Below are 72,089 nucleotides of genomic sequence, written 5' to 3'. Positions count from 1 at the left end.
CCCTCACTGAAACACTCTGATATACCCCACACCCCTCACTGAAACACACTGATATACCCCACACCCCTCACTGTAACACTCTGATATACCCCACACCCCTCACTGAAACAATCTGATATACCCCACACCCCTCACTGAAACACTCTGATATACCCCACACCCCTCACTGAAACACACTGATATACCCCACACCCCTCACTGTAACACTCTGATATACCCCACACCCCTCACTGAAACACTCTGATATACTCCACACCCCTCACTGTAACACTCTGATATACCCCACACCCGTCACTGTAACACTCTGATATACCCCACACCCCTCACTGAAACACTCTGATATACTCCACACCCCTCACTGAAACACTCTGATTTACCCCACCCCCTCACTGTAACACTCTGATATACCCCACACCCCTCACTGAAACAATCTGATATACCCCACACCCCTCACTGAAACACTCTGATATACCCCACCCCCTCACTGCAACACTCTGATATACCCCACACCCCTCACTGAAACACTCTGATATACCCCACACCCCTCACTGAAACACTCTGATATACTCCACACCCCTCACTGTAATACTCTGATATACCCCACACCCCTCACTGAAACAATCTGATATACTCCACACCCCTCACTGAAACACTCTGATATACCCCACACCCCTCACTGAAACACTCTGATATACTCCACACCCCTCACTGTAATACTTTGATATACCCCACACCCCTCACTGAAACACTCTGATATACTCCACACCCCTCACTGTAACACTCTGATATACCCCACACCCCTCACTGTAACACTCTGATATACTCCACACCCCTCACTGTAACACTCTGATATACTCCACACCCCTCACTGTAACACTCTGATATACCCCACACCCCTCACTGTAACACTCTGATATACTCCACACCCCTCACTGAAACACTCTGATATACCCCACACCCCTCACTGTAACACTCTGATATACCCCACACCCCTCACTGTAACACTCTGATATACTCCACACCCCTCACTGAAACACTCTGATATACCCCACACCCCTCACTGTAACACTCTGATATACCCCACACCCCTCACTGAAACACTCTGATATACCCCACACCCCTCACTGTAACACTCTGATATACCCCACACCCCTCACTGTAACACTCTCTGATATACCCCACACCCCTCACTGTAACACTCTCTGATATACTCCACACCCCTCACTGTAACACTCTGATATACTCCACACCCCTCACTGAAACACTCTGATATACCCCACACCCCTCACTGTAACACTCTGATATACCCCACACCCCTCACTGGAACACTCTGATATACTCCACACCCCTCACTGAAACACTCTGATATATCCCACACCCCTCACTGAAACACTCTGATATACCCCACACCCCTCACTGAAACACTCTGATATACTCCACACCCCTCACTGTAACACTCTGATATACCCCACACCCCTCACTGGAACACTCTGATATATCCCACACCCCTCACTGAAACACTCTGATATACCCCACACCCCTCACTGGAACACTCTGATATACCCCACACCCCTCACTGTAACACTCTGATATACCCCACACCCCTCACTGTAATACTCTGATATACCCCACACCGCTCACTGGAACACTCTGATATACCCCACACCCCTCACTGTAACACTCTGATATACTCCACACCCCTCACTGAAACACTCTGATATACTCCACACCCCTCACTGAAACACTCTGATATATCCCACACCCCTCACTGAAACACTCTGATATACCCCACACCCCTCACTGTAACACTCTGATATATCCCACACCGCTCACTGGAACACTCTGATATATCCCACACCCCTCACTGAAACACTCTGATATACTCCACACCCCTCACTGTAACACTCTCTGATATACCCCACACCCCTCACTGTAACACTCTGATATACCCCACACCCCTCACTGTAACACTCTGATATACCCCACACCCCTCACTGTAACACTCAGATATACCCCACGCCCCTCACTGTAACACTCTGATATATCCCACACCGCTCACTGGAACACTCTGATATATCCCACACCCCTCACTGAAACACTCTGATATACCCCACACCCCTCACTGTAACACTCTGATATATCCCACACCGCTCACTGGAACACTCTGATATATCCCACACCCCTCACTGAAACACTCTGATATACCCCACACCCCTCACTGTAACACTCTGATATATCCCACACCCCTCACTGAAACACTCTGATATACCCCACACCCCTCACTGTAACACTCTGATATACCCCACACCCCTCACTGTAACACTCTGATATACCCCACACCCCTCACTGTAACACTCAGATATACCCCACACCCCTCACTGTAATACTCTGATATACCCCACACCCCTCACTGTAACACTCTGATATATCCCACACCGCTCACTGGAACACTCTGATATATCCCACACCCCACACTGTAACACTCTGATATACCCCACACCCCTCACTGTAACACTCTGATATACCCGACACCCCTCACTGTAACACTCAGATATACCCCACACCCCTCACTGTAACACTCTGATATTTCCCACAACGCTCACTGGAACACTCTGATATACCCCACACCCCTCACTGTAATACTCTGATATACCCCACACCGCTCACTGGAACACTCTGATATACCCCACACCCCTCACTGTAACACTCTGATATACCCCACACCCCTCACTGTAACACTCTGATATACTCCACAGCCCTCACTGAAACACTCTGATATACTCCACACCCCTCACTGAAACACTCTGATATACTCCACACCCCTCACTGAAACACTCTGATATATCCCACACCCCTCACTGGAACACTCTGATATACCCCACACCCCTCACTGAAACACTCTGATATACCCCACACCCCTCACTGTAACACTCTGATATACTCCACAGCCCTCACTGAAACACTCTGATATACTCCACACCCCTCACTGAAACACTCTGATATACTCCACACCCCTCACTGAAACACTCTGATATATCCCACAGCCCTCACTGAAACACTCTGATATACTCCACACCCCTCACTGGAACACTCTGATATACCCCACACCCCTCACTGAAACACTCTGATATACCCCACACCCCTCACTGTAACACTCTCTGATATACCCCACACCCCTCACTGAAACACTCTGATATACCCCACACCCCTCACTGTAACACTCTGATATACTCCTCACCCCTCACTGTAACAGTCTCTGATATACCCCACCCCTCACTGTAACACTCTGATATACCCCACACCCCTCACTGTAACACTCTGATATACCCCACACCCCTCACTGTAACACTCAGATATACCCCACACCCCTCACTGTAATACTCTGATATACCCCACTCCCCTCACTGTAACACTCTGATATACCCCACACCCCTCACTGTAACACTCAGATATACCCCACACCCCTCACTGTAATACTCTGATATACCCCACTCCCCTCACTGTAACACTCTGATATACCCCACACCGCTCACTGGAACACTCTGATATATCCCACAGCCCTCACTGAAACACTCTGATATACTCCACACCCCTCACTGAAACACTCTGATATATCCCACACCCCTCACTGAAACACTCTGATATACTCCACACCCCTCACTGGAACACTCTGATATACCCCACACCCCTCACTGAAACACTCTGATATACCCCACACCCCTCACTGTAACACTCTCTGATATACCCCACACCCCTCACTGAAACACTCCGATATAGCCCACACCCCTCACTGTAACACTCTGATATACTCCTCACCCCTCACTGTAACACTCTCTGATATACCCCACACCCCTCACTGTAACACTCTGATATACCCCACACCCCTCACTGTAACACTCTGATTTACTCCTCACCCCTCACTGTAACACTCTCTGATATACCCCACACCCCTCACTGTAACACTCTGATATACCCCACACCCCTCACTGTAACACTCTGGTATTCCCCACACCCCTCACTGTAACACTCTCTGATATACCCCACACCCCTCACTGTAACACTCTGATATACACCACACCCCTCACTGTAACACTCTGATATACCCCACACCCCTCACTGTAACACTCTGGTATTCCCCACACCCCTCACTGCAACACTCTGATAGACCCCACACCCCTCACTGTAAACACTCTGATATACCCCACACCCCTCACTGTAACTCTCTGATATATCCCACACCCCTCACTGTAACACTCTGATATACCCCACACCCCTCACTGTAACACTCTCTGATATACCCCACACCCCTCACTGTAACACTCTCTGATATACCCCTCACCCCTCACTGTAAACACTCTCTGATATATCCCACACCCCTCACAGTAAACACTCTGATATACCCCACACCCCTCACTGTAACACTCTGATATACCCCACACCCCTCACTGTAACACTCTGATATACCCCACACCCCTCACTGTAACACTCTGATATACCCCACACCCCTCACTGTAACACTCTGATATACCCCACACCCATCACTGTAACACTCTCTGATATAACCCACACCCCTCACTGTAACACTCTCTGATATACCCCACACCCCTCACTGTAACACTCTGATATACCCCACACCCCTCACTGTAACACTCTGATATACCCCACACCCCTCACTGTAACACTCTCTGATATAACCCACACCCCTCACTGTAACACTGTCTGATATACCCCACACCCCTCACTGTAACACTCTGATATACCCCACACCCCTCACTGTAACACTCTCTGATATAACCCACACCCCTCACTGTAACACTGTCTGATATACCCCACACCCCTCACTGTCACACTCTGATATACCCCACACCCCTCACTGTAACACTCTGATATACTCCACACCCCTCACTGTAACACTCTGATATACCCCACTCCCCTCACTGAAACACTCTGATCTACCCCACACCTCTCACTGTAACACTCTGATATACCCCACACCCCTCACTGTAACACTCTGATATACTCCACACCCATCACTGAAACACTCTGATATATCCCACACCCCTCACTGTAACACTCTGATATACCCCACACCCCTCACTGTAACACACTGATATTCCCCACACCGCTCACTGGAACACTCTGATATACCCCACACCCCTCACTGTAACACTCTGATATACCCCACACCCCTCACTGTAACACTCTGATATACCCCACACCCCTTACTGTAACTCTCTGATATACTCCACACCCCTCACTGTAACACTCTGATATACCCCACACCCCTCACTGAAACACACTGATATACTCCACACCCCTCACTGTAACACTCTGATATACCCCACACCCCTCACTGTAACACTGTCTGATATACCCCACACCCCTCACTGCAAACACTCTGATATACCCCACACCCCTCACTGAAACATTCTGATATACCCCACACCCCTCACTGAAACACTCTGATATACTCCACACCCCTCACTGAAACACTCTGATTTACCCCACCCCCTCACTGTAACACTCTGATATACCCCACACCCCTCACTGAAACACTCTGATATACCCCACACCCCTCACTGAAACACTCTGATATACTCCACACCCCTCACTGTAATACTCTGATATACCCCACACCCCTCACTGAAACACTCTGATATACTCCACACCCCTCACTGTAATACTTTGATATACCCCACACCCCTCACTGAAACACTCTGATATACTCCACACCCCTCACTGTGATACTCTGATATACCCCACACCCCTCACTGTAACACTCTGATATACCCCACACCCCTCACTGAAACAATCTGATATACTCCACACCCCTCACTGAAACACTCTGATATACTCCACACCCCTCACTGAAACACTCTGATATACCCCACACCCCTCACTGAAACACTCTGATATACCCCACACCCCTCACTGTAACACTCTGATATACTCCACACCCCTCACTGAAACACTCTGATCTACTCCACACCCCTCACTGAAACACTCTGATATATCCCACACCCCTCACTGAAACACTCTGATATACCCCACACCCCTCACTGAAACACTCTGATATACTCCACACCCCTCACTGAAACACTCTGATATATCCCACACCCCTCACTGAAACACTCTGATAAACCCCACACCCCTCACTGAAACACTCTGATATATCCCACACCCCTCACTGAAACACTCTGATATACCCCACACCCCTCACTGGAACACTCTGATATACCCCACACCCCTCACTGTAACACTCTGATATACCCCACACCCCTCACTGTAATACTCTGATATACCCCACACCGCTCACTGGAACACTCTGATATACCCCACACCCCTCACTGTAACACTCTGATATACTCCACACCCCTCACTGAAACACTCTGATATACTCCACACCCCTCACTGAAACACTCTGATATATCCCACACCCCTCACTGAAACACTCTGATATACCCCACACCCCTCACTGTAACACTCTGATATATCCCACACCGCTCACTGGAACACTCTGATATATCCCACACCCCTCACTGAAACACTCTGATATACTCCACACCCCTCACTGTAACACTCTCTGATATACCCCACACCCCTCACTGTAACACTCTGATATACCCCACACCCCTCACTGTAACACTCTGATATACCCCACACCCCTCACTGTAACACTCAGATATACCCCACGCCCCTCACTGTAACACTCTGATATATCCCACACCGCTCACTGGAACACTCTGATATATCCCACACCCCTCCCTGAAACACTCTGATATACCCCACACCCCTCACTGTAACACTCTGATATATCCCACACCGCTCACTGGAACACTCTGATATACCCCACACCCCTCACTGTAACACTCTGATATACCCCACACCCCTCACTGTAACACTCAGATATACCCCACACCCCTCACTGTAATACTCTGATATACCCCACACCCCTCACTGTAACACTCTGATATATCCCACACCGCTCACTGGAACACTCTGATATATCCCACACCCCACACTGTAACACTCTGATATACCCCACACCCCTCACTGTAACACTCTGATATACCCGACACCCCTCACTGTAACACTCAGATATACCCCACACCCCTCACTGTAACACTCTGATATTTCCCACACCGCTCACTGGAACACTCTGATATACCCCACACCCCTCACTGTAATACTCTGATATACCCCACACCGCTCACTGGAACACTCTGATATACCCCACACCCCTCACTGTAACACTCTGATATACCCCACACCCCTCACTGTAACACTCTGATATACTCCACAGCCCTCACTGAAACACTCTGATATACTCCACACCCCTCACTGAAACACTCTGATATACTCCACACCCCTCACTGAAACACTCTGATATATCCCACACCCCTCACTGGAACACTCTGATATACCCCACACCCCTCACTGAAACACTCTGATATACCCCACACCCCTCACTGTAACACTCTGATATACTCCACAGCCCTCACTGAAAGACTCTGATATACTCCACACCCCTCACTGAAACACTCTGATATACTCCACACCCCTCACTGAAACACTCTGATATATCCCACACCCCTCACTGAAACACTCTGATATATCCCACACCGCTCACTGGAACACTCTGATATATCCCACAGCCCTCACTGAAACACTCTGATATACTCCACAACCCTCACTGGAACACTCTGATATACCCCACACCCCTCACTGAAACACTCTGATATACCCCACACCCCTCACTGTAACACTCTCTGATATACCCCACACCCCTCACTGTAAACACTCTGATATACCCCACACCCCTCACTGTAACACTCTCTGATATACCCCACACCCCTCACTGTAAACACTCTGATATACCCCACACCCCTCACTGAAACACTCTGATATACCCCACACCCCTCACTGTAACACTCAGATATACCCCACACCCCTCACTGTAATACTCTGATATACCCCACTCCCCTCACTGTAACACTCTGATATACCCCACACCCCTCACTGTAACACTCAGATATAGCCCACACCCCTCACTGTAATACTCTGATATACCCCACTCCCCTCACTGTAACACTCTGATATACCCCACACCGCTCACTGGAACACTCTGATATATCCCACAGCCCTCACTGAAACACTCTGATATACTCCACACCCTTCACTGAAACACTCTGATATATCCCACAGCCCTCACTGAAACACTCTGATATACTCCACACCCCTCACTGGAACACTCTGATATACCCCACACCCCTCACTGAAACACTCTGATATACCCCACACCCCTCACTGTAACACTCTCTGATATACCCCACACCCCTCACTGAAACACTCCGATATACCCCACACCCCTCACTGTAACACTCTGATATACTCCTCACCCCTCACTGTAACACTCTCTGATATACCCCACACCCCTCACTGTAACACTCTGATATACCCCACACCCCTCACTGTAACACTCTGATATACCCCACACCCCTCACTGTAACACTCTGATATACCCCACACCCCTCACTGTAACACTCTGATATACCCCACACCCCTCAATGTAACACTCTGATATACCCCACACCCCTCACTGTAACACTCTCTGATATAAACCACACCCCTCACTGTAATACTCTCTGATATACCCCACACCCCTCACTGTAACACTCTGATATACCCCACACCCCTCACTGTCACACTCTGATATACCCCACACCCCTCACTGTAACACTCTCTGATATAACCCACACCCCTCACTGTAACACTGTCTGATATACCCCACACCCCTCACTGTAACACTCTGATATACCCCACACCCCTCACTGTAACACTCTCTGATATACCCCACACCCCTCACTGTAACACTGTCTGATATACCCCACACCCCTCACTGTAACACTCTGATATACCCCACACCCCTCACTGTAACACTCTGATATACCCCACACCCCTCACTGTAACACTCTCTGATATAACCCACACCCCTCACTGTAACACTCTCTGATATACCCCACACCCCTCACTGTAACACTCTGATATACCCCACACCCCTCACTGTAACACTCTCTGATATACCCCACACCCCTCACTGTAACACTGTCTGATATACCCCACACCCCTCACTGTAACACTCTCTGATATATCCCACACCCCTCACTGTAACACTCTCTGACATACCCCACACCCCTCACTGTAACACTCTCTGATATACCCCACACCCCTCACTGTAACACTCTGATATACCCCACACCCCTCACTGTAACACTCTCTGATATACCCCACACCCCTCACTGTAACACTCTCTGATATACCCCACACCCCTCACTGTAACACTCTGATATACCCCACACCCCTCACTGTCACACTCTGATATACCCCACACCCCTCACTGTAACACTCTGATATACCCCACACCCCTCACTGTCACACTCTGATATACCCCACACCCCTCACTGTAACACTCTGATATATCCCACACCCCTCACTGTAACACTCTCTGATATACCCCACACCCCTCACTGTAACACTCTGATATACCCCACACCCCTCACTGTAACACTCTCTGATATACCCCACACCCCTCACTGTAACACTCTCTGATATACCCCACACCCCTCACTGTAACACTCTCTGATATACCCCACACCCCTCACTGTCACACTCTGATATACCCCACACCCCTCACTGTAACACTCTCTGATATACCCCACACCCCTCACTATAACACTTTGATATACCCCACACCCCTCACTGTAACACTCTCTGATATACCCCACACCCCTCACTGTAACACTCTCTGATATACCCCCACACCACTCACTGTAACACTCTGATATACCCCACACCCCTCACTGTAACACTCTGATATACCCCACACCCCTCACTGTAACACTCTGATATACACCACACCCCTCACTGTAACACTCTCTGATATACCCCCACACCACTCACTGTAACACTCTGATATACCCCACACCCCTCACTGTAACACTCTGATATACCCCACACCCCTCACTGCAACACTCTGATATACCCCACACCCCTCACTGTAACACTCTGATATACCCCACACCCCTCACTGTAACACTCTGATATACCCCACACCCCTCTCTGTAACACTGTCTGATATACCCCACACCCCTCACTGTAACACTCTGATATACCCCACACCCCTCACTGTAACACTCTCTGATATACCCCACACCCCTCACTGTAACACTCTCTGATATACCCCACACCCCTCACTGTAACACTCTCTGATATACCCCACACCCCTCACTGTAACACTCTGATATACCCCACACCCCTCACTGTAACACTCTGATATACCCCACACCCCTCACTGTCACACTCTGATATACCCCACACCCCTCACTGTAACACTGTCTGATATACCCCACACCCCTCACTGTAACACTCTGATATACCCCACACCCCTTACTGTAACACTCTGATATACCCCACACCCCTCACTGTCACACTCTGATATACCCCACACCCCTCACTGTAACACTCTGATATACCCCACACCCCTCTCTGTAACACTGTCTGATATACCCCACACCCCTCACTGTCACACTCTGATATACCCCACACCTCTCACTGTAACACTCTGATATACCTCACACCCCTCACTGTAACACTCTGATATACCCCACACCCCTCACTGTAACACTCACTGATATAACACACCCCTCACTGTAACACTCTGATATACCCCACACCCCTCACTGTATCACTCTGATATATCCCACACCCCTCACTGAAACACTCTGATATACCCCACACCCCTCACTGTAACACTCTGATATACCCCACACCCCTCACTGTAACACTCTGATATACCCCACACCCCTCACTGAAACACTCTGATATACCCCACACCCCTCACTGTAACACTCTGATATACCCCACACCCCTCACTGAAACACTCTGATATACCCCACACCCATCACTGTAACACTCTGATATACCCCACACCACTCACTGTAACACTCTGATATACCCCACACCCCTCACTGTAACACTCTGATATACCCCACACCCCTCACTGAAACACTCTGATATACTCCACACCCCTCACTGAAACACTCTGATTTACCCCACACCCCTCACTGTAACACTCTCTGATATACCCCACACCCCTCACGATAACACTTTGATATACCCCACACCCCTCACTGTAACACTCTCTGATATACCCCACACCCCTCACTGTAACACTCTCTGATATACCCCCACACCACTCAATGTAACACTCTGATATACCCCACACCCCTCACTGTAACACTCTGATATACCCCACACCCCTCACTGTAACACTCTGATATACACCACACCCCTCACTGTAACACTCTCTGATATACCCCCACACCACTCACTGTAACACTCTGATATACCCCACACCCCTCACTGTAACACTCTGATATACCCCACACCCCTCACTGTAATACTCTCTGATATACCCCCACACCACTCACTGAAACACTCTGATATACCCCACACCCCTCACTGTAACACTCTGATATACCCCACACCCCTCACTGTAACACTCTCTGATATACCCCCACACCACTCACTGTAACACTCTGATATACCCCACACCCCTCACTGTAACACTCTGATATACCCCACACCCCTCACTGTAACACTCTGATATACCCCACACCCCTCACTGTAACACTCTCTGATATACCCCACACCCCTCACTGTAACACTGTCTGATATACCCCACACCCCTCACTGTAACACTCTGATATACCCCACACCCCTCACTGTAACACTCTGATATACCCCACACCCCTCACTGTCACACTCTGATATACCCCACACCCCTCACTGTAACACTGTCTGATATACCCCACACCCCTCACTGTAACACTCTGATATACCCCACACCCCTCACTGTAACACTCTGATATACCCCACACCCCTCACTGTCACACTCTGATATACCCCACACCCCTCACTGTAACACTCTGATATACCCCACACCCCTCTCTGTAACACTGTCTGATATACCCCACACCCCTCACTGTAACACTCTGATATACCCCACACCCCTCACTGTCACACTCTGATATACCCCACACCCCTCACTGTAACACTCTGATATACCCCACACCCCTCACTGTAACACTCTGATATACCCCACACCCCTCACTGTAACACTCACTGATATATCACACACCCCTCACTGTAACACTCTGATATACCCCACACCCCTCACTGAAACACTCTGATATACCCCACACCCCTCACTGTAACACTCTGATATACCCCACACCCCTCACTGTAACACTCTGATATACCCCACACCCCTCACTGAAACACTCTGATATACCCCACACCCCTCACTGTAACACTCTGATATACCCCACACCCCTCACTGAAACACTCTGATATACCCCACACCACTCACTGTAACACTCTGATATACCCCACACCCCTCACTGAAACACTCTGATATACCCCACACCCCTCACTGTAACACTCTGATATACCCCACACCCCTCACTGAAACACTCTGATATACCCCACACCCATCACTGTAACACTCTGATATACCCCACACCCCTCACTGTAACACTCTGATATACCCCACACCCCTCACTGTAATACTCTGATATACCCCACACCCCTCACTGTAACACTCTGATATACCCCACACCCCTCACTGAAACACTCTGATATACCCCACACCCATCACTGTAACACTCTGATATACCCCACACCCCTCACTGTAACACTCTGATATACCCCACACCCCTCACTGAAACACTCTGATATACCCCACACCCCTCACTGAAACACTGATATACCCCACACCCCTCACTGTAACACTCTGATATACCCCACACCCCTCACTGAAACACTCTGATATACCCCACACCCATCACTGTAACACTCTGATATACCCCACACCACTCACTGTAACACTCTCTGATATACCCCACACCCCTCACTGTAACACTCTCTGATATACCCCACACCCCTCACTGTAACACTCTCTGATATACCCCACACCCCTCACTGTCACACTCTGATATACCCCACACCCCTCACTGTAACACTCTCTGATATACCCCACACCCCTCACTATAACACTTTGATATACCCCACACCCCTCACTGTAACACTCTCTGATATACCCCACACCCCTCACTGTAACACTCTCTGATATACCCCCACACCACTCACTGTAACACTCTGATATACCCCACACCCCTCACTGTAACACTCTGATATACCCCACACCCCTCACTGTAACACTCTGATATACACCACACCCCTCACTGTAACACTCTCTGATATACCCCCACACCACTCACTGTAACACTCTGATATACCCCACACCCCTCACTGTAACACTCTGATATACCCCACACCCCTCACTGCAACACTCTGATATACCCCACACCCCTCACTGTAACACTCTGATATACCCCACACCCCTCACTGTAACACTCTGATATACCCCACACCCCTCTCTGTAACACTGTCTGATATACCCCACACCCCTCACTGTAACACTCTGATATACCCCACACCCCTCACTGTAACACTCTCTGATATACCCCACACCCCTCACTGTAACACTCTCTGATATACCCCACACCCCTCACTGTAACACTCTCTGATATACCCCACACCCCTCACTGTAACACTCTGATATACCCCACACCCCTCACTGTAACACTCTGATATACCCCACACCCCTCACTGTCACACTCTGATATACCCCACACCCCTCACTGTAACACTGTCTGATATACCCCACACCCCTCACTGTAACACTCTGATATACCCCACACCCCTTACTGTAACACTCTGATATACCCCACACCCCTCACTGTCACACTCTGATATACCCCACACCCCTCACTGTAACACTCTGATATACCCCACACCCCTCTCTGTAACACTGTCTGATATACCCCACACCCCTCACTGTCACACTCTGATATACCCCACACCCCTCACTGTAACACTCTGATATACCTCACACCCCTCACTGTAACACTCTGATATACCCCACACCCCTCACTGTAACACTCACTGATATAACACACCCCTCACTGTAACACTCTGATATACCCCACACCCCTCACTGTATCACTCTGATATATCCCACACCCCTCACTGAAACACTCTGATATACCCCACACCCCTCACTGTAACACTCTGATATACCCCACACCCCTCACTGTAACACTCTGATATACCCCACACCCCTCACTGAAACACTCTGATATACCCCACACCCCTCACTGTAACACTCTGATATACCCCACACCCCTCACTGAAACACTCTGATATACCCCACACCCATCACTGTAACACTCTGATATACCCCACACCACTCACTGTAACACTCTGATATACCCCACACCCCTCACTGTAACACTCTGATATACCCCACACCCCTCACTGAAACACTCTGATATACTCCACACCCCTCACTGAAACACTCTGATTTACCCCACACCCCTCACTGTAACACTCTCTGATATACCCCACACCCCTCACGATAACACTTTGATATACCCCACACCCCTCACTGTAACACTCTCTGATATACCCCACACCCCTCACTGTAACACTCTCTGATATACCCCCACACCACTCAATGTAACACTCTGATATACCCCACACCCCTCACTGTAACACTCTGATATACCCCACACCCCTCACTGAAACACTCTGATATACCCCACACCACTCACTGTAACACTCTGATATACCCCACACCCCTCACTGAAACACTCTGATATACCCCACACCCCTCACTGTAACACTCTGATATACCCCACACCCCTCACTGAAACACTCTGATATACCCCACACCCATCACTGTAACACTCTGATATACCCCACACCCCTCACTGTAACACTCTGATATACCCCACACCCCTCACTGTAATACTCTGATATACCCCACACCCCTCACTGTAACACTCTGATATACCCCACACCCCTCACTGAAACACTCTGATATACCCCACACCCATCACTGTAACACTCTGATATACCCCACACCCCTCACTGTAACACTCTGATATACCCCACACCCCTCACTGAAACACTCTGATATACCCCACACCCCTCACTGAAACACTGATATACCCCACACCCCTCACTGTAACACTCTGATATACCCCACACCCCTCACTGAAACACTCTGATATACCCCACACCCATCACTGTAACACTCTGATATACCCCACACCACTCACTGTAACACTCTCTGATATACCCCACACCCCTCACTGTAACACTCTCTGATATACCCCACACCCCTCACTGTAACACTCTCTGATATACCCCACACCCCTCACTGTCACACTCTGATATACCCCACACCCCTCACTGTAACACTCTCTGATATACCCCACACCCCTCACTATAACACTTTGATATACCCCACACCCCTCACTGTAACACTCTCTGATATACCCCACACCCCTCACTGTAACACTCTCTGATATACCCCCACACCACTCACTGTAACACTCTGATATACCCCACACCCCTCACTGTAACACTCTGATATACCCCACACCCCTCACTGTAACACTCTGATATACACCACACCCCTCACTGTAACACTCTCTGATATACCCCCACACCACTCACTGTAACACTCTGATATACCCCACACCCCTCACTGTAACACTCTGATATACCCCACACCCCTCACTGCAACACTCTGATATACCCCACACCCCTCACTGTAACACTCTGATATACCCCACACCCCTCACTGTAACACTCTGATATACCCCACACCCCTCTCTGTAACACTGTCTGATATACCCCACACCCCTCACTGTAACACTCTGATATACCCCACACCCCTCACTGTAACACTCTCTGATATACCCCACACCCCTCACTGTAACACTCTCTGATATACCCCACACCCCTCACTGTAACACTCTCTGATATACCCCACACCCCTCACTGTAACACTCTGATATACCCCACACCCCTCACTGTAACACTCTGATATACCCCACACCCCTCACTGTCACACTCTGATATACCCCACACCCCTCACTGTAACACTGTCTGATATACCCCACACCCCTCACTGTAACACTCTGATATACCCCACACCCCTTACTGTAACACTCTGATATACCCCACACCCCTCACTGTCACACTCTGATATACCCCACACCCCTCACTGTAACACTCTGATATACCCCACACCCCTCTCTGTAACACTGTCTGATATACCCCACACCCCTCACTGTCACACTCTGATATACCCCACACCCCTCACTGTAACACTCTGATATACCTCACACCCCTCACTGTAACACTCTGATATACCCCACACCCCTCACTGTAACACTCACTGATATAACACACCCCTCACTGTAACACTCTGATATACCCCACACCCCTCACTGTATCACTCTGATATATCCCACACCCCTCACTGAAACACTCTGATATACCCCACACCCCTCACTGTAACACTCTGATATACCCCACACCCCTCACTGTAACACTCTGATATACCCCACACCCCTCACTGAAACACTCTGATATACCCCACACCCCTCACTGTAACACTCTGATATACCCCACACCCCTCACTGAAACACTCTGATATACCCCACACCCATCACTGTAACACTCTGATATACCCCACACCACTCACTGTAACACTCTGATATACCCCACACCCCTCACTGTAACACTCTGATATACCCCACACCCCTCACTGAAACACTCTGATATACTCCACACCCCTCACTGAAACACTCTGATTTACCCCACACCCCTCACTGTAACACTCTCTGATATACCCCACACCCCTCACGATAACACTTTGATATACCCCACACCCCTCACTGTAACACTCTCTGATATACCCCACACCCCTCACTGTAACACTCTCTGATATACCCCCACACCACTCAATGTAACACTCTGATATACCCCACACCCCTCACTGTAACACTCTGATATACCCCACACCCCTCACTGTAACACTCTGATATACACCACACCCCTCACTGTAACACTCTCTGATATACCCCCACACCACTCACTGTAACACTCTGATATACCCCACACCCCTCACTGTAACACTCTGATATACCCCACACCCCTCACTGTAATACTCTCTGATATACCCCCACACCACTCACTGAAACACTCTGATATACCCCACACCCCTCACTGTAACACTCTGATATACCCCACACCCCTCACTGTAACACTCTCTGATATACCCCCACACCACTCACTGTAACACTCTGATATACCCCACACCCCTCACTGTAACACTCTGATATACCCCACACCCCTCACTGTAACACTCTGATATACCCCAAAACCCTCACTGTAACACTCTGATATACCCCACACCCCTCACTGTAACACTCTCTGATATACCCCACACCCCTCACTGTAACACTGTCTGATATACCCCACACCCCTCACTGTAACACTCTGATATACCCCACACCCCTCACTGTAACACTCTGATATACCCCACACCCCTCACTGTCACACTCTGATATACCCCACACCCCTCACTGTAACACTGTCTGATATACCCCACACCCCTCACTGTAACACTCTGATATACCCCACACCCCTCACTGTAACACTCTGATATACCCCACACCCCTCACTGTCACACTCTGATATACCCCACACCCCTCACTGTAACACTCTGATATACCCCACACCCCTCTCTGTAACACTGTCTGATATACCCCACACCCCTCACTGTAACACTCTGATATACCCCACACCCCTCACTGTCACACTCTGATATACCCCACACCCCTCACTGTAACACTCTGATATACCCCACACCCCTCACTGTAACACTCTGATATACCCCACACCCCTCACTGTAACACTCACTGATATATCACACACCCCTCACTGTAACACTCTGATATACCCCACACCCCTCACTGAAACACTCTGATATACCCCACACCCCTCACTGTAACACTCTGATATACCCCACACCCCTCACTGTAACACTCTGATATACCCCACACCCCTCACTGAAACACTCTGATATACCCCACACCCCTCACTGTAACACTCTGATATACCCCACACCCCTCACTGAAACACTCTGATATACCCCACACCACTCACTGTAACACTCTGATATACCCCACACCCCTCACTGAAACACTCTGATATACCCCACACCCCTCACTGTAACACTCTGATATACCCCACACCCCTCACTGAAACACTCTGATATACCCCACACCCATCACTGTAACACTCTGATATACCCCACACCCCTCACTGTAACACTCTGATATACCCCACACCCCTCACTGTAATACTCTGATATACCCCACACCCCTCACTGTAACACTCTGATATACCCCACACCCCTCACTGAAACACTCTGATATACCCCACACCCATCACTGTAACACTCTGATATACCCCACACCCCTCACTGTAACACTCTGATATACCCCACACCCCTCACTGAAACACTCTGATATACCCCACACCCCTCACTGAAACACTGATATACCCCACACCCCTCACTGTAACACTCTGATATACCCCACACCCCTCACTGAAACACTCTGATATACCCCACACCCATCACTGTAACACTCTGATATACCCCACACCACTCACTGTAACACTCTGATATACCCCACACCCCTCACTGTCACACTCTGATATACCCCACACCCCTCACTGTAACACTCTCTGATATACCCCACACCCCTCACTGTAACACTCTGATATACCCCACACCCCTCACTGTAACACTGTCTGATATACCCCACACCCCTCACTGTAACACTGTCTGATATACCCCACACCCCTCACTGTAACACTCTGATATACCCCACACCCCTCACTGTAACACTCTGATATACCCCACACCCCTCACTGTAACACTCTGATATACCCCACACCCCTCACTGTAACACTCTGATATACCCCACACCCCTCACTGTAACACATTGATATACCCCAGACCCCTCACTAAAACACTCTGATATACCCCACACCCCTCACTGTAACACTCTGATATGCCCCACACCCCTCACTGTAACACTCTGATATACCCCACACCCCTCACTGTAACACTCTGATATACCCCACACCCCTCACTGTAACACTCTGATATACCCCACACCCCTCACTGTAACACTCTGATATACCCCACACCCCTCACTGTCACACTCTGATATACCCCACACCCCTCACTGTAACACTGTCTGATATACCCCACACCCCTCACTGTAACACTCTGAAATACCCCACACCCCTTACTGTAACACTCTGATATACCCCACACCCCTCACTGTCACACTCTGATATACCCCACACCCCTCACTGTAACACTCTGATATACCCCACACCCCTCTCTGTAACACTGTCTGATATACCCCACACCCCTCACTGTAACACTCTGATATACCCCACACCCCTCACTGTCACACTCTGATATACCCCACACCCCTCACTGTAACACTCTGATATACCCCACACCCCTCACTGTAACACTCTGATATACCCCACACCCCTCACTGTAACACTCACTGATATATCACACACCCCTCACTGTAACACTCTGATATACCCCACACCCCTCACTGTATCACTCTGATATATCCCACACCCCTCACTGAAACACTCTGATATACCCCACACCCCTCACTGTAACACTCTGATATACCCCACACCCCTCACTGTAACACTCTGATATACCCCACACCCCTCACTGAAACACTCTGATATACCCCACACCCCTCACTGTAACACTCTGATATACCCCACACCCCTCACTGAAACACTCTGATATACCCCACACCCATCACTGTAACACTCTGATATACCCCACACCACTCACTGTAACACTCTGATATACCCCACACCCCTCACTGTAACACTCTGATATACCCCACACCCCTCACTGAAACACTCTGATATACTCCACACCCCTCACTGAAACACTCTGATTTACCCCACACCCTCTCACTGTAACACTCTCTGATATACCCCACACCCCTCACGATAACACTTTGATATACCCCACACCCCTCACTGTAACACTCTCTGATATACCCCACACCCCTCACTGTAACACTCTCTGATATACCCCCACACCACTCAATGTAACACTCTGATATACCCCACACCCCTCACTGTAACACTCTGATATACCCCACACCCCTCACTGTAACACTCTGATATACACCACACCCCTCACTGTAACACTCTCTGATATACCCCCACACCACTCACTGTAACACTCTGATATACCCCACACCCCTCACTGTAACACTCTGATATACCCCACACCCCTCACTGTAATACTCTCTGATATACCCCCACACCACTCACTGAAACACTCTGATATACCCCACACCCCTCACTGTAACACTCTGATATACCCCACACCCCTCACTGTAACACTCTCTGATATACCCCCACACCACTCACTGTAACACTCTGATATACCCCACACCCCTCACTGTCACACTCTGATATACCCCACACCCCTCACTGTAACACTCTGATATACCCCACACCCCTCTCTGTAACACCGTCTGATATACCCCACACCCCTCACTGTAACACTCTGATATACCCCACACCCCTCACTGTCACACTCTGATATACCCCACACCCCTCACTGTAACACTCTGATATACCCCACACCCCTCACTGTAACACTCTGATATACCCCACACCCCTCACTGTAACACTCACTGATATATCACACACCCCTCACTGTAACACTCTGATATACCCCACACCCCTCACTGAAACACTCTGATATACCCCACACCCCTCACTGTAACACTCTGATATACCCCACACCCCTCACTGTAACACTCTGATATACCCCACACCCCTCACTGAAATACTCTGATATACCCCACACCCCTCACTGTAACACTCTGATATACCCCACACCCCTCACTGAAACACTCTGATATACCCCACACCCATCACTGTAACACTCTGATATACCCCACACCCATCACTGTAACACTCTGATATACCCCACACCCCTCACTGTTACACTCTGATATACCCCACACCCCACACTGTAACACTCTCTGATATACCCCACACCCCTCACTGTTACACACTCTGATATACCCCACACCCCTCACTGTAACACTCTGATATACCCCACACCCCTCTCTGTAACACCGTCTGATATACCCCACACCCCTCACTGTAACACTCTGATATACCCCACACCCCTCACTGTCACACTCTGATATACCCCACACCCCTCACTGTAACACTCTGATATACCCCACACCCCTCACTGTAACACTCTGATATACCCCACACCCCTCACTGTAACACTCACTGATATATCACACACCCCTCACTGTAACACTCTGATATACCCCACACCCCTCACTGAAACACTCTGATATACCCCACACCCCTCACTGTAACACTCTGATATACCCCACACCCCTCACTGTAACACTCTGATATACCCCACACCCCTCACTGAAACACTCTGATATACCCCACACCCCTCACTGTAACACTCTGATATACCCCACACCCCTCACTGAAACACTCTGATATACCCCACACCCATCACTGTAACACTCTGATATACACCACACCCCTCACTGTAACACTCTCTGATATACCCCCACACCACTCAATGTAACACTCTGATATACCCCACACCCCTCACTGTAACACTCTGATATACCCCACACCCCTCACTGTAACACTCTGATATACACCACACCCCTCACTGTAACACTCTCTGATATACCCCCACACCACTCACTGTAACACTCTGATATACCCCACACCCCTCACTGTAACACTCTGATATACCCCACACCCCTCACTGTAATACTCTCTGATATACCCCCACACCACTCACTGAAACACTCTGATATACCCCACACCCCTCACTGTAACACTCTGATATACCCCACACCCCTCACTGTAACACTCTCTGATATACCCCCACACCACTCACTGTAACACTCTGATATACCCCACACCCCTCACTGTCACACTCTGATATACCCCACACCCCTCACTGTAACACTCTGATATACCCCACACCCCTCTCTGTAACACCGTCTGATATACCCCACACCCCTCACTGTAACACTCTGATATACCCCACACCCCTCACTGTCACACTCTGATATACCCCACACCCCTCACTGTAACACTCTGATATACCCCACACCCCTCACTGTAACACTCTGATATACCCCACACCCCTCACTGTAACACTCACTGATATATCACACACCCCTCACTGTAACACTCTGATATACCCCACACCCCTCACTGAAACACTCTGATATACCCCACACCCCTCACTGTAACACTCTGATATACCCCACACCCCTCACTGTAACACTCTGATATACCCCACACCCCTCACTGAAATACTCTGATATACCCCACACCCCTCACTGTAACACTCTGATATACCCCACACCCCTCACTGAAACACTCTGATATACCCCACACCCATCACTGTAACACTCTGATATACCCCACACCCCTCACTGAAACACTCTGATATACCCCACACCCCTCACTGTAACACTCTGATATACCCCACACCCCTCACTGAAACACTCTGATATACCCCACACCCATCACTGTAACACTCTGATATACCCCACACCCCTCACTGTAACACTCTGATATACCCCACACCCCTCACTGTAACACTCTGATATACCCCACACCCCTCACTGTAACACTCTGATATACCCTACACCCCTCACTGTAACACTCTCTGATATACCCCCACACCCCTCACTGAAACACTCTGATATACCCCACACCCATCACTGTAACACTCTGATATACCCCACACCCCTCACTGTAACACTCTGATATACCCCACACCCCTCACTGTAACACTCAGATATACCCCACACCCCTCACTGTAACACTCTGATATACCCTACACCCCTCACTGTAACACTCTCTGATATACCCCCACACCCCTCACTGTAACACTCTCTGATATACCCCCACACCACTCACTGTAACACTCTGATATACCCCACACCCCTCACTGTAACACTCTCTGATATACCCCCACACCACTCACTGTAACACTCTGATATACCCCACACCCCTCACTGTCACACTCTGATATACCCCACACCCCTCACTGTAACACTCTGATATACCCCACACCCCTCTCTGTAACACCGTCTGATATACCCCACACCCCTCACTGTAACACTCTGATATACCCCACACCCCTCACTGTCACACTCTGATATACCCCACACCCCTCACTGTAACACTCTGATATACCCCACACCCCTCACTGTAACACTCTGATATACCCCACACCCCTCACTGTAACACTCACTGATATATCACACACCCCTCACTGTAACACTCTGATATACCCCACACCCCTCACTGAAACACTCTGATATACCCCACACCCCTCACTGTAACACTCTGATATACCCCACACCCCTCACTGTAACACTCTGATATACCCCACACCCCTCACTGAAACACTCTGATATACCCCACACCCCTCACTGTAACACTCTGATATACCCCACACCCCTCACTGAAACACTCTGATATACCCCACACCCATCACTGTAACACTCTGATATACCCCACACCCCTCACTGAAACACTCTGATATACCCCACACCCCTCACTGTAACACTCTGATATACCCCACACCCCTCACTGAAACACTCTGATATACCCCACACCCATCACTGTAACACTCTGATATACCCCACACCCCTCACTGTAACACTCTGATATACCCCACACCCCTCACTGTAACACTCTGATATACCCCACACCCCTCACTGAAACACTCTGATATACCCCACACCCCTCACTGAAACACTGATATACCCCACACCCCTCACTGTAACACTCTGATATACCCCACACCCCTCACTGAAACACTCTGATATACCCCACACCCATCACTGTAACACTCTGATATACCCCACACCACTCACTGTAACACTCTGATATTCCCCACACCCCTCACTGTCACACTCTGATATACCCCACACCCCTCACTGTAACACTCTCTGATATACCCCACACCCCTCACTGTAACACTCTGATATACCCCACACCCCTCACTGTAACACTGTCTGATATACCCCACACCCCTCACTGTAACACTGTCTGATATACCCCACACCCCTCACTGTAACACTCTGATATACCCCACACCCCTCACTGTAACACTCTGATATACCCCACACCCCTCACTGTAACACTCTGATATACCCCACACCCCTCACTGTAACACATTGATATACCCCAGACCCCTCACTGAAACACTCTGATATACCCCACACCCCTCACTGTAACACTCTGATATGCCCCACACCCCTCACTGTAACACTCTGATATACCCCACACCCCTCACTGTAACACTCTGATATACCCCACACCCCTCACTGTAACACATTGATATACCCTACACCCCTCACTGTAACACTCTGATATACCCCACACCCCTCACTGTAACACTCTGATATACCCCACACCCCTCACTGTAACACATTGATATACCCCACACCCCTCACTGTAACACTCTGATATACCCCACACCCCTCACTGTAACACTCTGATATACCCCACACCCCTCACTGTAACACACTGATATACCCCACACCCCTCACTGTAACACTCTGATATACCCCACACCCCTCACAGTAACACACTGATATACCCCACACCCCTCACTGTAACACTCTGATATACCCCACACCCCTCACTGTAACACTCTGATATACCCCACACCCCTCACAGTAACACACTGATATACCCCACACCCCTCACTGTAACACTCTGATATACCCCACACCCCTCACTGTAACACTCTGATATACGCCACACCCCTCACTGTAACACTCTGATATACTCCACACCCCTCACTGTCACACTCTGATATACCCCACACCTCTCACTGTAACACTCTGATATACCCCACACCACTCACTGTAACACTCTGATATACCCCACACCCCTCACTGTAACACTCTGATATACCCCACACCCCTCACAGTAACACACTGATATACCCCACACCCCTCACTGTAACACTCTGATATACCCCACACCCCTCACAGTAACACACTGATATACCCCACACCCCTCACTGTAACACTCTGATATACCCCACACCCCTCACTGTAACACTCTGATATACCCCACACCCCTCACAGTAACACACTGATATACTCCACACCCCTCACTGTAACACTCTGATATACCCCACACCCCTCACTGTAACACTCTGATATACCCCACACCCCTCACAGTAACACACTGATATACCCCACACCCCTCACAGTAACACACTGATATACTCCACACCCCTCACTGTAACACTCTGATATACCCCACACCCCTCACAGTAACACACTGATATACCCCACACCCCTCACTGTAACACTCTGATATACCCCACACCCCTCACAGTAACACACTGATATACCCCACACCCCTCACTGTAACACTCTGATATACCCCACACCCCTCACTGTAACACTCTGATATACCCCACACCCCTCACTGTAACACTCACTGATATATCACACACCCCTCACTGTAACACTCTGATATACCCCACACCCCTCACTGTATCACTCTGATATATCCCACACCCCTCACTGAAACACTCTGATATACCCCACACCCCTCACTGTAACACTCTGATATACCCCACACCCCTCACTGTAACACTCTGATATACCCCACACCCCTCACTGAAACACTCTGATATACCCCACACCCCTCACTGTAACACTCTGATATACCCCACACCCCTCACTGAGACACTCTGATATACCCCACACCCATCACTGTAACACTCTGATATACCCCACACCACTCACTGTAACACTCTGATATACCCCACACCCCTCACTGTAACACTCTGATATACCCCACACCCCTCACTGAAACACTCTGATATACTCCACACCCCTCACTGAAACACTCTGATTTACCCCACACCCTCTCACTGTAACACTCTCTGATATACCCCACACCCCTCACGATAACACTTTGATATACCCCACACCCCTCACTGTAACACTCTCTGATATACCCCACACCCCTCACTGTAACACTCTCTGATATACCCCCACACCACTCAATGTAACACTCTGATATACCCCACACCCCTCACTGTAACACTCTGATATACCCCACACCCCTCACTGTAACACTCTGATATACACCACACCCCTCACTGTAACACTCTCTGATATACCCCCACACCACTCACTGTAACACTCTGATATACCCCACACCCCTCACTGTAACACTCTGATATACCCCACACCCCTCACTGTAATACTCTCTGATATACCCCCACACCACTCACTGAAACACTCTGATATACCCCACACCCCTCACTGTAACACTCTGATATACCCCACACCCCTCACTGTAACACTCTCTGATATACCCCCACACCACTCACTGTAACACTCTGATATACCCCACACCCCTCACTGTCACACTCTGATATACCCCACACCCCTCACTGTAACACTCTGATATACCCCACACCCCTCTCTGTAACACCGTCTGATATACCCCACACCCCTCACTGTAACACTCTGATATACCCCACACCCCTCACTGTCACACTCTGATATACCCCACACCCCTCACTGTAACACTCTGATATACCCCACACCCCTCACTGTAACACTCTGATATACCCCACACCCCTCACTGTAACACTCACTGATATATCACACACCCCTCACTGTAACACTCTGATATACCCCACACCCCTCACTGAAACACTCTGATATACCCCACACCCCTCACTGTAACACTCTGATATACCCCACACCCCTCACTGTAACACTCTGATATACCCCACACCCCTCACTGAAACACTCTGATATACCCCACACCCCTCACTGTAACACTCTGATATACCCCACACCCCTCACTGAAACACTCTGATATACCCCACACCCATCACTGTAACACTCTGATATACCCCACACCCCTCACTGAAACACTCTGATATACCCCACACCCCTCACTGTAACACTCTGATATACCCCACACCCCTCACTGAAACACTCTGATATACCCCACACCCATCACTGTAACACTCTGATATACCCCACACCCCTCACTGTAACACTCTGATATACCCCACACCCCTCACTGTAACACTCTGATATACCCCACACCCCTCACTGTAACACTCTCTGATATACCCCCACACCACTCACTGTAACACTCTGATATACCCCACACCCCTCACTGTCACACTCTGATATACCCCACACCCCTCACTGTAACACTCTGATATACCCCACACCCCTCTCTGTAACACCGTCTGATATACCCCACACCCCTCACTGTAACACTCTGATATACCCCACACCCCTCACTGTCACACTCTGATATACCCCACACCCCTCACTGTAACACTCTGATATACCCCACACCCCTCACTGTAACACTCTGATATACCCCACACCCCTCACTGTAACACTCACTGATATATCACACACCCCTCACTGTAACACTCTGATATACCCCACACCCCTCACTGAAACACTCTGATATACCCCACACCCCTCACTGTAACACTCTGATATACCCCACACCCCTCACTGTAACACTCTGATATACCCCACACCCCTCACTGAAACACTCTGATATACACCACACCCCTCACTGTAACACTCTGATATACCCCACACCCCTCACTGAAACACTCTGATATACCCCACACCCATCACTGTAACACTCTGATATACCCCACACCCCTCACTGAAACACTCTGATATACCCCACACCCCTCACTGTAACACTCTGATATACCCCACACCCCTCACTGAAACACTCTGATATACCCCACACCCATCACTGTAACACTCTGATATACCCCACACCCCTCACTGTAACACTCTGATATACCCCACACCCCTCACTGTAACACTCTGATATACCCCACACCCCTCACTGAAACACTCTGATATACCCCACACCCCTCACTGAAACACTGATATACCCCACACCCCTCACTGTAACACTCTGATATACCCCACACCCCTCACTGAAACACTCTGATATACCCCACACCCATCACTGTAACACTCTGATATACCCCACACCACTCACTGTAACACTCTGATATTCCCCACACCCCTCACTGTCACACTCTGATATACCCCACACCCCTCACTGTAACACTCTCTGATATACCCCACACCCCTCACTGTAACACTCTGATATACCCCACACCCCTCACTGTAACACTGTCTGATATACCCCACACCCCTCACTGTAACACTGTCTGATATACCCCACACCCCTCACTGTAACACTCTGATATACCCCACACCCCTCACTGTAACACTCTGATATACCCCACACCCCTCACTGTAACACTCTGATATACCCCACACCCCTCACTGTAACACATTGATATACCCCAGACCCCTCACTGAAACACTCTGATATACCCCACACCCCTCACTGTAACACTCTGATATGCCCCACACCCCTCACTGTAACACTCTGATATACCCCACACCCCTCACTGTAACACTCTGATATACCCCACACCCCTCACTGTAACACATTGATATACCCTACACCCCTCACTGTAACACTCTGATATACCCCACACCCCTCACTGTAACACTCTGATATACCCCACACCCCTCACTGTAACACATTGATATACCCCACACCCCTCACTGTAACACTCTGATATACCCCACACCCCTCACTGTAACACTCTGATATACCCCACACCCCTCACTGTAACACACTGATATACCCCACACCCCTCACTGTAACACTCTGATATACCCCACACCCCTCACAGTAACACACTGATATACCCCACACCCCTCACTGTAACACTCTGATATACCCCACACCCCTCACTGTAACACTCTGATATACCCCACACCCCTCACAGTAACACACTGATATACCCCACACCCCTCACTGTAACACTCTGATATACCCCACACCCCTCACTGTAACACTCTGATATACGCCACACCCCTCACTGTAACACTCTGATATACTCCACACCCCTCACTGTCACACTCTGATATACCCCACACCTCTCACTGTAACACTCTGATATACCCCACACCACTCACTGTAACACTCTGATATACCCCACACCCCTCACTGTAACACTCTGATATACCCCACACCCCTCACAGTAACACACTGATATACCCCACACCCCTCACTGTAACACTCTGATATACCCCACACCCCTCACAGTAACACACTGATATACCCCACACCCCTCACTGTAACACTCTGATATACCCCACACCCCTCACTGTAACACTCTGATATACCCCACACCCCTCACAGTAACACACTGATATACTCCACACCCCTCACTGTAACACTCTGATATACCCCACACCCCTCACTGTAACACTCTGATATACCCCACACCCCTCACAGTAACACACTGATATACCCCACACCCCTCACAGTAACACACTGATATACTCCACACCCCTCACTGTAACACTCTGATATACCCCACACCCCTCACAGTAACACACTGATATACCCCACACCCCTCACTGTAACACTCTGATATACCCCACACCCCTCACAGTAACACACTGATATACCCCACACCCCTCACTGTAACACTCTGATATACCCCACACCCCTCACTGTAACACTCTGATATACCCCACACCCCTCACAGTAACACACTGATATACCCCACACCCCTCACTGTAACACTCTGATATACCCCACACCACTCACTGTAACACTCTGATATACGCCACACCCTTCACTGTAACACTCTGATATACCCCACACCCCTCACTGTAAACACTCTGATAAACCCCACACCTCTCACTGTAACACTCTGATATACCCCACACCCCTCACTGTAAACACTCTGATAAACCCCACACCTCTCACTGTAACACTCTGATATACCCCACACCCCTCACTGTAACACTCTGATATACCCCACACCCCTCACAGTAACACACTGATATACCCCACACCCCTCACTGTCACACTCTGATATACCCCACACCCCTCACTGTAAACACTCTGATAAACCCCACACCTCTCACTGTAACACTCTGATATACCCCACACCCCTCACTGTAACACTCTGATATACCCCACACCCCTCACAGTAACACACTGATATACCCCACACCCCTCACTGTAACACTCTGATATACCCCACACCCCTCACAGTAACACACTGATATACCCCACACCCCTCACTGTAACACTCTGATATACCCCACACCCCTCACTGTAACACTCTGATATACTCCACACCCCTCACTGTCACACTCTGATATACCCCACACCCCTCACTGTAACACTCTGATATACCCCACACCCCTCACTGTCACACTCTCTGATATACCCCACACCCCTCACTGTAACACTCTGATATACCCCACACCCCTCACTGTAACACTCTGATATACCCCACACCCCTCACAGTAACACACTGATATACCCCACACCCCTCACTGTAACACTCTGATATACCCCACACCCCTCACAGTAACACACTGATATACCCCACACCCCTCACTGTAACACTCTGATATACCCCACACCCCTCACTGTAACACTCTCGGATATACCCCACACCACTCACTGTAACACTCTGATATACCCCACACCCCTCACTGTAACACTCTGATATACCCCACACCCCTCACTGTAACACTCTGATATACCCCACACCCCTCACTGTAACACTCTGATATACCCCACACCCCTCACTGTAACACTCTGATATACCCCACACCCCTCACTGTAAACACTCTGATATACCCCACACCCCTCACTTTAACACTCTGATATACCCCACACCCCTCACTGTAAACACTCTGATATACCCCACACCCCTCACATGTAATACTCTGATCTACCCCACATCCCTCACTGTAACACTCTGATATACCCCACACCCCTCACTGTAACACTCTGATATACCCCACACCCCTCACTGTAACACTCTGATCTACCCCACATCCCTCACTGTAACACTCTGATATTCCCCACACCCCTCACTGTAACACTCTGATATACCCCACACCCCTCACTGTAACACTCTGATATACCCCACACCCCTTACTGTAAACACTCTGATATACCCCACACCCCTCACTGTAACACTCTGATATACCCCACACCCCTGACTGTAAACACTCTGATATACCCCACACCCCTCACTGTAAACAATCTGATATACCCCACACCCCTCACTATAACACTCTGATATACCCCACACCCCTCACTATAACACTCTGATATACCCCACACCCCTCACTGTAAACACTCTGATATACCCCACAGCCCTCACTATAACACTCTGATATACCCCACACCCCTCACTGTAAACACTCTGATATACCCCACACCCCTCACTATAACACACTGATATACCCCACACCCCTCACTGTAACACTCTGATATACCCCACACCCCTCACAGTAACACACTGATATACCCCACACCCCTCACTGTAACACTCTGATATACCCCACACCCCTCACTGTAACACTCTGATATACCCCACACCCCTCACAGTAACACACTGATATACTCCACACCCCTCACTGTAACACTCTGATATACCCCACACCCCTCACTGTAACACTCTGATATACCCCACACCCCTCACAGTAACACACTGATATACCCCACACCCCTCACAGTAACACACTGATATACTCCACACCCCTCACTGTAACACTCTGATATACCCCACACCCCTCACAGTAACACACTGATATACCCCACACCCCTCACTGTAACACTCTGATATACCCCACACCCCTCACAGTAACACACTGATATACCCCACACCCCTCACTGTAACACTCTGATATACCCCACACCCCTCACTGTAACACTCTGATATACCCCACACCCCTCACAGTAACACACTGATATACCCCACACCCCTCACTGTAACACTCTGATATACCCCACACCACTCACTGTAACACTCTGATATACGCCACACCCTTCACTGTAACACTCTGATATACCCCACACCCCTCACTGTAAACACTCTGATAAACCCCACACCTCTCACTGTAACACTCTGATATACCCCACACCCCTCACTGTAAACACTCTGATAAACCCCACACCTCTCACTGTAACACTCTGATATACCCCACACCCCTCACTGTAACACTCTGATATACCCCACACCCCTCACAGTAACACACTGATATACCCCACACCCCTCACTGTCACACTCTGATATACCCCACACCCCTCACTGTAAACACTCTGATAAACCCCACACCTCTCACTGTAACACTCTGATATACCCCACACCCCTCACTGTAACACTCTGATATACCCCACACCCCTCACAGTAACACACTGATATACCCCACACCCCTCACTGTAACACTCTGATATACCCCACACCCCTCACAGTAACACACTGATATACCCCACACCCCTCACTGTAACACTCTGATATACCCCACACCCCTCACTGTAACACTCTGATATACTCCACACCCCTCACTGTCACACTCTGATATACCCCACACCCCTCACTGTAACACTCTGATATACCCCACACCCCTCACTGTCACACTCTCTGATATACCCCACACCCCTCACTGTAACACTCTGATATACCCCACACCCCTCACTGTAACACTCTGATATACCCCACACCCCTCACAGTAACACACTGATATACCCCACACCCCTCACTGTAACACTCTGATATACCCCACACCCCTCACAGTAACACACTGATATACCCCACACCCCTCACTGTAACACTCTGATATACCCCACACCCCTCACTGTAACACTCTCGGATATACCCCACACCACTCACTGTAACACTCTGATATACCCCACACCCCTCACTGTAACACTCTGATATACCCCACACCCCTCACTGTAACACTCTGATATACCCCACACCCCTCACTGTAACACTCTGATATACCCCACACCCCTCACTGTAAACACTCTGATATACCCCACACCCCTCACTTTAACACTCTGATATACCCCACACCCCTCACTGTAAACACTCTGATATACCCCACACCCCTCACATGTAATACTCTGATCTACCCCACATCCCTCACTGTAACACTCTGATATAACCCACACCCCTCACTGTAACACTCTGATATACCCCACACCCCTCACTGTAACACTCTGATCTACCCCACATCCCTCACTGTAACACTCTGATATTCCCCACACCCCTCACTGTAACACTCTGATATACCCCACACCCCTCACTGTAACACTCTGATATACCCCACACCCCTTACTGTAAACACTCTGATATACCCCACACCCCTCACTGTAACACTCTGATATACCCCACACCCCTGACTGTAAACACTCTGATATACCCCACACCCCTCACTGTAAACAATCTGATATACCCCACACCCCTCACTATAACACTCTGATATACCCCACACCCCTCACTATAACACTCTGATATACCCCACACCCCTCACTGTAAACACTCTGATATACCCCACACCCCTCACTATAACACTCTGATATACCCCACACCCCTCACTGTAAACACTCTGATATACCCCACACCCCTCACTATAACACTCTGATATACCCCACACCCCTCACTGTAAACACTCTGATATACCCCACACCCCTCACTATAACACTCTGATATACCCCACACCCCTCACTGTAAACACTCTGATATACCCCACACCCCTCACTATAACACTCTGATATACCCCACACCCCTCACTGTAAACACTCTGATATACCCCACACCCCTCACTATAACACTCTGATATACCCCACACCCCTCACTGTAACACTCTGATATACCCCACACCCTTCACTGTAAACACTCTGATATACCCCACACCCCTCACTATAACACTCTGATATACCCCACACCCCTCACTGTAAACACTCTGATATACCCCACACCCCTCACTATAACACTCTGATATACCCCACACCCCTCACTGTAACACTCTGATATACCCCACACCCCTCACTGTAACACTCTGATATACCTCACACCCCTCACTGTAAACACTCTGATATACCCCACACCCCTCACTATAACACTCTGATATACCCCACACCCCTGACTGTAACACTCTGTTATACCCCACACCCCTCACTGTAATACTCTGATATACCCCACCCCCCTCACTATAACACTCTGATATACCCCACCCCCCTCACTATAACACTCTGATATACCCCACACCACTCACTGTAACTCTCTGATATACCCCACACCCTTCACTGTAAACACTCTGATATACCCCACACCCCTCACTGTAACTCTCTGATATACCCCACACCACTCACTATAACTCTCTGATATACCCCACACCCCTCACTGTAAACACTCTGATATACCCCACACCCCTCACTGTAACACACTGATATACCCCACACCCCTCACTGTAACACTCTGATATACCCCACACCCCTCACTGTAACACACTGATATACCCCACACCCCTCACTGTAACACACTGATATACCCCACACCCCTCACTGTAACACTCTGATATACCCCACACCCCTCACTGTAACACTCTGATATACCCCACACCCCTCACTGTAACACTCTCTGATATACCCCACACCCCTCACTGTAACACTCTGATATACCCCACACCCCTCACTATAACACTCTGATATACCCCACACCCCTCACTGTAACACTCTCTGATATACCCCACACCCCTCACTGTAACACTCTCTGATATACCCCACACCCCTCACTGTAACACACTCTGATATACCCCACACCCCTCACTGTAACACTCTGATATACCCCACACCCCTCACTGTAACACACTCTGATATACCCCACACCCCTCACTGTCGCACACTGATATACCCCACACCCCTCACTAATGGGAAAGGCCTCACTCATCATCAAGATGAAGGCTGTTGTCAGAGTGTGATTGTGTGACACAGGCAGCATTTGTTGGATATATCAATGAAAGAATTTATGACAGATTTAGAAAAATAAGAAGGTCTGTTTGCTTTGAAAATGGGGGATGAATTCTTCCTGTATCCCTTGGCCCACACACCTATTGCCCTCTCAGTCGCCTGAAACCCACAGTTGGGACCCACTGCTCCATTGAAACATCATGGACAATCGATGCAGTGAGCTTTCGAACTGGTCTAACGTTAGTGAATGGTTTTTTTTGGTGACTTTGGTGACACAGTGAGTGGGATGGAGTCCGGGGCTAAGTGCACTTGATCTGATGGGGCAGCGGAGAATTCCGAGGTGCAGTGGCGGGGTGGGGGGGGTTCCTGTGTTGTCACCGAATGTTTGCCTTGCTTTCCTCAGACTGGAACTAGCACTTTTCTGCAAGAAGTCGCCCACTCGTTCCCTGAGGGGGAAGCTTGTGTTACGTCTTATACTGTGTTGTGCTGAGGAGGGGCCACTGTGTCATCGGCAGCTTTATAATGGGAGCAGAGCAGTGTGCTGACTCTGAGAGCTGTCAGGCAGGGAGCTGCTGGTGAAAGCTCGGCTGACAGGAACGGGGCGGGGGAGAAAGGTTCGCATTAAAATGGCCGGTTTCTGCTTCTTTCTCCTCGCCGTGACCTTCCCCTTCGTGGCCGGCCGCGTTGTCAAGGAGGACGACAACTTCATGTTGTACTCCGACTGGCTTGATGACAGCCACGAGGAGGAAGGTGAGAGCCGCCTTGCTTTGCCTGACCGTGGAAGAAGGGGATCGTGAGCCTCCGCGTAACCAGGGCCGCGGTCAGAGGTCAGAGGGGAAGGGCAAGGGTCGATCGTCACTTGGCGGGGCGGGGGGGTGGTTTGGGGGCGCGAAGTTGGTGGGGGGGGGGGGGTGCCGGTCTGTGGGAAGACGGAGCCACCCTCGGGTTTTCAAAGGCTCTGGGCGCCAAGGGACCCCTGAGGGAGGAAGGGCTGGGGGCAGGGCGAGGGGGGCCGCAGGGGGAAGCAGAGGAGACCCACGGCTCTGAGGTGCTGCAAGTGACGGAGTTGGCGGGGGTTTTTGAGCACGGGAGGATGTGGGGAGGATCTGGTATGGCAGAGGGTGATATGTGGTGTAAGAGGGTACAAAAGAGGGGAAACTCCAGGAGAACACTAATTCTGAGTGAGATGGAGGGAGAGGAGGGGAGAAAAAGAGAGAGCAAGAAGAATATAGATGAACAGATATGGGAGAGACGGAAGTAACTGCTTATTGGTCCAATCTCAGTGACTGTTTATTCAGCAGGGTAAGGATCACTCACTGTGTAACTGTACAGAGTGACTGTTTATTCAGCAGGGTAAGGATCACTCACTGTGTAACTGTACAGAGTCACGGTTTATTCAACAGGAGAAGGATTACTCACAGTGTAACTGTACAGAGTCACTGTTTATTCAGCAGGGTAAGGATCACTCACTGTGTAACTGTACAGAGTCACGGTTTATTCAACAGGAGAAGGATTACTCACAGTGTAACTGTACAGAGTGACTGTTTATTCAGCAGGGTAAGGATTACTCACTGTGTAACTGTACAGAGTGACTGTTTATTCAGCAGGGTAAGGATCACTCACTGTGTAACTGTACAGAGTCACGGTTTATTCAACAGGAGAAGGATTACTCACAGTGTAACTGTACAGAGTCACGGTTTATTCAGCAGGGTAAGGATTACTCACAGTGTAACTGTACAGAGTCACGGTTTATTCAGCAGGGTAAGGATTACTCACTGTGTAACTGTACATAGTCACGGTTTATTCAGCAGGGTAAGGATTACTCACAATGTAACTGTACAGAGTCACTGTTTATTCAGCAGGGTAAGGATCACTCACTGTGTAACTGTACAGAGTCACTGTTTATTCAGCAGGGTAAGGATCACTCACTGTGTAACTGTACAGAGTCACGGTTTATTCAGCAGGGTAAGGATTACTCACAATGTAACTGTACAGAGTCACTGTTTATTCAGCAGGGTAAGGATCACTCACAGTGTAACTGTACAGAGTCACGGTTTATTCAGCAGGGTAAGGATTACTCACTGTGTAACTGTACAGAGTCACGGTTTATTCAGCAGGGTAATTGCTTTTCTGTCTCCCATCCTCACTGTGTAAATGTGGTATCTCCGTTTCTCCATCCTCTTACTCGGAATGTCAATCTCAGAGGCGTTTACAGTCAGTGTTACTCGTGAGGGGAAAGTATTCACCGTCTGATTACCAGGGGTGAGTAGACCGCTCCCCACCCTGCGGTCGATGATGTGTGGGCGGGAGACTCAATGCACAAACAGGGCCATCAGAGCAAAGGCAGATTTTCACATGTCAGCCCAGCTTTGGTGGATCCATGAGTGGACTAGCCCCCCCGCCCCCCCAGCCCGGCCCCCAACAGCTCGTTCAATGGCCTCGAACGGAGATCTGTTCCTATTTATGATATTCCCAGACAGAAATCATTAGTGTTTTCAGAAGAGGTTGGAATGACCCCTGGGAGACAAATTAGTGGTTATGTCTCTTAATTAGAGGTTTAACAGTGATTTGCTTTTGATCCCCCAATGGGGAAACGTTCTGGTCCAGGGAGGCTGATTCAGGAATTGGGAATGTCCACAGTAATGCAGTCGGGGGGAACTCCTCCACATTATTTTCACACAGACGGATTCTGGAACTCACTGCCTGAAAGTTGGTCGAGGTGGAAACCTTCACCACATTTAAAAGATAAAATTGCACATGCATTTGAAGTGCAGCAACCTACAGGGATACAGAGCAAGGGCCGGAAACAGGGACTGGCCGGGAAAGCTCTTTACTCCAGCTGGCAAAGACATGATGGGCCGAATGGCCTCCTTCTGTGCTGTACATTTTCACTGTTTCTATGGTCTTAAGTCACAGTAAAGGGACAATTTACTCTGTATCTAACCCCGTTTTTTTTGTGTAGAGGGAGCTTTACTCTGTATCTAACTCCGTGCTGTACCTTTCCCAATTATATTATTTTGCAATTAAGTGTTAAATAGGATACTGATAATAATGACTGTTCTTCTTACAGAGAGAGAGGGAGCCAGAGAGAAATGGAGAGATATGGGGAAGGACGAGTTAATGAAAGGGGCAGGAAGGGAGGGAGAGAAGGAGTTGAAGAGAAGGGGAAGGAGGGGGTGAGAGAAAGGAATGGAGAGAAAGATATTGGGAAGGGAGAGAGGGGACAAAAAGCGAGAGGGAGAAGGAAGTGAAGAGATAAGAAGGGGAAGAGTAATGGGAAGAAGGGGGCAAAGAGACAGAGAGAGAGAGAGAGGGAGCGAGGAATGAGAGGGAGCGAGGAGTGGGAGGGAATGTGGAGTTGAGAGGGAATGTGCAGTTGAGAGTGAAGGTGGAGTGAGAGGTAACGACGAGTGAGAGGGAGCCTGGAGTGAGAGGGAGCCTGGAGTGAAAGGGAGCGTGGAGTGAGAGGGAGCGTGGAGTGAGAGGGAGCGTGGAGTGAGAGGGAATGTGGAGTGAGAGGGAATGTGGAGTGAGAGGGAGCAAGGAGTGAGAGGGAACGACAAGTGAATGGGAGTGGGGAGTGAGAGGGAGCGGGGAGTGAGAAGGAACGAGGAGTGAGAGGGAGCGGGGAGTGAGAAGGAACGAGGAGTGAGAGGAAGCGAGGAGTGAGAGGGAGCGTGGAGTTAGAGGGAGTGTGGAGTGAGAGGGAGTGTGGAGTGAGAGGGAGTGTGGAGTGAGAGGGAGCGGGCAGTGAGAGGGAGTGTGGAGTGAGAGGCAGCGGGGAGTGAGAGGCAGCGAGGAGTGAGAAGGAGCGAGGAGTGAGAGGGAATGTGGAGTGAGAGGGAATGTGGAGTGAGAGTGAATGTGGTGTGAGAGGGAGCAGGGAGTGAGAGGGACCCTGGAGTGAAAGGGAGCGTGGAGTGAGAGGGAGCGTGGAGTGAGAGGGAATGTGGAGTGAGGAGTGAGAGGGAACGACGAGTGAATGGGAGTGGGGAGTGAGAGGGAGCGAGGAGTGAGAGGAAGCGAGGAGTGAGAGGGGGTGTGGAGTTAGAGGGAGCGGGGAGTGAGAAGGAGCATGGAGTGAGGAGTGGGAGGGAGCGGGGAGTGAGGAGTGGGAGGGAGCGGGGAGTGAGGAGAGGGAGCAGGGAATGAAAGGGAGTGAGGAGTGAGAGGGAGTGAGGAGGGAGTCAGGAGTGAGAGTGGAGTGAGAGGGAGCGGGGAGTGAGAGGGAGTGAGGAGTGAGAGGGAGCGGGGAGTGAGAGGGAGTGAGGAGTGAGGGGGAGCGAGGAGTGAGAGGGCGCGGGGAGTGAGAGGGCGCGGGGAATGAGAGGGGATATGGAGTGAGAGGGAGTGAGGAGTAAGAGGGAGCGTGGAGTGAGAGGGAGTGAGGAGTGAGAGGGAGCGTGGAGGGAGAGGGAGCGTGGAGTGAGAGGGAGCGTGGAGTGAGAGGGAGTGAGGAGTGAGAGGGAGTGAGGAGTGAGAGGGAGCGTGGAGTGAGGAGTGAGAGGGAACGTGGAGTGAGGAGTGAGAGGGCGTGTGGAGTGAGAGGGAGCGTGGAGTGAGAGGGAGTGAGGAGTGAGAGGGAGTGAGGAGTGAGAGGGAGCGTGGAGTGAGAGGGAGCGTGGAGTGAAAGGGAGCATGGAGTGAGAGGGAGTGAGGAGTGAGAGGGAGTGAGGAGTGAGAGGGGGTGAGGAGTGAGAGGGGGTGAGGAGTGAGAGGGAGTGGGGAATGAGAGGAAGAGAGGAGTGAGAGGGAGTGAGGAGTGAGAGGGAGCCTGGAGTGAGAGGGAGTGAGGAGTGAAAGGGAGTGAGGAGTGAGAGGGAGCGTGGAGTGAGAGGGAGCGAGGAGTGAGTGGGAGCATGGAGTGAGAGGGAGTGAGGAGTGAGAATGAGTGAGGAGTGAGAGGGAGCGTGGAGTGAGAGGGAGCGTGGAGTGAGAGGGAGCATGGAGTGAGAGGGAGTGAGGAGTGAGAGGGAGTGAGGAGTGAGAGGGGGTGAGGAGTGAGAGGGGGTGAGGAGTGAGAGGGAGTGGGGAATGAGAGGGAGAGAGGAGTGAGAGGGAGCATGGAGTGAGAGGGAGTGAGGAGTGAGAGGGAGTGAGGAGTGAGAGGGAGCCTGGAGTGAGAGGGAGTGAGGAGTGAAAGGGAGTGAGGAGTGAGAGGGAGCGTGGAGTGAGAGGGAGCGAGGAGTGAGTGGGAGCGAGGAGTGAGAGGGAGTGAGGAGTGAGAATGAGTGAGGAGTGAGAGGGAGCGGGGAATGAGAGGGAGCGTGGAGTGAGAGGGAGCGTGGAGTGAGAGGGAGCGTGGAGTGAGAGGGAGTGAGGAGTGAGAGGGAGTGAGGAGTGAGAGGGAGTGAGGAGTGAGAGGGAGCGGGGAATGAGAGGGAGCGAGGAGTGAGTGGGAGCATGGAGTGAGAGGGAGCGTGGAGGGAGAGGGAGCGAGGAGTGAGAGGGAGCGTGGAGTGAGAGGGAGCGAGGAGTGAGAGGGAGCGTGGAGTGAGAAGGAGTGAGGAGTGAGAGGGAGCGAGAAGTGAGAGGGAGCGTGGAGTGAGAGGGAGTGAGGAGTGAGAGGGAGCGGGGAATGAGAGGGAGCGGGGAATGACAGGGAGCGAGGAGTGAGAGGGAGTGAGGAGTGAGAGGGAGTGAGGAGTGAGAGGGAGTGAGGAGTGAGAGGGAGTGAGGAGCCAGTGTTGAGCGGGGATTCAGAGAGTGTTTGGGGTAAGGTGTCTCTTGATGCTCCTCCTGAGTGCTCCTGGTTAAAGTGCGGTGTTATCCCAATCACACAGCTGAGAGCTGCCCATGCCGCAATGAACTCTCTCACTGGGACAAGGCCTTTGTGATGCTGGAAGACTCGCATATGCGCCAGAACATGATCCTGCACTCTGTCGACGAGACCCTGGCCGGCGAGCTCAAGGCGATGCGCTCCGAGCTGCACCGGGCACTGGCCCAGCCCACTGGCACCTGCAGACATGCCCGCCATCACCCAGCGGACACAGCGAGCGCCCGCCTCGCCAAGCTGGCGGAGCTCAGGCACGAGGGCATGGTCAAGTGGCAGCAGGAGAACGCCAAGAAGCTGCAGGAGGTCTTCTTGTTGGTTCTGGGTGTACACCACAGGATCGGGGCACCGGAGGAGCAGCTGGAGAATGCAGGGCCCAGCGGGATGATGCCAGGCTCTGATGGCGAGGGGGCCCTGTGCCCAACTCTGATCGAGGAGCTGCAGCAAACCAGAGCTGAACTCCGTACCTTGAGGCTTCAGCTGCCTGCTCGACCACTGGTGATGCCAACCGAGGCACCTCCGGCAGGTAAGAGGCCAGGTTGACCATAACTACATGGAGACTCCACCCCTTTCATTCACATTCAATTCATTCAGAGAATTACATTGAATGTGCAGCACAGAAACAGGCCATTCGGCCCATCTGCTCCGTGCTGGTGTTTCTGCTCCACACGAGCCTCCTCCCTCCCCCCTACTTCCTCTCACCCTATCAGCTATTCCTTTCTCCCTCACGTGTTTATCCAGCTTCCCCTTAAATGTATCGACACTATTCACCTCAACCACTCCCTGTGGGAGCGAGTTCCACATTCTCCCCGCTCCCTGGGGAAAGAAGTTTCTCCTGAATTCCCCATTGGATTTATTGGTGACTGTCTTATATTGATGGCCCCCTAGTTCTGGTCTCCCCCCACAAGTGGAAACATCTTCTCTACGTCTACCCGATCGAAACCCCTTCATCATTTTAAAGCCCTCAATCAGGTCACCCCTCAGCCTTCTCTTTCCTAGAGAAAAGAGCCCCAGCCTTGTTCGGCTTTCCTGCTAAGCATATCCTCTCATTTTTGGTATCATTCTTGTAAATCTTTCTTGCACCATCTCCGATTTAATGATCAAACAGTTTCACTATGTTAACACTAAATTGCTGTGTTTTGCTTAAATCAAATGGGATTGGGCAATCCAATTTTTCTTGAGCACAATAAATGACTGCAATTCTCATCGGATCCAGGTTTTATATTCTTCCCCTCCCGTAGGGTTTAGCTCAATCCTCAGTCGAAGGGTCAGGACAGGAAGGAATTAAATTCGATAATGCCTTTCACAACCGTGGTTCATCCCAAAGCACTTTACAGCCAATGGAGTTCTTTTTGAAGTGTCGTCACTGTTGTAATGTGGGAAATGCAGCAGCCATTTTGCACACAGCAAGATCCCACAAACAGCACTGTGATAATGACCGGATAATGCTGTTGGTTGAAGGAAAATATTGGCCCCAGGGAGAACTCCCCCCCACCCCCACTGCTCTGCTTCCAATAGTAGCCAGAGCATCTTTGACATCTACCTGAGAGGGCAGGTTAACCGAAAGATAGCACCTCCAACAGTGCAGCTTTCCCTCAGGACTGCAGTGGGAGTGTCAGCCAGGATTTTATATCACCGGAGTGGGGCTTGACTGTTGACTCAAAGATGAGAGTGATACTCACCGAGACACCTCGGTAACATTGTTCTGTACTGTAACCTTCTCTCTAATTAGTCGGGACCACTACGGTCAGCTCTTCAGCTCTTTAACTGTTCCTCCCGTCCTCCTAAAGTATAAATGTGCTACCTCAGCAACAACGTCTTGCATTTATCTAGCACCTTTAATACTGCAGCGTCCCAAGGTGCTTCACTGGAGCATTATCTGATAAAAATTGGACACGAATCACATATTAGGGACAGGTGACCAAAAACCGGCCAAAGAGCTCGGTTTTAAGGAGCGTCTTAAAGGAGGAGAGAGCGAGGCGGAGAGGGTTTAGGGAGGGGGATTCCAGAGCTCGGGACCCCAGGCAGCTGAAGGCACGGCCGCCAATGGCGGAACGATGGGAATCGGGGGGATGCTCAAGCGGCTGGAATTGGAGGAGGGCAAGAGATCGCGGAGGATTGTAGGGCTGGAGGAGGGTTACAGAGATGGGGGCAAGATTAAGCGAGGATGGAAGCATATGAAAATGACGGTGAATTTTAAAATCGGTGCCAGAATGGGAAATTGGAGAAATACACGAAGGAGAAAAATTTGCAGGGTGATTGTTGGGGGGGGGGGGGGGGGGGGGGAAAGGGAGGGGAAGAGCAGGGGGGAGCGGGACTGATTGAAGAGCTTTGTCAAAGAGCTGGCACAGGAACGCTGGGCCGAATGGCCTCCTCTGTGCCGTAATGACTCTATGATACCAGCATTCTGCCTCCTCCACTCGAATCTGGAGTCCATCCAATGTATTGATGACTCTCTGTGTGAAGAACTCCCACAATCATAGAATCATACAGCTGGGAAGGAGGCCATTCGGCCCACCGTGCCTGTGCTGGCTCTTTGAAAGTGCTAACCAGTCAGCCCCCCCGTCCTTTCTCCCGCAGTCCCGCAATATTTCTCCAATTCCCCTTTCGAAAGTTACTATTGAATCTGCTTCCACCGCCCTTTCAGGCAGCACGTTCCAGATCACAACAACTCGCTGCGTTAAAAAATGATTCTCCTCATCTCCCCCCCCACCCCCCTCTGGTTCTTTTGCCAGAGCCGGTTCTAAATTTACCATTTAATAGTTTGAAGCTTGTCCCACTCTCCCTTCGAAATTAAATATTAAAGATTGTGAAAGCACAGGAAAGTCAAAGTGTGGAAAACTGGTTAGCATTGCTGTGAGTCATCTGACCCCTAGCGACCTCAGACGCCGGGCCTGGTCACTGCTCTGTGTCAGCCTGACATTTCCCTTTCTGGGGTCTTTCTCTCTCTCTCTCTCTCTCTCTTGCTCGGTGACCTTTCGCCCACTGCAGGAAGCACAAAGGTGCTGGCTGACAACTGGGGGAATCCTGTGCAAATATCTGTGTGTGTGTGCGTCTGCGTCTTTCTTGCAACAGGGCCTACACAGGGTCAGAGATATCTTGCTTGGTAAATGGGAGCAGTTTGATGGCAACAAGGCGATGGAGCACAAAGCTTTCTCACTGGCACATATCTGTATAGCACTGAAGTGGGAAGGACTGAGAGACAGGCTGTGTGTGGGAAAGTACAAGCTCCTTAAGAAACTGATTATATCAAATGCAACCCAGGAGACATGGCAGAATCAACGATCCACAAAATAAAGACACACATAGGAGACTGTGTGTCGCACTGTATTCCCGGGATATCCATGCTTCCCATAGAATTCCAGTGCAGGATGGGAATGTGCCCAAACCAAAGCCTCTTGAGGCCATTATACCCGGATTAAAATTAAATCATGTGTTCACATAAAATCATAAAAAGGGTCTTTTGTTTCTCTGTCGGCTTTCCCACGGGGATTGTTTCCCGCTAACCTCGTCCCGTTTGATTTCCCCCCTGGCAGGTCTCGGATTTCGGAAAGATAAACGTAACACAGACACACACAGTAAGACAGACGAATCGATTCTGTAATAGTGTGAGAGAAAGAGATCAGAGAGAGATAGAGAGAGACACACACAGGCAGGAACAGTGAGTGACACAGTAAAGGAGAAATGTGCGCTTGGCAAGACACACACATAGACACACACACGGGCACGCACACGGGCACGCACACGGACACGCACACGGACACAGACATGTACAGCCCTCTACGAGCCTCTTAAGGCCCCCCAATCTGATCGTCGCCCATCGTGACGCCTGTTTGCACTCCTTTCACCAGTGGTGGGCTCTTCCACCATGGGGTGCGCACCTTCCCGGCCTTTCCAGGCCACTAAACACCACCCCACCCCCACCCCCACCCCCCCCCAAATCTGTCCTCCTTACAAAAAGAGGCATAAAAAGGGGGCTTCAAATGAGCTGAGAGATCCACTCCCTCCTCAAAGTGAGTTGGAGCCTGAATCAGTCCATTGGGAGCCTTCCGCTGTTTGCACAATGTTTGGCACCAGATTCTGGGACCTGATGCGTTCTTGACTGGAGTGCTAAGCGAAAGGCAGAACGTTCCCACACAGGGCAGCGGGGACACAGAGGGAGTCCCGTCCCACTGGAGTCTCCAGGAATTAAAAACCAAACTCCTGGACACTGGGCAAGTCAGGAAATCTGTAGGAATGCACCAAACAACCCTGTAATACACTGTTTAGCTGCAAAGAGGTTGCAGGTTGGTAGGCTGTAGCTGCTGTACCCAGCACGTCGGCGACACTCACAGGTTATGCAGACGCAGTGGCTATGTTATTGAACCGGTTACCGTGAGTTCAAATCCCACTGTGGACAGCCTGCAAAACTTGAAATCAAATTAAAATGAATTTGTAATTTTTTTTAAAATGAGCGAGATGGGAGATCAAATCTCCTCCTGACCTTTCCTTCTCTGTAGGAGAAGATTTGTAGCTTCTCCAGTCCATCATGAGATCCCCTCATCCGGAAGAGCAGCGTTAACCTGGGGACATTTCCCACAACCAACATCGCCAAATAAAAAAAAAAACAGATTATGGGGTCATTTCGTCTCGTGGCTGCTTGTGGAATCTTGCTGTGCAGAAATTGGCTGCCGTGTGTTCTACAACAGTGACTACTCTTCAAAAAGTACTGCACTGGCTGTAAAGCGCGTTGGGATGCCCTGAAGCTGTGAAAGGCGCTACAGAAATGCAAGTCTTCTCTTTCATCCCAACAGTTCTGATGCTCCGAAATGTCAAAGGGCCTTGTTCACTTCCCAGATGCTGATAGCGCTTGCCAGCACTCCCTGGCTTTGCCTTCAGATGCTCCCGCAGTGATTGTTTTTCCCCCCTGTTTTCTTCATACTTCCTACAGAGAGAAAACGTTTGAGCCAAAGATTTGTTTCTTTTTTTAATAGTCCGCCTCCCCCTGTGGAGTGGGGCCAGTGGGAGGAGGGGGGGGGGTTCCTCGTGAAACCGCCAGCTAGTATTTGTTTACAGTGAGGAGGAGATGTTTTAACACTCAGCTCTGACATCAATAGAAACCAGATGTGTTTAAACCACTGGACAAGAGGCTTGTGCCCAAACTTCGACAGTTTGAACTCGTAAAGCGACAGTCACCCGCTCTGCAGAGATTCAACTTTTTTTTGAGTGCTGGAGATTACAGCTGATTAAACTTCAAAGCTAGCTGCTCTGATCTTGAATGGATCTGTCTGTCGGTGCAGATATTCTAAGTATCGTTTATTCCCCACGTACCCCACCCCCCGCAAGTATTTATTTTTGCTGTGACTGAGTCCAGGCCTGACTGAGAGTGGGGGAGTGTCTGCTATTGGTGTTAGGCTTTTGTGGGGGGTTGCCAAGAGTTGGACGCAGGCAACAACTCCCTTCAGTGCTTTTCTTCCTCGCTGCCTGTCTCCTAACTCGAGCCCCCCCCCCATCGCCCGCTGTGCCCACCAGTACTCGGTCCAGCAATGCCTCGCCCTTTGAAATTCTTATCCTCATGTCCTCAAATCCCTCTATAGCCTCACCCCCCCATCCCTATCTCTGTAACCTCCTCCAGCCCTACAATCCTCCAAGGTATCTGCACTCCTCCAATTCCGGCCTCCTGTGCATCCTCAAGGTTCATCGCCATGTCTTCAGCTGCCTGGAGTTCCCTCCCTAAGCCACTCTGCCTCCCTCCTTTAAGACACTCCTCAAAACGTACCCTTTTGACCCGAGCTTTTGGTCACCCATCCCAATGTGGGTCTCCTGCTGTGGCTCGGTGTCATATTTGGTTTGATAACGCGGTGGGCCGTTTTACTACTTTAAAGGTGCTATATAAATGCGATTTGTTGTCGAGTCTTCATTCAGTGCCTCTTCTTCCCCCACCCCCTCTCTCACACACACACACATGAAACAGAGTGCCTTGAGTCACACAGTTGGGCCAGTGCTGAATCAGCTTGGATATAAATTAACACCAGTTCCTGTGTGGCAAACTTTCCTGGACTCTGTTTCGTCGTTCTCAGGAAAATTCCAAATATCCTGGCCCACACAACCCGGCTGCTCCCTATGTGGAAATCGGATTCGATGCATCATCTCCCACTGTAACTCATTCATTATGGGAATAGAGGGATAGGGTCCCCGGAAGTGCAGAAGGTTGTAGTTTAGGCAGGCATCAAGATCGGCGCAGGCTTGGAGGGCCGAATGGCCTGTTCCTGTGCTGTACTGTTCTTTGTTCTTATTACCTCCATGCCCTTCTCTTGCTCCCAGGATCCACAGCCAGTGACAGTGTGATACCAAGGTTAAGGAGCCTTAGGGAGTGTAGCATGTTCGGGAGGAACTGATGTCTTTGAGCCATTGGTTTCCAAAGCTCTTCGCCACTGGGGGTGGGGGGGGGGGGGGGGGTTTCCTTGGCTCATGTCTGGATCTGTTGTACACTAACTGATAGAGACCGATTCCTGCCATTAGTGACTGGGAGATGCGAGGTGAACTTGATGAACTGTGGACTTTCACCAGCTAGCAATCCTAACGTGCTTTAAAAGACTTGCATTTCCATAGCACCTTTCACGTCCTCAGGACGACCCAAAGCGCTTTCCAGCCAACGAAGCACTTTTTGAAGTGTACTCTGTTGGAATGTAGGAAAGGTGGCAACCAATTTGTGCACAGCAAGATCCCACAGACAGCAACGTGGTCATGACCAGGTAATCTGCCAGCCAGCATTTATTGCCCATCCCTAATTGCCCTCGAGAAGGTGGTGGTGAGCAGCCTTCTTGAACCGCTGTGGTCCATGTGGGGTAGGTAAACTCACAGTGCTGTTAGGGAGGGAGTTCCAGGATTTTGACCCAGTGACAGTGAAGGAACGGCCGATATAGTTCCAAGTCAGGATGGTGCGTGGTTTGGAGGGGAACTTGCAGGTGGTGGTGTTCCCATGCATTTGCTGCCCTTGTCCTTCTAGGTGGTAGAGGACGCAGGTTTGGAAGGTGCTGTCGAAGGAGCCTTGGAGAGTTGCTGCAGTGCATCTTGTAGATGGTACACACTGCTGCCACTGTGCGTCGGTGGTGGAGGGAGTGAATGTTTGTAGATGGGGTGCCAATCAAGCGGGCTGCTTTGACCTGGATGGTGTCGTGCTTCTTGAGTGTTGTTGGAGCTGCACCCATCCAGGCAAGTGGAGAGTATTCCATCACACTCCTGACTTGTGCCTTGTAGATGGTGGACAGGCTTTGGGGAGTCAGGAGGTGAGTTACTCACCACAGGATTCCCAGCCTCTGACCTGTTCTTGTAGCCACGGTATTTATATGACTACTCCAGTTAAATTCCTGGTCAACGGTAACCCCTAGGATGTTGACAGTGGGGGATTCAGCCATGATAATGCCATTGATTCTCAAGGGGAGATGGTTAGATTCTCTCTTGTTAGAGATGGTCATTGCCTGGCACTTGCGTTTTAATGAAGTTGGTTGAGGGATAAATATTGGCCCCAGGGAGAACTACCCCCCCCCTCCCACTCTTCAGATAGTGGCCATGGGATCTTTTATGCCCGCCTGAGTGCAGACGGGGCCTCATCCGAAAGATGGCACCTCCGACGGTGCAGCAGTCCCTCAGTACTGGCACTGGGAGCGTCGGCCCGGATTGTAGTGCGAATTCTCTGGAGCGGGCCTCGAACCCCCGACCTTCTAAGAGCTCGACCCGCTAAGCCGCGGCTGAAGGAGGCTCTGTCGAGCTCAGAGCCCTGGAGGGCCAAGGAGCGGCATTTGGACAGAGATAAAATGCAGACTTGGCTGTTTGGTTGGCCTTTGAAGTGGAAAGGAACAGCAGAATAATGAACAAACGTTGCTCTGTCCGGTTCTGCTTACGCAGCTGTTCAACGCCAATCGAGTCTCTGATACAGGACTAAGTAGCGTTTGTACTTAAAGGTCATGCATCTGTGAGTGTTCATTCTCTCTTCAATCTTTTTAACCTTTGCCCTTACTGTGTGTAACTCTGGGACAGAATGTGTCTGTCGAGTGCTGAATCACATTCCAGTCCTGAGTCAGATTGAAAAAAAGTTCAAATGAGTTTTATCAATTACTGAAGGGCAGTTATGAGCATACCCCTTCTACTCCTTTCTCCCTCATGTGTTTATCCAGCTTCCCCTTAAATGTATCGACACGATTCACCTCGACCACTCCCTGTGGGAGCGAGTTCCACATTCTCACCACTCTCTGGGTGAAGAAGTTTCCCCTGAATTCCCGGTTGGATTTATTAGTGACTGTCTTCTATTGACGGCCCCCTAGTTCTGGTCTCCCCCATAGACGATCTGGTTATCACGCTGTGGGAGCTTGCTGCGCGCAGATTGGCTGCTGCATTCCCTCCGTTGCGACTGACCACACTTCAGGCGTACTTCATTGACTGTGAAGCAGCTTTTGGGGCATCCCGAGGTGGTGAAAGGCACTACATAAATGCAAGATTTCCTTCCTTTACCCATGTGTGGGCAATATGAGAAGGCATTTTCCCTCCTGTGTCGCTCGTTTTCCGTCAGGCTGTCACCTCTGCCACTGAACCAGGGAGCAATCCCATCGGCAGCAGGGCTCGTCACGTTCAATTGCTCAGTGTAGCTGCCCTCACATCCTAACTCCGTCTCCAACCCTTGTGCAGAGGGGGAGATCTCTGGCAAATAGGAAGCCAGGCAAACTGATAGGTCTTGGGAATGGGGGGGGTGGTGGGGAAGAGAGAGGAGGCTGGTGGGGTTCCTTCTTTTCTTAAAAAGACCCATCTGTGCCCTTGGCTGAGTTGGGTGTGGCTGTGAAGCCCCATGTAGTCAAATAGCCAGCTGAAGCTCACCGCCGTGGCACGCCTATTCAGATCAGCCAGTCATGTGAAGTGAGAGGCACCGTCCATCTCTGACCCGCAAATGGTCAAGGGTTGGAGGCAGCCGGGAGGAAACAATCGGATGTGGAATTGCTGTGGGAAGGGGGAAACTGTCAGCTCTTTCAGGATGGATGAATTAAGATGGGCTGAATGGCCTCCCTGAAGCATAATTATGAGGTGACGCTGTGTGAGGAAGGGATCAGATGTTCCCAGGACTACTCTCGTCTTTTCTTTCTCTCTGTGGTTTGTACAGGGTGCCGGCGAGCATTGAGTTTTGCCACTCATCTGAAGGGAATGCAGGCCAGCATCCTCCTTGCGGACAACCGCGACCTCCTCGCCTTCACTGCCTGCATCTGGGCCAAGCCAAGTGGTGCAGCGGAGGACACAGTTCTCTTTTCCTACTGCACTAAAGGAAACGGCACTGAATTCCAGCTGTATCTCAGCCGAGGCTCGGTACAATTCTCAGTCGGCGGCAGGGAGGTGGACGGTCACGCAGGCCCCTCTGGAAAGTGGACGCACTACTGTGGGATCTGGGACGGCGAATCGGGGAACGCGACGCTGATGGTGGACGGGCGGGCGGTGGCTTCGCGCAACCTGTCGGATGGGCCGCACGCATTCGCTGGCAGGGGAGGAGCTGTGCTGCTGGGGCACGGAAGCACCGACTGTCGAGCGGGCCAGAGCGCCAGGGAACCCACCCCCTTCGCCGGAAAGCTGACGGGCTTCAACCTGTGGGACACAGCCTCCACAGAGATGGAGGTGGGCCTTCTGCTGAGAAGCAATGGGTGCGACGTTAAGGGGAATGTGGTGGGGTGGGGTGTCTCTCAGGTCACGGTGGGTACCGGTGTGCTGTTCCACTAGAGAGCCATTCAATCCCACTGTTTAAGGAAGCTTTACACCAGACAAAAATCACAAAAAAAAAAACACTGAACTGTGTTAATTCCTCTCCTTTCTTTGAAAAAAAAAAACTTACAGCAGTTATTTTATGGAACGCAAAATGAGCTTCACTGACTTAATTAGCCAGAAGACAGCCATTTTGAAATGCGAATGTGGGCAAGGCAGCCATTTTGAAATGTGATTGTGGGCAAGGCAGCCATTTTGAAATCTCCACTCCACCTGCATAGCCTATCCTATATTGCAGAACCAGTCGTGCACCACAAAAATGGCTTAAAAGTTAAAAGCTACTGGATTTTGCATCTGGCAACTGCAAAAATGCTGCCAGTTAGGACGTAGCCCAAGACAGCACCTGGTTCGGTTTGGGGGTGGGGCGGTGGCATTTTTTTAACGGACTGCATGCCGTACACAAGATTGTGCGCCAGCTTGGGCACGCAGCGTCGGGTAAGAGGTCTGCTCACAGGCACACGGCCTGATTTCCTGAAAAAGAAAACAACACGGCCAGTCAAGAAAGAAAGCTTACTGCCCCTCCCCGGTTTCCATTTTTCCAAATGGCTGGATGCCCTCCGTCACATGGTCAACTGCATTGATGGTATAGGTCTTTCTATATATTAATGATTTAGGACAACAAAGAAATATTTCACTTTTTAAACATAGTATACAAAGTTTCCTAATTTAGTGCTTATCTCTAGTTTAAGTAAAACATGCTTAAAACTATAAGCGCACGATGAATTTTCTGTAGCAGTGGGCTCTAATCGCAAGACGCCTATGAGTGTTGAAAGGTTACAGCACCAAATCAGGCCCAACTGACCCATGCCCCTTAAATGCTTCTTTGTTATTTGCCTCAACTACTCTAAAGTCCCACATACTCACCACTCTCTGGGTAAAGACGTTTCTCCTGAATTCCCTATTGGATTTATTAACACCTATATTTATGGCCCCAAGTTTTGGACTCCCGCCACCCCCCCTCATTCCAAATGGAAACATCTCCTCTACGTTTAAAATTATAAAGGGGTTCGATAGGGTAAGGACCGCCATCAGCTCACCCCTCAGTCTAGAGAGGCTGTTCAGTCTTCCCTGGCGGTTATAACTTTTCTTTTAAAAACCTTCACGTGATGTGGGCATCGCTGGCGAGGCCAGCATTTGTTGCCCATCCCTAATTGCCCTTGACAACTGAGTGGCTTGCTAGGCCATTTCAGAGGGCAGTTAAGAGTCAATGACATTGTTGTGGGTCTGGACTCTCACGTAGGCCAGACCAGGTAAGGATGGCAGATTTCCTTTCCCTAAAGGACATTAGTGAACCAGATGGGGGTTTTTACGGCAATCGATGATAGTTTCATGACACCATTACTGAGACTAGCTTTCAATTAATTGCTATTAATTGAGCTGCCATGGTGGGATTTGAGCCCGTGTCCCCAGGGCATTAGCCTAAGCCTCTGGATTACTAGTTCAGTGACATTACCACGACACCACTATCTCCCTTCAGCACCCCAGAATAGGGAATGAAGGGGTCGGCGAAGATGGGGTAGAGGTGGGGATTAAAATAAGCTAGAACTCCCGACCCAAACCAGCATCCAGTATTGCTTCCCCCGCAGCTCATTGCTGGCGAGGACTCGGCTGCGATGCCCCATCTGGTCGCATTGCCCACTGACAATCACTGTCGAGGCTCCGGGGGGATTGGGCGGGGGTGGGTGACGGGGGAAGGACAGGTAACTTTGCTGAGGCCGAGCGCAGCTTGTGAATCTGTGCCCCGGCAAGAAGCGGCGGCAACAGCATCCATAAAAATAGCCCGCACCTGAAGTGTTTCAGCTGCAAACAACTTGGATCTTTTTTTGGTTTAAATTCAGCATTATACATTTTATTGTACATTTTTATGTGGACACAAATAATCAACTATTTAAATATTTTTGCTAAATGCACATTATTTGAATAAAAATGACAATTATTACAAAATACATATTTTCTCTCAGTTTATGTATATTTTAAAAACTCATGTACTTTCTGCTCCCAAAACTTTACACGTGACTAGTTTTAGTCACTCAAAACAGTTCGTATTCAATCTTACACATGCAAAATACTGCGGATGGCAAAAATCTACAATGAAAACAGAAAATGCTGAAAGCACTCAGCAGATCAGACAGCGCCTGTGGATAGAGAGAGAGAAACAGACTTAACGTTTCAGGCCAATGACTTTTCACCAGATATTGATCTGAAACATTAACTGTTTCTCTCTCCACAAAGGCTGCCCGACCCGTCGAACACCTGCCAGAATTTTCAATTATTTCCCCATTCAATGTTTCTATGTCAACTGTCACGGTGCAGTTGCAGGCTCCGGCCACTGGGTGGCACTGTGGACCTCAACTTTCAGAAACCTCACCCCACCCTCAACTCCGTTGACATCATACATTCATCAACTGACCATGGTGACACCACGAGGAATTTACTGACGTATAAATACGTGCTCTGGTTTGGCACAAGTCTTTCAGGGAAGTAATGACTTTCCAGCGAGCTCTACGTTTGCCCGGACGGCCTGGGCAGCGTTGGCCACTCTCGGCCGGTCAAGCGGTTTCGGTGCCAGCAATGGCCTCGGTGCCCCTTGGTTGGGGATGTGCCGTAGTAACGTTGGAAAGGAAACTGGGGTTAGGCAGGAGGCCTAATGGAAAACAGGAGCAAAACTGTCGAGAGTTCAAACAGGAAAACCCTGAGCAAATAAAATGGGGAAACATAACAAACCTTAAACAGGTAAGATTAAGTACTTATTTGTAAGTTGGATCTTTTGGTGGCACACAGCAAGATCCCACAAACAGCAATGAGATAAATAACCCAATACTGTCTTGATGCTGGTCAGGGATAAATATTGGCCCCAGGACACTGCTCTTTTTCCAATGGCGACTCTGGGATCTTTTACGTCTGCCTCAGAAGGCAGACAGGGACCTTGGTTTAAAGTCTCACCTGAAAGACAGCACCTCCGACAGCGCAGCACTCCCTCAGTACTGCACTGGGAGTGTCAGCCTGGATTATGTGCTTGTGTCTCCGGAGTGAGACTTGAACCCAACACCTTCTGATTCAGAGGCGGGAGAGTGCGACCCACTAGGCCACTGCTGACCGGCAGCACTTGACAGTGCTTCTCTCCGCGGACAGCTGGGATACCATGTTCGGCCAAAGGGAGGACGAGGGGATGAATAAGTCCAGGTGGCATTCCCGTTCCCGAGCCCTGTTGGAAAGTACGGGAGTCGTGGTCAAGACAAGGATAACTACAAGCTCAGTGGCGATACTCCTGTGAGCCTTTGGGCTGCAGACCATTGTTTTTTTTTTGGATCAGGAGAGGAGCTGAGGAGAGATGAGAAACCGCACTCGCCCCCTCTGCAAACGCCTGGTTCCTTTTAAATCAAGGTTAGTGCCCCTTCGCATCATGTACCAGGTGATGCAGAGACTAGATTGTGGCACTCGAGCAAGTGGGCGTGGTGGGGGGGGGGGGGGTGGGAGGGGCCTTCCAATTTGCTCCTACAGCTCCGGGACCCGGGGAGTGCATCATCCTTGTGTGAGCTTGCTCTCTGCACTGGCTGGATTCAGCCCTGGCATCAAACAGGCACGGCAGGTATGACGCAGGCATAATCCGTCAGCCCTCCTGCACCCGAGCAGCGATTACCGAGAGATCACGGCGCAGACAGGAGTCACAATCAAAGAGCGACCCGATGCCTTCCGTGCGTGACGGTACCGCAGCAAGAGTCTTGCGAATCACCCCCCCCCCACCACCCACCCACCACCCCAGTCCTGTAGTCCCCCTGAGCAGATTCCAATAATAAACCACTTGTCCCTGTCCGGCCTTATGGTTCGAGAGCGGAACAAGTGATTAACGTGAAATTCCATCTCGCTCCCCACACCCCCAGCAGTTCCAGAACCTGCAGCACTTGGAGAACATCCCACTCACTTTACCACACCCGCCCCCCCCTGGTTAAAAGCTTCAAAGAACCATCACTCTGCCAAAGTCACCGGGGAAATGGGCACTAGTCGGTGCCCAAAACGGATGCCCCGTCATTCTGTGCCACTCCATCTCCAAGTCATATTTCCAATGGTTTCACTGAAAAAGGGGAAAATCCTACCCTGGCCCCCACCCTCTTGCCCCTCCTCTCCCAAAGCTGCTGACTCTTTACCTGAGGGTTCGGGGGCTTTAAGGCTCCACTGGTGTTTGCGAGCTCTTAGCTCGAACTAAGAGCTTGCTTAACCCAGCGAGCGTGGGAGAGCTGTTTGTCGCAGGCCGTCACTGGGGAGTTCCACACGACCGCAGTGCTACAGGAGTTTGGGCGGGGGGATGGCGGGGGAGGGGTTGACATCAGCCAGGGGTCCCGTTACCCAGGGACTTGAAGGCATCGGTTTAGACACTGGGCATGAAAGTGAGATTAGGCAGGGCTACGATGCCTGAATGGCCAAACAGCCCACCAGTGCTCGCTACCTGCGACGAGCAGCCATTTTGTTACAACCCTGGAGAGCTGTCAAGGCTGCGGAATGCACCGCAGTGAGAGAGGTGGGGTATATAACACACACACACAAGCAGGAGTGCCTCATGAGCGATCATTTGATGGGTGGGTGAGGAACAAACTGGGACAAATGGTTGCAAAGTCTCCCAAATCGGTCCGCTCTCTGCTTCAAAAAAAAATAAAAGATGCGTCGGAAAAGCAACAGGCCAGGGCTCTGCTCATTCAACCTCCTGTTACAATCTACTCCCTGGCTCAGGGTGGCACTGCCCCAAGCTGCCCATGTCAGTTAACAAACACACTTACATTTAAAACAAAACACCGCACTGCGACGGATGCAAAACGGTCTGCCGTGTGGAAGCTTCGGAGGGGAGGCTACGGCGTAACAACGCGGGTGGGCACCCAGGTCCAGGCGCCCGCTGCACGCCTGGTTTGGAATCTTCGACCTCCCCCTCACATGTACTGCGGGCTCGACACACTGTCCATTTCCACTTCGATGGAAACGACATGGTGTCCGGGGATCATGGCGAGACCCAGCACTCGAGGTTCACCCTGCGCCAAGGAATCTGCAGCGAGACAAAGGAGGGAAGGGAAAAAAAATTTTTTAATCAACCAACTTCATTCCTCTTTCTCTCACAATCTCCGGAAACACTAGGATACAAGCCAGGAGGCAGTCGTGATCAAAACGCGCAAAGGTCTTGAGGAGTGCGGCCGGTTCAGGCTACCAGAGACACAAGGGAGATATTCAACTGCTGAAGGCAGTACGGGGAGGAGCAGATGAGTATTGTCAAACAACCTTCGTCAGTCACTGGTTAGAATCAGCTGGAGTTGTGTGTCCAGTTCCGGGCTCCGCACTTTATGAAGGATGTCAAGGCCTTGGAGAGGGGTGCGGAGGAGATTTACTGGAATGGGACCAGGGATGAGGGACTTCAGTTAATGTGGAGAGACTGAAGAAGCTGGGATTGTTCTCCTTAGAGCAGAGCAGGTTAAGAGAGATTTGATAGCGTTCAAAATTATAAAGGGGTTTTGATAGGGTAAATAGGAGAAACTCCAGTGGCAGGAGGGTCGGTAACCAGAGGGACACAGATTTAAGATAATTGGTAAAAGAACCAGAGGGGGGAGAAGATGAGAATTTTTTTTAAACGCAGCGAGTTGTTGTGATCTGGAACGCGCTGCCTGAAAGGGCGGTGGAAGCAGATTCAATAGTAACTTTCAAAAAGGGAGAATTGGAGAAATACTTGAAGAGGGAGATATTTACACAGCGACACTGGACCCCCTTCCAGGCTCTTTGTTTACCTGTTGGTTTTAAGTACTCCTGAGCAGAACCTAAAATGACATTGCAGTCCCGGTCGGTGCAGAGGAAGAGGCCAATCAGCGTCCTGCCGTCCGTCATTCGGATCCGCATGCTTTTATTCAGCAAGCTCTCCAGCATTTGCCTGGTGTGCAAGTACGCTGACCCACGGCTGTCTGGTAGTTCTTGCTCCTTTGAACACACAGATAGAAAAGTGATGGATACTAAATGGTGGAACAGGCTCGAGGGGCTGAATGGCCTGCTTCTGTTTCCCATTGTCTGAATATGGATATTACTAACTGGGAAAAGACCAAGGCCCACCCTCTACCATAAATACAAACAGAAAGTGCTGGAAATACTCAGCGGGTCAGGCAGCATCGGTGGAGAGAGAAATGGCATTTATGCTCTGAAACTGTTGAACTCAATATGGAGTCCAGAAGGCGGAAGAGAGCCTGATTGGAAGATGAGGTGCTGCTCATCGAGCTTGCTTTCAACTTCACTGCAACACTGCAGCAGGCCGAGGACATGTGGGTATGAAAGTAGGGGGTGAATTAAAATGGCAAGCAACTGGAAGCTCGGGACCAGGTTTGCAGACTGAGCGGGGGTGTTCCGCAAAGCGGTCACCCGATCTGCGTTTGGTCTCCCCAGTGTAGAGGCGACCGCATTGGGAGCAGCAAATACAGTACATTGAATGAAGTACAAGTAAATCGCTGCTTCACCTATTGGGGTGGGGGGGGGGGGGGGTTTGGATAGTAAGGAGAGAGGAGGTAAAAGGGCAGGTATTACACCTCCTGCGATTACACGGGAAGGGGACGAGGTGTCAGGGGGTGATGGAGGAGTGGACCAGGGTGTCGTGGAGGGAACGATCCCTTCAGAATGCCGACAGTGAAGGGGAGGGGAGGGGGAAGATGCGTTTGGTGGTGACAACATGCTGGAGGTGGCGGAACTGGCGGAGGATGATCCTTTGGATGGAGAGGCTGGTGGGGTGGAAAGTGAGGACAAGGGGAACCCTGTCACGGTTCTGGGAGGGAGGGGAAGGGGTGAGGGTAGAGGTGTGGGAAATGGGCCGGACACGGTTAACCACAGTGGGGGAAATCCTCAGCTGAGGAAAAAGGAAGGCATATCAGAAGCGCTGTCATGGAAGGTAGCATCATCAGAGCAGATGTGTCGGAGATGGAGAAACTGGGAGAATGGAATGGAGTCCTTACAGGAGGCAGGGTGTGAAGAAGTGTAGTCGAGGTAGCTGTAGGAGTTGGCGGGCTTATAATGATTATTAGTGGACAGCCTATCCCCAGAGATGGAGACAGAGAAGTCGAGAAAGGGAAGGAAGTGTCGGAGATAGACCGTGAGAGAAGAGTGGAAACTGAAAGCGAAGTTGAAGAAGTTTGCCAGTTCAGGGTGAGAGCAGGAAACGGCACCGATACAGTCATAAATGTACCGGAAAGAGAGGTGAGGGAGGGGGGCCTGAGAAGGACTGGAACAAGTAATATTTGACATATCCCACAAAAAGATAGGCAGGTACCCATAGCAACACTTTCACTTGAGGGAAGTGATGGGAGTTGAAGGAGAAGTTGTTCAATGTGAGAACAAGTTCAGCCAGGCGGAGGAGGGTGGTGGTGGATGGAGACTGGTTGGGCCTCTGTTCAAGGAAGAAGCAGAGAGCCCTCAAACCGTCCTGGTGAGGGATGGAGGTGTAGAGAGATTGAGGGCCCTGTCAATCACAGGGGGGAATCCTCGGTTGAGGGAAAAAGGAAGACATATCAGAAGCGCTGTCATGGATGGTTGCATCATCACCATGAAGAGTGGGTTGTATGTTTTGGGCCAGGAAACTGGAAATTGTTAAAACGATTAGGCCATCCTCTAGCATCCTGATATACCTTATACAGTGAGAATGGAGTTGGTGACGAATGACAGCCAGCAGTCTCTAACGATTACTGTAGAACAGAGCCAGACCAGAGCTGAGGAACCTCCATCAACCCCAAATCTCCCCCACCATCCCCATCTCCCCCCCACCCCACGATCCCCATCTCTCCCACCATCCACAATCTCTCCCCATCATCCCTATGATCATAGGCCCAGAGATAGAGACTGCAGAGAAGGTAACAACACAAACACACGACTGTACTGATTGATCTTCATTTCAGACTGAGAGTGAGTTTCCTGGTCTACGCTGGGCAGCCCAGAGCTTGTCGCACCTATGGCAAATCTGGTCACATGGCAGCCAACTGCAGCGCAGTCGTCTGCAAGAAGGAAGGCCATCAGACCAAGGACTGTAAACAGAGTAAGTGCTGCAACCTGTGCGGTGAGGCAGGCCACCTCTACAAAACCTGCCCCAAACGTTGCCTCAGTTATGCTCAGGCGGCACGGTCCAAGGTAAGGCCGGGAGAAGGAACGGTGAACGCATCTAGTGCTGGGAAGGAGACAAACAACCCTGTCCGCAGTGAGGAAAGTCTACCTGAGAAGAAGACAAGGGAGGTAGCTGCAACCAGTGACCTGCCCCGTGCCCGGAAACCCCGCCTCTACGGACAGAATCAATGCAGGAGGAGGCAGCAGATGGACAAAGAGGTCAGTGGCAAGTGGGACAAAGGAAAACCACAAAGGAAAAAAAATCTCCAGAAAAGGAACAGGTGACCACCCAACCCAATGGCAAGAGGAGGTGACCATCTGAGACGGACTATGGCAGCTCCTCCTCACTGGACGAGGAAGGGCTGGAACGACGGCACCTGCAAAAGAAGCGGCAGAGCTCAAAGGAGCTGGAAGGTGAAGCCCGCCCCCAGCCCCTGGGCACTGGAAGCTGTGATGGGCCCAGCGTGCCCCAAACCCAAACCGCTCCATGAGAAACCAGGAGGGTTTCTGAGAATAAAGAATGTGAAACAGCTTGTGTACACAATGGGTAAAGAGGAACATACCCCAAGGACTGGGACTAGCAAGGACACCTGGTGTGGGAAGCAACACCCAACTTTAAAATGGGTATAAAGATTGCTTTGATTAATGTGTGTAGCATTAAATCCACTACGCAATATGTTTCAACCTTGGACTATCTCTGTCCCCCGCTACAGTCCCCATCTCTCCCCCCCCTACCCTCCCCATCTCTGCCCCTCACACCGTCCCCAACTCCCCACCCCCCCCCACCTCCCCACCCCCCCCCGCAGACCCAATCTCTCTCCCCCCCCCCCCACTGCAGTCCCCATCTCTCCCCACTCCCCCACTGCAGTCCCCATCTCCCCACCCCCCCCACCTCCCCACCCCCCCCGCAGACCCAATATCTCTCCCCCCCCCCGCAGTCCCCATCTCTCCCCACTCCCCCACTGCAGTCCCCATCTCCCCACCCCCCCCCCCGACCGTCCCCATCTCCCCACCCCCCCCCCCCGCAGTCCCCATCTCTCCCCCCACCCTGCAGTCCCCATCTCTCCCCCCCCCCTCCGCTGCAGTCCCCATCTCTCCCCCCCTCCGCTGCAGTCCCCATCTCTCCCCCCCTCCGCTGCAGTCCCCATCTCTCCCCCCCTCCGCTGCAGTCCCCATCTCTCCCCCCCTCCGCTGCAGTCCCCATCTCTCCCCCCCCCCCCCCCCGCTGCAGTCCCCATCTCTCCCCCCCCCCCACCTGCAGTCCCCATCTCCCTCCGCCCCTCCCCCCCCGCAGTTCCCATCTCTCCTCCCACCCTGGAGTCCCCATCTCTCCCCCCCCCACTGCAGTCCCCATCTCTCCCCCACCCCCTGCAGTCCCCATCTCTCACCCCCCACCTGCAGTCCCCATCTCTCACCCCCCACCTGCAGTCCCCATCTCTCACCCACCCCCCGCAGTCCCCATCTCTCCCCCACCCCCCGCAGTCTCCATCTCACTCCCCCCCCCCCCCGCAGTCCCCATCTCACTCCCCCCCGCAGTCCCCATCTCTCCCCCACCCCCCGCAGTCTCCATCTCTCCCCCACCCCCCGCAGTCTCCATCTCACTCCCCCCCCCCCGCAGTCCCCATCTCTCCCCCCCCCCACCGTCTCCATCTCTCCACCCCCCCCACACCGTCCCCATCTCTCCCCCCCCCCACCCGTCCCCATCTCTCTCCCCCCCCCCACACCGTCCCCATCTCTTCCCCCCCCACCCACACCGTCCCCATCTCTTCCCCCCCACCCACACCGTCCCCATCTCTTCCCCCCCCACCCACACCGTCCCCATCTCTCTCCCCCCCCCCCCCATCCCCCCCCCCCCCACCCCGCAGTCCCCATCTCTCTCCCCCCCCCTCCCACCCGCAGTCCCCATCTCTCTCCCCCCCCCTCCCACCCGCAGTCCCATCTCTCTCCCCCCCCCCCACCCGCAGTCCCCATCTCTCTCCCCCCCCCCCCACCCGCAGTCCCCATCTCTCTCCCCCCCCCCCCCCACCCGCAGTCCCCATCTCTCTCCCCCCCCCCCCCCCACCCGCAGTCCCCATCTCTCTCCCCCCCCCCCCCACCCGGCAGTCCCCATCTCTCCCCCCACCCCCCGCAGTCCCCATCTCTCCCCCACCCCCCCCGGCAGTCCCCATCTCTCTCCCCCACCCCCCCCCGCAGTCCCATCTCTCCCCACCCCCCGCAGTCCCCATCTCTCTCCCCCACCCCGCCATCTCACCCCCCCACCCCCCGCAGTCCCCATCTCTCCCCCACCCCCCCCGGCAGTCCCCATCTCTCTCCCCCACCCCCCCCCGCAGTCCCCATCTCTCTCCCCCACCCCGCCATCTCACCCCCCCACCCCCCGCAGTCCCCATCTCTACCCAACCACCCCCTGCAGTCCCCATCTCTCCCCCCACCCCCCGCAGTCCCCATCTCTCCCCCCCACCCCCCGCAGTCCCCATCTCTCCCCCCCACCCCCCGCAGTCCCCATCTCTCCCCCCCACCCCCCGCAGTCCCCATCTCTCTCCCCGCACCCCCCCCGCCGTCCCATCTCCCCCCCCACCGTCCGCATCTCTCTCCCCCACCCCCCGCAGTCCCCATCTCTCCCCACCCCCGCCGTCCCCATCTCTCCCCACCCCCGCCGTCCCCATCTCTCTCCCGCCCCCCCCCCGCCGTCCCCAACTCTCTCCGCCCCCCCCGCCGTCCCCATCTCTCTACCACCCCCCCGCCGTCGACATCTCTCCCACACCCCCCCCACCCTCCCGCCGTCCACATCTCTCCCCCACCCCCCCCGCAGTCCCCATCTCTCCCCCACCCCCCGCAGTCCCCATCTCTACCCCCACCCCCCGCAGTCCCCATCTCTACCCCCACCCCTCGCAGTCCCCATCTCTACCCCCACCCCCCGCAGTCCCCATCTCTCCCCCCACCCCCCATCTCTCCCCCCACCCCCCCGCCGTCCCCATCTCTACCCCCCCCCACCCGCAGTCCCCATCTCTCCCCCCCACCCGCAGTCCCCATCTCTCTCTCCCCGCCCCCCACCCGGCAGTCCCCATCTCTCCCCCCACCCCCCGCAGTCCCCATCTCTCCCCCCCACCCCCCCTCCGCAGTCACCATCTCTCCCCCCCACCGTCCCCATCGCTCCCCCCACACCGCTCCCACTTCTCCACCCCCCCCCACCGTCCCCACCTCTTCCCCCCCCCCCCCACACCGTCCCCATCTCTCCCCCCCCCACCGTCCCCATCTCTCCCCCCCACCCCCCGCAGTCCCCATCTCTCTGCCCCTACCCCTCGCAATCCCCATCTCTCTGCCCCCACCCCCCATGTCCCCATCTCTCTCCTCCCCCACCCCCCGCAGTCCCCATCTCTCCCCACCCCCGCCGTCCCCATCTCTCTCCCGCCCCCCCCCGCCGTCCCCATCTCGCCCCCACCCCCCGCCGGCAGTCCCCATCTCTCCCCCTCCCCCCGGCAGTCCCCATCTCTCCCACCCCCCACCCCCCGCAGTCCCCATCTCTCTCCCCCACCCCCCCCGCCATCTCACCCCCCCACCCCCCGCAGTCCCCCATCTCTCCCCCCACCCCCCGCAGTCCCCATCTCTCCATCACCGTCCCCATCTCTCCCCACCCCCGCCGTCCCCATCTCTCTCCCGCCCCCCCCCGCCGTCCCCAACTCTCTCCACCCCCCCCCGCCGTCCCCATCTCTCTCCCACCCCCCGCCGTCCCCATCTCTCCCACACCCCCCCGCCGTCCACATCTCTCTCCCCACCCCGCCGTCCCCATCTCTCTCCCGCCCCCCCCCCCGCCGTCCCCATCTCGCCCCCACCCCCGCCGGCAGTCCCCATCTCTCCCCACCCCCCCGGCAGTCCCCATCTCTCCCCACCCTCCCCCCCCCGCAGTCCCCATCTCTCTCCCCCACCCCCCCCCGCCATCTCACCCCCCCACCCCCCGCAGTCCCCCATCTTTCCCCCACCCCCCGCAGTCCCCATCTCTCCCTCACCCCCCGCAGTCCCCATCACTCTCTTCCCCCCCCCACCCCCCGCCGTCCCCATCTCGCCCCCCACCCCCCCCATCTCTCCCCCCCAGCGCCCCCGGCAGTCCCCAACTCTCTGCCCACCTCCCCCCCCGCAGTCCCATCTCTCCCCCCGCCCCTCCCCCGCCGTCCCCATCTCTCCCCCCACCGTCCCCATCTCTCTCCCCGCACACACCCCCCGCCGTCCCCATCTCTCCCCCCACCGTCCCCATCTCCCCCGACCCCCATTTCTCTCCCACCCCCGCAGTCCCCATCTCTCTTCCCCCCCCCCCCGCCGTCCCCATCTCTCTTCCCACCCACCCGCCGTCCACATCTCTCCCCCCACCCCCCGCAGTCCCCATCTCTCTCCCCGCTCCCCCCCCGCCGCCCCCATCAATCCCCCCACCGTCCCCATCTCTCTCCCCGCCCCCCCCCCGCCGTCCCCATCTCTCCCCCCGCCGTCCCCATCTCCCCCCACCCCCTGCAGTCCCCATCTCTCCCCCACCCCGCAGTCCCCATCTCTCCCCCCCCCCCCGCCGTACCCATCTCGCCCCCACCCCCGCCGGCAGTCCCCATCTCTCCCCCTCCCCCCGCAGTCCCATCTCTCCCCCCCCCCCCCCCCCCCCGCAGTCCCCATCTCTCCCCCTCCCCCGGCAGTCCCCATCTCTCCCCCCCCCACCCCCCGCAGTCCCCATCTCTCCATCACCGTCCCCATCTCTCCCCACCACCGCCGTCCCCATCTCTCTCCCGCCCCCCCCCCCGCCGTCCCCAACTCTCTCCACCCCCCCCCGCCGTCCCCATCTCTCTCCCACCCCCCCGCCGTCCCCATCTCTCTCCCACCCCCCCCCCCCGGTCTCTCTCCCACCCCCCCCCGCCGTCCCCATCTCTCTCCCCGCCCCCCCCCCCGCCGTCCCCATCTCTCCCCCCGCAGTCCCCATCTCTCCCCACCCCCGCAGTCCCCATCTCTCCCCCACCCCCGCAGTCCCCATCTCTCCCCCACCCCGCAGTCCCATCTCTCCCCCACCCCCGCAGTCCCCATCTCTCCCCACCCCCCGCAGTCCCCATCTCTCCCCCACCCCCGCAGTCCCATCTCTCCCCCACCCCCGCAGTCCCCATCTCTCCCCCACCCCCGCAGTCCCCATCTCTCCCCCACCCCCGCAGTCCCCATCTCTCCCCCACCCCCGCAGTCCCCATCTCTCCCCCACCCCCGCAGTCCCCATCTCTCCCCCACCCCCGCAGTCCCCATCTCTCTTCCCCCCCCACCCCGCAGTCCCCATCTCGCCCCCCACCTGCAGTCCCCATCACTACCCCCCCCCTGCAGTCCCCATCTCTCCCCCCACCGTCCCCATCTCTCTCCCCCCCCCCCGCCGTCCCCGTCTCACTCCCACCCCCCGCCGCCCCCCTATCTCTCCCCGCACCCCCCCCGCCGCCCCCCTATCTCTCCCCGCACCCCCCCCGCCGCCCCCCAATCTCTCCCGCCCCCCCCCCCGCCGTCCCCATCTCTCTCCCCCCCCACCCCGCCGTCCCCATCTCTCCCCCGCGGCAGTCGCCATCTCTCTCCCCCCGTCCCCATCTCTCTCCCCCCGTTACCCGCCGTCCCCATCTCTGCCCCCCCCCGCAGTCCCCATCTCTCTCCCCCCCCACCGCCGTCCCCCATCTCACACCCCACCCTGCCGTCCCCAACTCTCCCCCACATCCCGCCGTCCCCATCTCTCCGCCACCCCCCGCCGTCCCCATCTCTCCCCCGCCACAGTCCCCATCTCTCTTCCGCCACAGTCCCCGCCGTCCCCATCTACCCCCCACCCCCCGCTGTCCCCATCACTCTCCCCCCCCCCCCCCACCGTCCCCATCTCTCTCTCCCCCCCCCCACCCGCAGTCCCCATCTCTCTCTCCCCCCCCCACCCGCAGTCCCCATCTACCCCCCACCCCCCGCAGTCCCCATCTCTCCCCCCACCCCCCGCTGTCCCCATCACTCTCTCCCCCCTCCGCAGTCCCCATCTCTCCCCCCCCCCTCCGCAGTCCCCATCTCTCCCCCCCCCCCCTCCGCAGTCCCCATCTCTCCCCCCCCCCACCCGCAGTCCCCATCTCTCCCCCCCCCCCTCCGCAGTCCCCATCTCTCCCCCCCCCCCTCCGCAGTCCCCATCTCTCCCCCCACCCCCCGCTGTCCCCATCACTCTCTCCCCCCCCTCCGCAGTCCCCATCTCTCCCCCCCCCCCTCCGCAGTCCCCATCTCTCCCCCCCCCCTCCGCAGTCCCCATCTCTCCCCCCCCCCCTCCGCAGTCCCCATCTCTCCCCCCCCCCCTCCGCAGTCCCCATCTCTCCCCCCCCCCTCCGCAGTCCCCATCTCTCCCCCCCCCCCCTCCGCAGTCCCCATCTCTCCCCCCCCTCCGCAGTCCCCATCTCTCCCCCCCCTCCGCAGTCCCCATCTCTCCCCCCCCCCTCCGCAGTCCCCATCTCTCCCCCCCCCTCCGCAGTCCCCATCTCTCCCCCCCCCTCCGCAGTCCCCATCTCTCCCCCCCCCTCCGCAGTCCCCATCTCTCCCCCCCCCTCCGCAGTCCCCCATCTCTCCCCCCCCCTCCGCAGTCCCCATCTCTCCCCCCCCCTCCGCAGTCCCCATCTCTCCCCCCCCCTCCGCAGTCCCCATCTCTCCCCCCCCCCCTCCGCAGTCCCCATCTCTCCCCCCCCCTCCGCAGTCTCCATCTCTCCCCCCCCCTCCGCAGTCCCCATCTCTCCCCCCCCCCTCCGCAGTCACCATCTCTCCCCCCCCCCCCCGCAGTCACCATCTCTCCCCCCCACCCCCGGCAGTCCCCATCTCTCAATCCCCCCTCCGCCGTCCCCATCTCTCCCCCCACCCCCCGCCGTCCCCATCTCTTCCCCCCCCCCCCTGCAGTCCCGATCTCTCCCCCCCCACCCTGCAGTCCCGATCTCTTCCCACCACCCTGCAGTCCCCATCTCTCCCCTCCCCCCTGCAGTCCCCATCTCTCCCCCCCACCCTGCAGTCCCCATCTCTCCCCCCCACCCTGCAGTCCCCATCTCTCCCCCCCACCCTGCAGTCCCATCTCTCCCCCCACCCTGCAGTCCCCATCTCTCCCCCCCACCCTGCAGTCCCCATCTCTCCCCCCCACCCTGCAGTCCCCATCTCTCCCCCCCACCCTAGCAGTCCCCATCTCTCCCCCCCACCCTGCAGTCCCCATCTCTCCAACCCCCCCCGCAGTCCCCATCTCCCCCACCCCTGCAGTCCCCATCTCTCCAACCCCCCCCCCGCAGTCCCCATCTCCCCCACCCCTGCAGTCCGCATCTCTTCCCCCCCACCCTGCAGGCCCCATATCTTCCCCCCCGCCCCCTCAGTCCCCATCTCCCCCACTGCAGTCCCCATCTCTCTCTCCCCACCCGTGCAGTCCCCATTTCTCTCCCCCGCAGTCCCCATCTCTTCCCCCCCCCCCTGCAGCCCCCATCTCTCCCTCCACCCCCCGCAGTCCCCATCTCTCCCCCCTCCTCCGCAGTCCCCATCTCTCCCCCTCCTCCGCAGTCCCCATCTCTCCCCCCTCCTCCGCAGTCCCCATCTCTCCCCCCCCCACCGCAGTCCCCATCTCTCCCCCCTCCTCCGCAGTCCCCATCTCTCCCCCCTCCTCCGCAGTCCCATCTCTCCCCCCTCCTCCGCAGTCCCATCTCTCCCCCCCCCCCACCGCAGTCCCCATCTCTCCCCCCTCCACCGCAGTCTCCATCTCCCCCTCCCCCCCCACCGCACTCCCCATCTCTCCCCTCCCCGCCCAGCAGTCCCCATCTCCCCCTCCCCCCCCACCGCACTCCCCATCTCTCCCCTCCCCGCCCTGCAGTCCCCATCTCTTCCCCCCCCCCACCTGCAGTCCCCATCTCTCCCCCCCCCCCCTGCAGTCCCCATCTCTCCCCCCCCCCCCCCTGCAGTCCCCATCTCTCCCCCACCCCCTGCAGTCCCCATTTCTCCCCCCCTGCAGTCCCATTTCTCCCCCCCTGCAGTCCCCATTTCTCCCCCCCCTGCAGTCCCCATCTCTCTCCCCCCCCCCCCCCCGCAGTCCCCATCACTCCCCCCCTGCAGTCCCCATCTCTCTCCCCCCCCTCCGCAGTCCCCATCTCTCCCCCCCCCTCCGCAGTCCCCATCTCTCCCCCCCCCTCCGCAGTCCCCATCTCTCCCCCCCCCTCCGCAGTCCCCATCTCTCCCCCCCCCTCCGCAGTCCCCATCTCTCCCCCCCCCTCCGCAGTCCCCATCTCTCCCCCCCCCTCCGCAGTCCCCATCTCTCCCCCCCCCCTCCGCAGTCCCCATCTCTCCCCCCCCCTCCGCAGTCTCCATCTCTCCCCCCCCTCCGCAGTCCCCATCTCTCCCCCCCCTCCGCAGTCCCCATCTCTCCCCCCCCCTCCGCAGTCCCATCTCTCCCCCCCCCTCCGCAGTCCCCATCTCTCCCCCCCCCTCCGCAGTCCCCATCTCTCCCCCCCCCTCCGCAGTCCCCATCTCTCCCCCCCCCCTCCGCAGTCCCCATCTCTCCCCCCCCCTCCGCAGTCTCCATCTCTCCCCCCCCTCCGCAGTCCCCATCTCTCCCCCCCCTCCGCAGTCCCCAATCTCTCCCCCCCCTCCGCCGTCCCCATCTCTCCCCCCACCCCCCGCCGTCCCCATCTCTCCGCCCCCCCTGCAGTCCCGATCTCTCCCCCCCACCCTGCAGTCCCGATCTCTTCCACCCCACCCTGCAGTCCCGATCTCTTCCCCCCCACCCTGCAGTCCCCATCTCTCCCCCCCACCCTGCAGTCCCCATCTCTCCCCCCCACCCTGCAGTCCCCATCTCTCCCCCCCACCCTGCAGTCCCCATCTCTCCAACCCCCCCCTGCAGCCCCCATCTCTCCCTCCACCCCCCGCAGTCCCCATCTCTCCCCCCTCCTCCGCAGTCCCCATCTCTCCCCCCTCCTCCGCAGTCCCCATCTCTCCCCCCTCCTCCGCAGTCCCCATCTCTCCCCCCCCCCCACCGCAGTCCCCATCTCTCCCCCCCCCCCCACCGCAGTCCCCATCTCTCCCCCCTCCTCCGCAGTCCCCATCTCTCCCCCCTCCTCCGCAGTCCCCATCTCTCCCCCCTCCTCCGCAGTCCCCATCTCTCCCCCCCCCCCACCGCAGTCCCCATCTCTCCCCCCTCCACCGCAGTCTCCATCTCCCCCTCCCCCCCCACCGCAGTCCCCATCTCTCCCCCCTCCTCCGCAGTCCCCATCTCTCCCCCCTCCTCCGCAGTCCCCATCTCTCCCCCCCCCCCACCGCAGTCCCCATCTCTCCCCCCTCCTCCGCAGTCCCCATCTCTCCCCCCCCCCACCGCAGTCCCCATCTCTCCCCCCTCCACCGCAGTCTCCATCTCCCCCTCCCCCACCCCCGCAGTCCCCATCTCTCCCCCCACCCCCCGCAGTCCCCATCTCTCCCCTCCTCCCTGCAGTCCCCATCTCTCCCCTCCTCCCTGCAGTCCCCATCTCTCCCCTCCTCCCTGCAGTCCCCATCTCTATCTCCCCCCCCCCGCAGTCCCCATCTCGTCCCCCACCTGCAGTCCCCATCACTAACCCCCCCCTGCAGTCCCCATCTCTCCCCCACCGTCCCCGTCTCTCTCCCCACCTCCCGCCTTCCCCGTCTCACTCCCCACCCCCCCGCCGTCCCCCTATCTCTCCCCGCCTCCCCCCGCCGTCCCCATCTCTCTCCCCCCCCACCCCGCCGTCCCCATCTCTCCCCCGACCCCGCCGTCCCATCTCTCCCCCGACCCCGCCGTCCCCATCTCTCTCCCCCCGTCCCCATCTCTCTCCCCCCGTCTCCCGCCGTCCCCATCTCTGCCCCCCGTCTCCCCCCGTCCCCATCTCTGCCCCCCCCCCCGCAGTCCCCATCTCTTCCCCCCCCCCCCGCCGTCCCCATCACTCTCCCCCCCCCCGCGCCGTCCCCATCTCTCTCTCCCCCCCCCACCCGCAGTCCCCATCTCTCCCCCCCCCACCCGCAGTCCCCATCTCTTCCCCCCCCACCCGCAGTCCCCATCTCTCCCCCCCCTCCGCAGTCCCCATCTCTCCCCCCCCCTCCGCAGTCCCCATCTCTCCCCCCCCCCTCCGCAGTCCCCATCTCTCCCCCCCCCCCTCCGCAGTCCCATCTCTCCCCCCCCCCTCCGCAGTCCCCATCTCTCCCCCCCCCCCTCCGCAGTCCCCATCTCTCCCCCCCCTCCGCAGTCCCCATCTCTCCCCCCCCTCCGCAGTCCCCATCTCTCCCCCCCCTCCGCAGTCCCCATCTCTCCCCCCCGCCGCAGTCCCCATCTCTCCCCCCCCCTCCGCAGTCCCCATCTCTCCCCCCCCCTCCGCAGTCCCCATCTCTCCCCCCCCCTCCGCAGTCCCCATCTCTCCCCCCCCTCCGCAGTCCCCATCTCTCCCCTCCCTCCGCAGTCCCCATCTCTCCCCTCCCCCCTGCAGTCCCCATCTCTCCCCCCCCTCCGCAGTCCCCATCTCTCCCCCCCTCCGCAGTCCCATCTCTCCCCCCCTCGGCAGTCCCCATCTCTTCCCCCCTCGGCAGTCCCCATCTCTTCCCCCCCTCGGCAGTCCCCATCTCTTCCCCCCCTCTGCAGTCCCCATCTCTTCCCCCCCTCTGCAGTCCCCATCTCTTCCCCCCCTCTGCAGTCCCCATCTCTCCCCTCCCCCTGCAGTCCCCATTTCTCCTGCCCCCCGCAGTCCCCATCTCCCCCACCCCTGCAGTCCGCATCTCTCACCACCCCCCCCCTGCAGTCCCCATCTCTCTCTCCACCCCCCAACCGCAGTCCCCATCTCTCCCCCCTCCTCGGCAGTCCCCATCTCGCCCCCCACCTGCAGTCCCCATCACTCCACCCCCCACCGTCCCCATCTCTCCCCCCACCGTCCCCCATCTCTCTCCCCCACCCCCCGCCGTCCCCATCTCTCTCCCCACCCCCGCCGTCCCCATCTCTCTCCCCACCCCCCGCTGTCCCCATTTCTTTCCCCCCCCCCCACCGCCGTCCCCATCTCTCCCCCACCCCCGCCGTCCCCATCTCTCCCCGCCGCAGACCCATTCTCTCTCCCCCACCCCCAGCCGTCCCCATCTCTCCCCCCACCCCCCACCGTCCCCATCTCTCTCCCCACCCTGCCATCCCCATCTCTCTCCCCACCACCTGCCGTCCCCATCTCTCCCCCCAGCCCCCGCCGTCCCCATCTCTCCCCCCTACACCCCCGCAGTCACCATCTCCCCACCCCCCCCCCCGCAGTCACCATCTCTCCCCCCCACCCCCGGCAGTTCCCATCTCTCAATCCCCCCTCCGCCGTCCCCATCTCTCCCCCCACCCCCCGCCGTCCCCATCTCTCCCGCCCCCTGCAGTCCCGATCTCTCCCCCCTCACCCTGCAGTCCCGATCTCTTCCCCCCACCCTGCAGTCCCCATCTCTCCCCTCCCCCCTGCAGTCCCCATCTCTCCCACCCCCCCCCGCAGTCCCATCTCTCTCCCCGCTCCCCCCCCGCCGCCCCCATCAATCCCCCCACCGTCCCCATCTCTCTCCCCGCCCCCCCCCGCCGTCCCCATCTCTCTCCCCGCCCCCCCCCGCCGTCCCCATCTCTCCCCCCGCAGTCCCCATCTCTCCCCCACCCCCGCAGTCCCCATCTCTCCCCCACCCCCGCAGTCCCCATCTCTCCCCCACCCCCGCAGTCCCCATCTCTCCCCCACCCCCGCAGTCCCCATCTCTCCCCCACCCCCGCAGTCCCCATCTCTCCCCCCCACCCCCGCAGTCCCCATCTCTCCCCCACCCCCCGCAGTCCCCATCTCTCCCCCACCCCCGCAGTCCCCATCTCTCCCCCACCCCCGCAGTCCCCATCTCTCCCCCCCCACCCACCCCGCCGTCCACATCTCTCCCCCCACCCCCCGCAGTCCCCATCTCTCCCCCACCCACCCGCCGTCCACATCTCTCCCCCCACCCCCCTGCAGTCCCCATCTCTCTTCCCCCCCCACCCCGCAGTCCCCATCTCGCCCCCCACCTGCAGTCCCCATCACTACCCCCCCCCTGCAGTCCCCATCTCTCCCCCACCGTCCCCATCTCTCTCCCCCCCCCCGCCGTCCCCCGTCTCACTCCCCACCCCCCCGCCGCCCCCCTATCTCTCCCCGCACCCCCCCCGCCGCCCCCTATCTCTCCCCGCCCCCCCCCCGCCGTCCCCATCTCTCTCCCCCCCCACCCCGCCGTCCCCATCTCTCCCCCGCGGCAGTCGCCATCTCTCTCCCCCCGTCCCCATCTCTCTCCCCCCGTTTCCCGCCGTCCCCATCTCTGCCCCCCCCCGCAGTCCCCATCTCTCTCCCCCCCCACCGCCGTCCCCATCTCACACCCCACCCTGCCGTCCCCAACTCTCCCCCACATCCCGCCGTCCCCATCTCTCCGCCACCCCCCGCCGTCCCCATCTCTCCCCCGCCACAGTCCCCATCTCTCTTCCGCCACAGTCCCCGCCGTCCCCATCTACCCCCCACCCCCCGCTGTCCCCATCACTCTCCCCCCCCCCCCACCGTCCCCATCTCTCTCTCCCCCCCCACCGCAGTCCCCATCTCTCTCTCCCCCCCCCACCCGCAGTCCACATCTCTCTCTCCCCCCCCCCACCCGCAGTCCCCATCTCTCCCCCCCTCCGCAGTCCCCATCTCTCCCCCCCCCCTCCGCAGTCCCCATCTCTCCCCCCCCCCTCCGCAGTCCCCATCTCTCCCCCCCCCCCTCCGCAGTCCCCATCTCTCCCCCCCCCTCCGCAGTCCCCATCTCTCCCCCCACCCCTCCGCAGTCCCCATCTCTCCCCCCCCCCCCTCCGCAGTCCCCATCTCTCCCCCCCCCCCCTCCGCAGTCCCCATCTCTCCCCCCCCCCCTCCGCAGTCCCCATCTCTCCCCCCCCCCCTCCGCAGTCCCCATCTCTCCCCCCCCCCTCCGCAGTCCCCATCTCTCCCCCCCCCCTCCGCAGTCCCCATCTCTCCCCCCCCCTCCGCAGTCCCCATCTCTCCCCCCCCCTCCGCAGTCCCCATCTCTCCCCCCCCCTCCGCAGTCCCCATCTCTCCCCCCCCCTCCGCAGTCCCCATCTCTCCCCCCCCCCCTCCGCAGTCCCCATCTCTCCCCCCCCCTCCGCAGTCTCCATCTCTCCCCCCCCTCCGCAGTCCCCATCTCTCCCCCCCCTCCGCAGTCCCAATCTCTCCCCCCCCCCCCCCCGCAGTCACCATCTCTCCCCCCCACCCCCGGCAGTCCCCATCTCTCAATCCCCCCTCCGCCGTCCCCATCTCTCCCCCCACCCCCCGCCGTCCCCATCTCTCCCCCCCCCCTGCAGTCCCGATCTCTCCCCCCCCACCCTGCAGTCCCGATCTCTTCCCCCCCACCCTGCAGTCCCCATCTCTCCCCTCCCCCCTGCAGTCCCCATCTCTCCCCCCCACCCTGCAGTCCCCAT

At 54.4% G+C, this 72,089-nt stretch overlaps 2 protein-coding genes across 2 annotated transcripts; one reads left to right on the top strand and one right to left on the bottom strand.

The window, feature by feature from the left end:
- The first annotated feature begins 35,577 nt into the window (after positions 1-35,577).
- On the top strand, positions 35,578-50,757 carry LOC137362502 (pentraxin-related protein PTX3-like). The gene is made up of 3 exons (XM_068026884.1): positions 35,578-35,736; positions 40,770-41,285; positions 49,890-50,757. The coding sequence occupies exons 1-3, from the start codon at positions 35,613-35,615 to the stop codon at positions 50,492-50,494; spliced, it is 1,245 nt and encodes a 414-aa protein (XP_067882985.1). The 5' UTR covers positions 35,578-35,612; the 3' UTR covers positions 50,495-50,757.
- Positions 50,758-52,359: 1,602 nt separating this feature from the next.
- On the bottom strand, positions 52,360-56,820 carry LOC137362501 (N-alpha-acetyltransferase 38, NatC auxiliary subunit-like). Its single transcript, XM_068026883.1, has 3 exons — positions 56,707-56,820; positions 56,299-56,485; positions 52,360-55,568 (listed from the first exon to the last, which is right to left on the bottom strand). Exons 1-3 carry the CDS (start codon positions 56,818-56,820, stop codon positions 55,456-55,458), a joined length of 414 nt encoding a protein of 137 aa, XP_067882984.1. The 3' UTR covers positions 52,360-55,455.
- Positions 56,821-72,089: the final 15,269 nt, after the last annotated feature.

Source organism: Heterodontus francisci, unplaced genomic scaffold (genome assembly GCF_036365525.1).
Source record: "Heterodontus francisci isolate sHetFra1 unplaced genomic scaffold, sHetFra1.hap1 HAP1_SCAFFOLD_913, whole genome shotgun sequence".
NCBI lineage: Eukaryota > Metazoa > Chordata > Chondrichthyes > Heterodontiformes > Heterodontidae > Heterodontus > Heterodontus francisci.
This window is presented reverse-complemented; position numbering and strand designations above follow the sequence as displayed.

Excerpts from the sequence above, each read along its gene's own strand:
- LOC137362502 (XM_068026884.1), top strand. The coding sequence starts at position 35,613 with ATGGCCGGTTTCTGCTTCTTTCTCCTCGCCGTGACCTTCCCCTTCGTG. Across the intron at positions 35,737-40,769 it reads TGACAGCCACGAGGAGGAAG|CTGAGAGCTGCCCATGCCGC; the intron begins GTGAGAGCCGCC and ends CCAATCACACAG. Across the intron at positions 41,286-49,889 it reads AACCGAGGCACCTCCGGCAG|GGTGCCGGCGAGCATTGAGT; the intron begins GTAAGAGGCCAG and ends TGGTTTGTACAG.
- LOC137362501 (XM_068026883.1), bottom strand. The coding sequence starts at position 56,820 with ATGTCCTCGGCCTGCTGCAGTGTTGCAGTGAAGTTGAAAGCAAGCTCG. Across the intron at positions 56,486-56,706 it reads ACTCCATATTGAGTTCAACA|GAGCAAGAACTACCAGACAG; the intron begins GTTTCAGAGCAT and ends GTGTGTTCAAAG. Across the intron at positions 55,569-56,298 it reads GGAGTACTTAAAACCAACAG|ATTCCTTGGCGCAGGGTGAA; the intron begins GTAAACAAAGAG and ends GTCTCGCTGCAG.